Raw genomic sequence first — 70,876 nt, 5'->3', positions numbered from 1 at the left:
GGATGGACGCTCCATCTTTGCAGCCCAGGGCTACATACGCGCTTATCGCAGGCTGCAGCACTGCTTTGCTCACTACTAATTGTGTTAATTCTTCATACTGAGAGAGAGAGAAAGAAACTGGCCAATGGTAAAATCAATGAGTGCCCAAGAGCAGGCTCTGAAGAAACTCCCTCAGAAGTCGTCTGAGCTGGGTGGCTGCATTTCTCTGGGCCTATAAAGCCAGCTGGGCATATGGCCATGTTACATCACAGCCAGTGCTAGGCCCGTGCGACATGTGAGCTAGCACAAGGTTCCCCATTGCTCGTGTGACAAATGTTGTGTTCTGGCCACTTGTCTGGCAGATTGGCGCCTCCCACAGGTGGCTCTTGCCCATCCTCTGAGGCGATCAGAGTCTGGCCCCGTGTTTTCTATTATTTTAATAATAGCCCTCTGCAGGGCCATAGCAGTTCTCCTATAACCATCTCACAGGGCAGTGTAAACATTAATTAAGCTTCTCCACAGGGAGGAGGTGAGTATTAGAATCCCTATTTTATGGATGGGAAACTGAGGCTTAGAGAAGTTAAGTGACTTCTCTAAGGTCATGCATCTGCCTTATCATGTGCCTGTCTAATGCCCCCATCACAGCAGTTCTCCTGGCACCTTGTTCACCTGCTACAAACTTTCTAGACCATGCTCCTCCCACAGTTTTAGGTTACACCCTGATTTCCATTATCAATTCCTATTTCTTTTTTTTTTTTTATTGCACATCCTTTCCTATTTAGCTTTGTCCAACTTTGCCCTCCCCGCATGTAAACTCAAGTAAGCAGATCTTCACATGATGATCACCCTGATCTCAGCCCCTGGGTCCTGATCCATTATTCTAAAGCAGTAGAAAGTCTCTCACTGATTTCAATGGCATTGGCTGAGGCCCACACTGGCAGCCAGTTCTTGATATTGGGGCTAATTCCCAGTATTGATAAGGCCTTAAACTCCGGCTGGAGGAAATTCTTGGAGGTGGGAGGAGGGAGTTTGAAGCAAACAAACTAAGATGCTTGTGTGTGTTTGCTATGTCAAAGGTTAACATATTTGCAAAACTAGTGGCTGTCTCAGTGTGGTCCATGGCCCAGTGGGGACCTATGGAGGCCTTCTTCTGGTCTTCAGAATGTATGTTGGCAGCGGGGCTAGGGTGGCCAGGTGGAGCAGTGGGTCCATGAGGCTCTCTTAAGACACAAATGCTGGAGGGCGGCAGTGGTGAAAGCCTGCTTGGCAGTGCTTAATTTGTAATGAAAGAGGTGCCAGGGCTCAAGTAATTTTTTTACTTTCATAACTGACGTGCCGAGCCTAGAGGTGCCAGGGCTCAGCCCTGGCAAACCCTGGCCTAAATTAAGCATCACTGCTTGGTGTTTGGCCTTTCCAAGCCCTTCTGCTCTTAGTCTTCCCTGGGCAGAGGGGAATTCTGAACAGAACTGGCCTGAACAGTTTGTCTGAGGGGTTTCTGGTCTTACAGACTAACTGGTTCCCTGAGCCTGGCTGCGCTGGCGAAATGGCTGGTTGACGGCTTGTTAGTGAACGCTTCAGTGGCCAGTGCTCATCTAAGCTTTCATGTAAAAAGTGCATTTTGTTTTGGTTTTTTGGATTGTGGTAGCCTCTGGAGTAACCCCAGTCACAACTCAGGGCCCCATCAGGCTAGGTGCTGTACACACATAACAAAAAAATGGTCCCTGTCCCACGGAGCTTATAGTCTAAGTGTGTGATGAGAGGCAAGAGGTGGATGCAAAAATGGCAGGTTATTGTCCCTTATCCTTTGACAAGCAGGGGAACTTCCAAACCATGCTGCTGTTCAGAGTGTACGGCTGAACAGTGCCTTTGGCTCAGGAGCATCAGTGGATCCTAGCTGAGGTGGCCGGGCTCTGGTGTCACTGCAGAAGGGAAGGAAGATGTTGGCGAAGGGAGGCAGAGAACCTGGCGGGCTTGGAAGAAGGGAGCCTGGAAGATGAGAGAAGAGAGGCGGCCTTTTTCTGTTCTGAAGGGGCTGGAGGGAATGGCAGAGTGCATGGGCAGCCTGCGGTTCTTCCATACTGCAACAGACAGGTAGGTACTGGCTACATGATATGTACAAATATGGGGACAGAGGCCTGGATTCCTGGTGCAGAGAGGGGCTCTTTGGCATACAACCAGAGGACTGGCTCAGTGCACTGGCGTTCCACCCCCGCTCTCCTGTTCGCTCCTGGCTAGGGTGCTGCCACCACACTCCCATTTCTGGCCTCGGGGCATAGCATAGGCCCAGAGCTAAATTGCTGAAGTCCAGCGGAGCCAGCAGGCTCTCCATGCCCAAGCCTTGCTTATCTAAACCCCTCCAGTGCCACAGCCCTGGAATTGGGGATACGCACACGGTTCAGATCTCTGGGGGTTCTGCTGTGCAGCAGGCATGGCAGTGAGGAGCTGCTTTCTGGGCAGTGAGCTTGGGCCAGGCTGCCTGTTGTCCAGGGAGCTGGAACGCTGTGCTATCCCGACCATGCAGGGAGCGAATGGGAGAATGGGGCCAGTGTTGGGAAAATGAGAACATGGTACGGAGACAAAGAGGAGGGCTGGCTGCTTCTGCCTACTTCTCTATGGGAACCCCGTGGACATTTCTTCTGAACAATGGCCCCTCTGTTGTTGACAAAAGAAGGCAGGATGGGGAGGATAAGGGATCCATTTTGCAGGCTGTACGTGGTGATGTTGTGGCCCTGTTGGTCCCAGGATATTAGAGAGGCAAGGTGAGTGAGGTAACATCTTTTATTGGACCAACTTGTGGTGGTGAGCGAGACCTGCAGAAGAGCTCTGTGTAAGCGCGAAAGCTTCTCAGTCCCGCCAACAGAAGTTGGTCCAATAAAATATATGACCTCACCCACCTTCTCTCTCTTTTGTTTGTGGGCTTTTATTTGTTCTTTCAATGAAACCTTACACATATGATGCAGCTATAAAGAGACTCAACAAATAAAAACAGCAGCTACCGGCTGGGCCAGGCTTAGCTGGGACTTTTAGAACTGGGCAAACAGTGGCGAAAGAGATGCACAAACATTTACTCGCAAAAGGAAAACCGCTAATTTGCTTTGGTCCTCACCACCCTGCGTATTTGCTGTCTGTGAACTTTCAGACAAGCAAGTCTGTGTTTGCAAGATTGTTTGCAGAAAGAGAGCGTTTCGCCTGAGCTAATAGTCCAGATTCCATCCATGGCACTTCTACGGTCCCCATTCCTGAGCAGCTCACAATCTTTAACACATTGTTGCCCGTTTTCGACCCGAGCGGCTAGTCAAAGTTCAGGATCCTGGAGATGTTCTAGTTGGGAGTTGAAATGGATGGAGTCTGGTATTTTCTTTGGTGCAGTCTTGTTTATCTACAAGGAATGTACAAGTCCTGCTGCCCTGAATGCAGGAGGAACAAAGAAGAAAGGTTTAACAGACAGCCCCATGAGGTCTCTCTCTTGCTTTTCCCAGGGTCGCTCTGTGCTCCCAGGCTATTGCTTGGCTTTCTTGCTTTTTACCTCTGCCTCTCGCTTTCTGTGCTGTCTGTTCTCAGTTTCTCTGTGGTCTCACTCTCACACAAAATTCCCCGCCAAACCGCGAGTCTACCCAATGCAGTCCAGGCTCCTGTGTGGGTTCACACAACCCTCATTTGTCTTAGCTGGTGGGGGGGAACTTCTGATTAATTCATCCAGACAGTTATGTTAATTGCAGGGTGCATTCACACACAATCTCAAAGAGGTTTGTGACCCAAGCAGTTACTAGCACCTCCCAACAGAACAGTATTTGTCCTCACAGCACCCTGTGATGTCAGGCTGGGCTGGGCTATTAACTCCATTTTACAGATGGGGGAGCTGAGGAACAGAAAGCGTGACCTGGTCAAGTTCACCCTGGAAGCCTGTGCTGGAAAAATGTAGCTTAGGTCTCCCAAGTCCTCGGCCTAGTGCCACGTAACCACGGCAGCCCCCTTGGAGACTGGAGCTGCAGGCTGAAAACTGTTTGCACAAAGCATTTGGTGAATCATTTTGAATAAACAAAGACATTCCTAAAAGCTGAAGTATGACTGAGGATTATCTTCTGTGGTGGCCTAGATATTGTCTACCAAGGTGCCTCTACCCTGTCACCTGAAATTACTAGCTGATTATTTGTGAGTAGGCAAAAGAGATTCAAGGATGATTTCTTTAACCCACAGAGAGCTAAGCTGTGCTTCAATAGATTAGTTTCCCAACAGGGGGGCATTACAGGTGATAAGAGAGAGATTTTAAGGGAATGTAATAACATGGTAAATACAGCAGCAGACTATGATAGTCATGTTTAATTTTCTATCTCAGATGTGATGAAAGGGATAGCCTCCATTGGGAAGCTTTCTAGCATGGTGGTATGCTTATGTTTAGGGAAATATCTAGGAACATAGCAACCTCTACTTCCAGAAGTGCTTGCTAAGAGTGTACAGTGTATGTGGAGGAAGGAATAAAATCTGAATGTTGCATTTTCTTGGCTTTTTTCCTTCTTCTCCTTGAACACTCAACACCAGGTAACATCTCCACCAAGGCAGTTGAAGCCTAATTAACTCCAGAAGGATTTCAGCTAAGACAGGCAGGGATGCCTGGGAAAGAGGTGTGGGGAGAGGCCATTAGTTTTTGCTGGGCCAAGAACAGGTGCACACAAATTAGTAATTACCTTTACTCGGAGCTTCTAAGCAGAGAGAGGAAGTCCATTATTAGTCGACACCTCAAGAGAGACTTTTGAAATTAACCTGGAATGGGACAAGGGGTGGATGACACCACGTTTATTCATGGAAACAAGTCGATAGAAGAACATGCAATAACTATTATGTCAGGATGTTCCCTAGGCTGAGGCAAGCAGGTCTCAGAGGAGAATATGCTAATATACTCTCACACCTACTGACTTGGAAGGGTTCATAGACCATGGGTGACAAGCAGGACTAAGGGTATGTCTATGCTTTGAGCGGGAGGTTTGTGATTCCCAGCTAGAGACCTACTCAGGCTAGCTCTCCTCAAATCAGTGCACTAAAAATAGCATGTAGCCACAGCAGTGCGAGTGGTGGGATGGGGTAGCCACCCCGTCCCCTATACGTGCCTAGGGTCTCAATGAGAACTACTGCCAGCACATCTCCTGAGCTAGGAACCACACCCCCAGCCTGAAGTGTAGACCTACCCTGAGCGAGGAGGCTATTTTGGCAGTGAGGGCTGGGACTCTGAAGACTTGCACGGCCAATGGGACAGACTCCGAGCTCTAGCAATTCAAGGGTTTGGGGTCGACTTTTCCTGGGCAAGGCGAGGGAGTCTCCGACCTCAGTAGGTTTGGTCTATTATGTTACTTTTCTTTTAAGGTGAAACTTGCTGCTTTTTCCTAATAAACCTCATGGACCAGACCCTTGGCTCATGGAAGCTGGTGTTAGTTCCACTGGTGTCAATGGAATGGGGGTCAATGGAGCAATGATGATTTACACGGAGCATTTGACCCTGTTTATTTAAGATCCTTGTGGTGTTAGGGAATATTCTTGTAGAGGTATCTTGGAAGAGGGAAATCAATGACTGGTCATAAAAGGAAACTGGAGCCTAACCCTACTCAGGGTGCTTGGCCAAAGGCATGTGGGAGGAAATCTGTCTTATAAAGCAGAAGTTCTCAAACTTTTTCTTTCTGAGGCCCCCCCCAACAGGCTATAAAAACTCCGCAGCCCACCTGTGCCCCAGCAACTGGTTTTCTGCATATAAAAGCCAGAGTTGGCGTTAGGGGTTAGCAAGCGGGGCAATTGCTTGGGGCCCCATGCCACAGGGGCCCCCACGAAGCTACACTGCTCAGGCTTCAGCCCTGGGTGGCAGGGTTCAGGGCCCTGGCCTTCAGCCCCATGCGGCGGGGCTTCGGCTTTCTACCCTGGGCCCCAATAGGTCTAATGCTGGCCCTGCTGGGCGGCCCTCTTGAAACCTGCTTGTGGCCCGCCCAGAGGGCCCTGGACCCCTGGTTGAGAACCACTGCTATAAGGCACGGTCAGTACCAGAGCAGAGGGGAAAAGCCTAATCACCTTGATCAAACAGTTTGAGGGTCCCCAGGTGACATCCACACCCCAAACAAGGACGATCTCTCTCTAACAAGCTGTTTGCTGTGAACAGTTCAGCCAGCTCTAGTTACACCGGTGTCCATTTCTCAGAAGTCAGTGGAGTTGCTCCAGATTTGCACCAATGAAACTAGATTAGAATCTGCCCCAGTGTCCCAGGGACAAATACAGATGTGATGTAAACGGTGATATAAATTCCACATTGGGTGTAAGCTGCAGAGTAGTGTAATTTTCAGCACATTGTCATTCCGTGAGTGTTGCTTCCATGGTGAGGGGGTGGAGTCTAGCAGGAAAAGCCACTAAGAGAAGGATGTGAACTAAAGCTTACATCACAGCATCCCCAGCATTCCTGAGGCCACAGCCAGCCCTGCTACAAGCAGTTGCAACTCACATTGATTTCGATGCAGTGGGAGTTTGCCCAAGTAAAAACAGTCAGGCCTCAGGATTTGGCCCAGTATCTGTGTAGTGCTCTACACATGTCTGGCGCTTTACAACAGAGAAAGTGGTGGCAAGGGAAGAACAAAACCACTGCCCCAAAGAGCTTAAAAGACGCAGCATGGCACAAACCCATTGGGGGCATGTTCTGATCTCTGTGACACCTGTAAATCTGGAGTAATGCTTTGCAAGTGAGTGGCTTAACACTCACAGGAGCGAGACCAGAAGCTGTCCCAGAGAGGCTGATGATCATTATAGATCACACACATCACTGGTGATATTTGAATCCTTATTGTTGAAAGACCGGGGTACTGGCTAGTGCTCCAAAAGTGTCTCTTGGCCACATGGCAGCTTGTCACATTATAGTTGCCTGGAGCCTGAGTCTAAAAAATTAAGATCAGGATTTTGGTGCAAATTCCACACTTGGATGAGAGTTGCTTGCTTCATTTATTTTTGTGCCCACCGGATCTTCAGAGAGGTATACAGAAAAAAACCCCTCATCAACAGGAAAATGAGGAAGGCTTGTGGCAATGATACAGGTTTTCCTGCCAACCTCCTCTCTGCACTGGCTCCAACCTGCAGTGGCATTTCAAGCCAGGGGAGTCATATGTTCTAGGGCCAGGCTCCAGGGGGCTGGACTGTTAAGCTTGGACTGAAACAGACTCTCACATAAAAGAAACCCCAGCTACAGGTCAGCAACACAATCTTTATTAGGTCTATGTTGTTCTATAGAAAGATCCCCTGCTGGGAGCTTGTAGAGGCCCTGATTGGGGAGGGGGGTGGTGTTCATGGCAGGATTCAAGGATAAGCAGAATCAATGCATCTCCTCAGCAGTCTCCACCTGCTGGGCTCCTATGAAACTTAGGTCGCAATACAGAGTGTAGCAGTAATACTGGGTCCTTAGGTAGCCCTCTTAATCTGGAGACCTCCCAGCGCTTCCCAAAGGCGGCTGGGTATAATGATCCCCATTTTCAAGCTGCCCTTCCCTGGTGGAACCTACTGCAGCACAATGCCACTGCCCTACGCTGGGGTGAATGCCCTCTGGGGCACAGACCCCCACTGGCACAGGAAGGTACTTATGGCACCTCTCTGCACTATCGGGGTGAATCGAGTTCACCAGCTATTACCTACGACTAAGGACAGGGCCCATAATTAGGCAAATCAAACTCAGAATTAGCTTATCTGCATGGATAATGGAGCACACCAAAATGAGACCCTTATATTCAGTGACGGGACTAGTCAGTGTGGTGTAGAGCTGCTTGTCCTGGCCTTTGCTTTGCTTTCTGATCTGCCTAAACTTGTCTAAACTATTCTCCTGCTCAGCCCTGATACCAGTCTCCTCCATCATCCCCTTCTTTCTCTGCCTGATGTAATAAACTGAACTTGGATGGTCAGGTCCAGCCCTGTGGCTGATGGGGCCAGTGTTGGAATAGACAGCAAACATGGCACAGCGGTAAGGCAACTGGCACACAATCTGAGAACTTATTATTTGTGTCACAGTAGTGGCCAGAGGCCTGAGCCCCATTGCGGTAGGCGGTCCCTGCCCCGGAGAGCTTACAATCTCAGCAGGATGCTGCCAGCATTGTGCTCTGCCAGTGGGACTAAATACAAATTCCATCCACTGGGACAAATCCTCTTCTGGTGCAACCCCATTGATTTCAACAGAGTTTGGCTGATATAAGTGAGGGAGATTTTTGACCACTGAACACTCTTCCCTTCCAAGGCATGAAGGTGGGAGTAAGAGGACATTGCGCACGTCCTGGGCTTAAGTAAGGTCCAACCCATTTTCGTTCCACTAGGTCAGTGGAAGCAAATCCTACTGAGTCAGCTGGCTCCTTAAATTAACTTGCCAGAGTCAGCGGGACTTGGAAGAGTGCGGGGTGTGTAATATTCAAGCAAGGGCACTAGATATGGGGCAAGATCATTTTGACTTTCAACACCCACGAGTCTCTGCCACACCTCCTTAGAAAAACACATTTTAAGGATTGTCAGCCAGATACAACCTGGTTTTGTGCTGTGACACCCAGCACCGATGGGAGTTTTGCCACCACCTTCAATAGCCCCTTAATAGCCTATGCTGGTCTCGTGAATGCAAACAAGGAGAATTCCTATAGACCCAGACGTTCATGTATTTAAACTTATAAACTGTTCCTATCCATGCACATGTGCAGTGCGGCATAAAAATACACATACCTGGTGTCACTTGACCCGATGGGCACATTCATCATCCTTCCAAATCCACCAACCTTCCTCCTTCAACCTACTCATCCCCACACAACCCATCCCTTTGGAAGACCCAGCTTTCCACCCCCAGGAAATAGACAGGACTTGCATATGCCCTGTCAGCAGCCTGGGCTGGGTTCCATCATACCCAAGGGGAGTAAGTTCCAGAGTCAAGGACCCTCCACTGCCATCGCTCTGCCTCCAGTCAAACGTATCTATGGCAGCTTTTGGCTCCTTGCCTTGGAGTGGAAGAATGTGAAACTGCTTTTTAGGAGGGCAAATTCTTCCCTCAGATTCCTGGCTCCTGTCTGATTGCACCTGCAGGGGTTAAAGAGGAATAGAAAGTCTGTCTGTACGGAACAAACCAGTCTGGCCTTTATGAATCAGAACCAGCACCTTGATGCAAACTGGAAGCCAGTGCAGTACCTGGAGTCCAGGTATAACAGCTTCCTATACAAAACGTTGCATGATGGGAAGTGGTCTCCAGGTGACGTCCCTGCACAGCAGGGGGCAGTCATCCAATCTGTCACGTCTATTTTACTGCACGCTATCCTGTCTGCCACCAATCTCTTGTCTTATTTATTTTTGTGCCCCTGCTTTGGGGAGCTCTTTGTTGGTGCTATGAGTGCTCCCCAGTGGTGCTCTGCTGCTGCAGCTTCTGGGGAGTCAGAGGAAATATTCCCTGAACGTTACTATCTCAAGTGCACAGAAATCACTAGCATTCGATTACGGTGAATCTTCCCAGTTCTATGGAACTGTCTCACTTTAGCCTGAGAGACCCTGTCTGGCTCTGTAAAATGAGCCTCCCTACCCTGAGAGCTTGGCTTTGGGGACAGATTTATCCTCTGCTGCCCTCACCTAACAGAATGATCTCAGTGAAAACCAGATACTGTTAATCCTTTCCCTTTAACACATGGCATCTGTCAAGAATTTCCTATATCCCTTTACTGTTTGCCCCTAAAACCAGAACCCTGAGAGTTTTGCTTTAAACCTCCCAGCTCCTTCAAATCTCCCAAAGCTTTTAGAAATAATGGTAGAATAGTGTAATAAACTGGCATAGTGCCTGTGACTGTGTCTCCCTCTAGTGGCTGGTTTTATGGGCCATAATAGTCTACTGCTTTCTCACAGCCAAAGGAGTTTTTTAGTTCCAGGCATGTGACTTTGGTGATCAAAGTCCCAGATGTGATTCCTGATGATGATGGGTATGTGCGTGTGTGGTCCATGCGGTCTTAAATGCCAGCTGTGTATCGGTGTACAACCTAGGGCAGTGGTTTCCAAACTCTGGTCTGGACAGCTGGCTGGGCACATGGTACAGGCCTAGCCTTGATTCCAGCTGCTGCATTGCATTAGAACAGTGGTTCCCAAACTTGTTCCGCCGCTTGTTCAGGGAAAGCCTCTGGCCTGCTGCGTCCACAGGTTCGGCCAATCACGGCTTCCGGTGGCCGTGGTTCGTTGCTCCAGGCCAATGGGAGCCGCTGGAAGCGGCGTGGGCCGAGGGACATACTGGCCGCCACTTCCAGCAGCTCCCATTGGCCTGGAGCAGCGAACCGCGGTCACTGGGAGCCGCAATCGGCTGAACCTGCGGACGCGGCAGATAAACAGCCCGGCCTGGCCCGCCAGGGGCTTTCCCTGCACAAGTGGCGGAACAAGTTTGGGAACCACTGCATTAGAAGAAGCACATTAAGTTCTTTTCTAGTTGTACTTTCCCATAATAACCGTAGTTGCCCCATGGATATTAGGGGATCTCAGACAGGAGGGAGGGTGATCCATGTGATTGTAAACGAGGTGGGAAGCAGCCTGTGGAAAGATCTGTCTGGTAAGACATGTTCCACATGATGAATGAGTTTTGAGAATCACTGTACAATGCCAAACAAAGTAGACCCAGCTCTTTTGAGATGTCAAATTTCAATATAGATATTGATCAATATTTTTGAGGGCCCAGCAGATAAAACACTAGATGCCAACCCTGGAGAATCGTTGCCTCGTAGTATCCCTGTGGAAACATCCTCTCAGTACGCGAGTGGAAAAAATGCTCTCAGTGATATTCAGGTCACTGCTAATAAATCAAGCAAGAAGGATGGCCAAGATGGTAGAGCATAGGACATCGATCTCGTAGACCCAAATTCTACTGATAATTAAGGATAAGATTTATGTCACCACCCTGAAATTATTTATTTACTTGTACACCACCATGCTATGCATCATGAATTGTTACATCGTAGCTATCATACTCCCGTGCGAATAGCCACCTCTCATACTGAAGAATCACCCAGACAGTGTGTATCAGATGATATGTGTGATGAGTTGCCTTGCTTTCTTCTCAAGAACTTTTGGAGGTCAGTGGGGAACACTCTGAGTAAGGTAACTGATGCTCCTATTAACTTATCCTTCTACTTCTTTCAGGTGCATGATATAAATGAATTAGCACAAGCAAAGGACTCGAGTTTTTGTTATGCAGTTTTATTATCCGAAGAGAGAGGTGTTTCAATTCTATATAGGCCTGAACCATAAACCCCAGGATATGAATAACCCTCAAACTCTGAGGCGGTTCAGTTCTGGATCCCAAGATTGTGGTTGGCAAAGATGGGCTGAATTCAAACTCTGGATCTGAACAGGGAGTTCAGGGAGAGGCTGGACAGAGTCATGGGAGTGCTTGAGACTGAGTCGAGGAGTCGGATCAAGGCTGCAGAGAGAGATGAGGACTTTAGCACAAGAAATGGAGAAGCAGTGGGATCAGGAAGGTCATCTATGTGGAAAATGACGCTTCACAGATGAGGATGGGGAACTGAGGGGAGAGGAAGAAAGTGAGTCAATCAGGCAGCAAAGATGGCAGAAAAACAGAGGAAGAAGAGTTAGGTGGAGAGGAAGATGATACATGCTCGAGGGAGAGGAGAGGGAAGAGCTGCATGGTGGGATGTCCAATGGAGCAGCACAAAGAGAAGGGTTGGGAGTGGCAGGGGGGTGAGAGGAGGGACACAGTGGCATTGGCCAGGGCAGTTTGAGATGAAGAGCCACCAAAGGAAAGGGCAGGGACAGATACTGAGTCAGATGGAGAGTACCAGGGTCATGTGAGGAGAAGGAGAATAGCAGATAAAGAGGTCATGGATCTGTGGGAGGCTTTCAGGGATGGAGCAGGGAATCTGGAGGGAGAACGGGTGCGACAGGGTAATACAAAATCGGCAGGGTCAGATTGTGTTGGGCAGGGGGAAGGTGGCGTGGGAGGAGGAGATGATGGGAATGAAGGTGGAGCTGGGTTAAGAGAGGTCTCCCTAAGGCTGTGAAGGTGGCAAGGAATGAGACAATATGAAGGTTTATAAGAGTGAAGGGATGACGTGAGAGGAGGAAGCAAGGACAGCACAGAAGAGCAAAGGCAACCTGCTGTCCTGACATTATAAAAATCCAGTTAAAAATGCTCTGGGTGATAGAGATACCAGACCTGATATGATTACGGCTTCACAAGTTAGGGGAATTCCACCATTCCGTTCAGCAGGGATTATAAACACTTTTCCAAAGAGCTTGCTGAACCGGTTGATCTACCTAGAGAAGATCTTGCAGTGAAGAATTGCCAAATGCATTCAGTGCCGTGTTAACTGTACAGCTATTGCTCCTCGTGCTGTGATTCCAATAGGCAACAGTAAGCAGGGTTGGGTCCAGGCACTATTTGGAAGGAGCACCTTGACGGTGTGTCAGGAAGCAGTGCTGATGATTACCAGTAGGTGGCACTCTTCTCTTTGCATTGTTACATGGCCCCTAATCATGAAGCAATAAAACCAGTCCTCATTAGCAATCTCATGGCACTTCTGATGAGAGCTGGGCTGTTAAGCCCAGTGTCTGAGCCAAACTTCCCCTTGCAGCTACATTGGCTATGAGAGGAATATTTTTCTCCACTTCCTGTCATAAACTGTTGTATGGCATCACTGTTGAGATGTTAAACAGCTGCCATGTACCTCCCCAGATGAGGCTGCCATTAAGCAGTGGCCAAAGTAACCCCTATCTGTCCCTCCCTACAGGAGTTGTCCAGCACTTTGAGATCCTTGAGTGAAAGTTGCTTCAGAAGTACAGAGCATTATTGTTTTATACTAAAACGGGTCTAAGGGCAAGGATCAGGGAGCACAGAGGGTAAGTGATACACAAATCTTTGCTTAAACATCCCCTGCCTATAGGTGGATTCCCACTGTGCTTAGTGGCACTGGCCCATTTGGATCGTGTCATTATCCTTGTGAGCAGAGTGGCTGACAGCTACAAGGAAATGCACAAGGCTATATTCTGCTCACAGTATGATCCAGAGAGCAAGGTGGGGTGTGGCAGCTGAAGAGATTTACCATGCTCTTCGCTGCAGATACCAAATGACGGGCCAGAGATGAGCAGTCAGATCCTCATCCAGCTTCCAGACTGGCACGTGGATTGTGCAGGCTCATGTTGCTGCTCCCACAGCTGCTCATCAGCACTACTGCTATGCAGTCCTCTCTCATCAGATCATTATGGACAGCAGGCAGTTATTACCTTGTCCCGTAAATGGACAAACAACAGCATTTAATCCCTCCCTCCCTGGGGTGGTGGTAATTAACCCAGCATTAAATTAATAACCCAAACACGTGTAGGGCCAAAAATAAAAAAACCCATGCCCAGTTGTTTGTAAAGTTCATTTTAACAGCATCAGTAATGCTGGGCAAAGCTGTGATCCAGGGTGATCATCTCTCTGATTGGTGAGGGCTGAGCGACTGCACTAGCAGCTGGGAAACTGATTTTGGGACTGGAGCCAGCAGGGTGATGCAACAGAGTTTGCATGGCCACTTCCCAATTGGTAAATGGTAGCATTGCCCAAAACAAGGCTTAAGAAAAGTCAGAGGATCAACCAGCGTAATCTACCCAGGAGCTTTATTTCTAGCTTGATCTATCCCTACGCCCTGTTCCCATGGTACATTCCCCTGCCTTACACAAGAACATTTTGCCACCATTCTGGTATCATTGTGTCCAAGCAACAGACAGGAAAATATCTTGACGTAATGGGTAGCCGTTGCAATGCTCCCACAGTTAGCTGGGCAGCTCCACACCAGATTCAGTTGCATCACGGCTCCGGGCACCAGTGTTGGGGCAGCAATTCGGCAGCAGCTTCTCTCTCCCCTGCCGTCTGCGGCGGCAATTCAGCGGCGACAGGTTTTTTCCGTGCTTGGGGCGGCAAAAACGATAGAGCCGGCCCTGCAGTCACCTACCTCCAGAGTTCTCAATTTTGCAGTCCCTTGAGGACTCAGCCCACTTTGGCCTTGAGCAGCCTGCTTTTACAAATGTGATACCTTTTGACCAGGTTCTTATCTCAGTTACACCAGTGCCAATCAGGAATAACTTCATTGGAATTACCCTGCGTATAACTCAAATCAGATCTAGCTGTGTGTCTTAGGCAGCTAAGTATCCATTTTATAGCCACAACAGTGTAAGTTTCCAAGGCATGGTCAGGACAAAGTACCAGTATAACTATTTTGATGAGGAGAGTGATTTTTTTTAACCGAAATAGTTATTTAGGTACGACCCCTCGTGTGGACACAGTTCTATTGGTGTTGCAGTGGTAAAAATCTGTCATACGTGGATTTAGCTTATTCTTCTTTCCTTATGGGACTAAGGCCTGGCCTATACCTAAAACGTAGGTCAAGCTAGCTACTCTGCTCGGGGCTGAGAAATTTTTTTTTCCATTGACCTAGCTACCACCTCTTGAGGAGATGGATTTACTACGGTGACAGAAAGCCCCCTTTCATCATTGTTGTAAATGTCTCCACTACAGTGGTGTAGCTGCAGCGTTGCAGCTATGCCGCTGTTGCGCTTGTAGTGTAGACGTCCCCTTCGCTCTGCCGGTACAACCGTGTCCACAATAAGGTGGTTGCACGGCTATAACTATTCCAGTATACTTAAAGCAGTGCAACCTTTGTGGATAGACAAGCCCTAAGGATAAAGGCTTGGCAGGGTTGCTATCGCCAGCCTGGGTTTGAATCAAGCACAGTATGAGGTCTTATGTCACCGCCCCCCCCTCCTTATATCTTTAGTCCAGCGGGACCATCAGGCATCCAGCCTGGTGTGCACAGGAGATGCAGTTCCTCCATCTGGCCACGGGGGGCACTGTGACGCCTGGCCTCAGGCCAAATGACCTCTTAGGTATTGCCCCCCCCCCTCTCTCTGTGCGCCCTCTGCTGGTGCCATGGCAACCTGGAGCCCCCCGCCCCCGCACACAGGACGAGGCAGTGCTGGTAGGGTTGGGCTGGGCGGGTTTTGGGGGGGAGAGGCTAGGATGGGGGCTGGGAAGGGACGGTAGAGGGCAGACATATGGAGAGAGGGGAAGCATTGGGGGGAGGCTGCCCCAGGCCCTGCAGCCTCCCCTGCCCCCCTCCCGGGACCCTAGCAGCTCCCCAGCAGTCCCCTTGCCTCCCGCAGACCTCCCAGCACCCCCGTCCCCCGGTCCTCCAGCCCCCCAGCTACCCCCTCAGGCTGTGCCAGGCGCCCCGCCCAGCTCTCCCTGCCCCAGAACCCCCTCAGTCCATGCCAGGCTCCTGCTGCCCCCCACTCTCCCCTGGCCCCCCTCGCCTTGGCTCCCTTCCCTTGTGACAGGCCCCCCTCCCCCTCCTGGGCTCGCTGCTTCTCCTTGAGACTGCAGGGAAGAGGCTCTGGCCTCTCCCACACCCGGGCCCACTGCTCGGGGCCTCGGCGCTGGTTTCTCGCTGCGCAGAACTTGGTGCGGATCTGGTGGCGTTTTGCCCCCGCTGTCTGCCGGCGTGGCTGACGGGCCAAGGCGCAGGGTGATGGGGAACCAGGCCACTGCTTTCATAGAAAATTTGCGTTTTCCACATCGCCAGCTGAATACACCCTTCAAAGGACCGACAGGGCCAGATCTTCAGCTGCTGTACGTTGGCCTAGTCCTGGTGATGACAGCGCACGGCACTGAGACATAGAGCTGCAGCCATTGCCGTGTGCTTGGGACCTGGCCTCACTTCAGATTGGGCCGGGTCCCTGTTTGTAGCGCCTCGTTATAAAAATAAATCAAAATAGCCTCTTCCAGTTTAAGAAATGTAGGGCCATAATCACCAGTGACATAAATGGTGCTGGCCGTTGCAAGCTGGTTCAACTTACTCATTGTAAACAGTGATGCAAATTGGTGAGGAAATGGGTTTAACTACTTGTAAGTGGTAAAGCAGAGTCCATTAGAATTTCAGTGTTTTCTCAATCTTTTTGAGACCAGGGACAGGCTTGCTGCTTTCCTAAACTGTCAGGTAGATCTCAGGGACCAGCGCCTTTCTACGGACCAGTCGTTGAGAAACTGCATTAGATAACAGGGGCAGGGGAAATAGGGAATGTACACCAGGAAAGAAACTAACCGAAGGGTGTAATACAATCAAGGCACTTTCTCCAGTCACATTTATCCCTGGTGTAATGGGTGCAACTCCACTGAAATTTGTGGGACAAATTTGCTGTTGGTTTAACTCCTTGGATGTCAATGGAGTTACATCAAGGATGGATTTGGCCCATGAAGCCTGCTTTAATGAACATTCTGCTGTTAGTTGCTTTATCTGCTATGCACCCTCTTCCATCCCCTTTGGAAGGGGTGGTGCAGCAGGAATATTCTACTGTTATGTTCCTACTTATGTCCCTGCTGTATTGGACTGAGAGATTCCCATGGGAGTTGCGCCTGTTTATACATGAGCTTGATTTGAGCTTTAAGGACAGAATGGTGACAACCTGGTTTGGAAACAAACTAGATCTCAATAGACATGGAAACAGAGTGAAAAGGGAGGAAGCAGCAACGGCAGGGAGGAAGTGTAGGGCCAGATACTGATCTCAGTTACACCCATCTCCTTTGGAGCTGGTAGGGCTGCAGGGGTGTCAAGGAGGGCAGGATTTGGCCTGTAGTGACTATTGAGTGTGGAATTCATTCACCATTCCCCCTACCCTTGATCAAGTTAATTGGAAATGTGGATGGATTGTTTAATCAGCAGGGAGTGAGGTGGTGCTGTATTGAGGACAGCTTTCTCTGAACAGCAGCAGAGGAAGCTGTTTACTAAGGATGGATGGGAAAGCCAGGCAGCAGGATTTGTGGAAAGAGGAGCCTGCTATTGGAAGGACTGTGCTGTGCCACTGCGGATTATATTTGACCCCTGCAAGCTGCCACGTATTTTAAGGATTTGTGAGCCTTTGCTGTTTTCCTTTCAAAATTGTAGCTTGTTGTTTTACATATGGGTACAAATCCTACTTATAGTTGTGCCTGTACAACATCATTGAAGTCAGTGGGGTTGCACGGACGTAAAGGGGGTCAGAAGTTGTCCCATGCTGTTCAGCTGCTTATGTACTGGCTGTATAAGGCAATAGGTGACACAGGTGATTCAGATTGGAACTATTGGGTTTAAACATTTTCATTATAGAAATAAAAATCTTGCCACATTGTGCTTTAAAGTGAAATTGATTATAAACAAAAATGAAACTGACTGGGCTTGTTTAACTGTCCAAGCTGAATGTAATGCAGAAGGGGTGAAGTTTATCCCCTTGTAAAAGATGAGTAAGTAAACCCTAATCTTAAGTAGGACTCATGTGGTGCATAGGCCTTGTGCTGACCCTCAGCATAGAAGTGAGTTTTATCCAAAGTAAACAAATAGCATACATAGTGAAAAGTAAATTAGATTTAAGAATACTTCTTTTAGTTTTAATGATATAAGGTGTAATAAGTAACATTGTAAGGAAATGTATGGAAATATGATTTTCAAATTGATAGAGAGTCTTTGAATAGGATAGGCTCAAGTTGTCATTTATGTTACAGTAGTGACCAGAGTTTTCAACTGAGACTGGGGCCCTTCGTGCCAGATGCTGTATAGATGCAATAATAAGACAGTCACTGCCCTGGAGAGTTTATAATTTAAAAAGACAAGACAGACCGATAAGGTAGATAAGGTAATATCTTTTGTTGGACCTACTTCTTCTGTTGGTGTAAAGTACAAGCTTTCAAACTACACAGAGCTCTTTTTTGGGCCTGGGGGAGGAAATCAGAGCTAAATACAAGTTGGCTCAGACACTGTGATTTCCTTCCCCAGACCCAGGGAAGAGCTCTGTGTAGTCTGAAAGCTTGTACTTTACATCAACAGAAGTTGGTCCACTAAAAGATATTACTCACCTCCTTTGTCTTTCTCATATCCTGGGACCAGAACCGCTACAACACTGCAAAAGACAGAAAAAGGAAGTATCATTATCTCACTGTCATGGATGGGGAACTGAGGCACAGGGAAATCACATGACTTTGACAGGTCACACAGGAAGTTTATGACAGAGCGCCTGAGTTCCAATCAAGTGCCTTAACCACAAAACCATCTTTGCTCTTTGTTTTTTGTACATTTTAATCATTCACATTGAAATAGTCAGCATTCAAGGCCTGCATATACTTAAAATGTACTTTGGGCAGTGGCAAAAATGACACCGACTTCAATGGGAACAGAAAGGGGCCATTAAAAGCCATAAAATAGCTTCAATAGTAAATCAGTGTGGCGACACAACATCCTATCCCAAATATGTCTGTTGGGCTTAAAACAGAGTCTGGGGGAATGAATTAGAAAGACAAATGCTGAGTTATAATGAAGCAGAAGTCATTGATACAAGCAGACAGGAGAACTGGAAGATTCTTAAAGCTTGCCTGTCCGGATCCCATTGCACTTCTCCCACACAGGCACCAGCAAGGAGGGTGAGTTACAAGCATTACAACATCAGATCAGCTCTTCTTGGCTGATTAGAATCAAGGTAACACAATATTTTTGTTTCTGAAGATTTGGAGCCAGATTCTGTTCCCAGTTACATTGGTGCAACTTCATTGGAGTCAGTGGACTTTCACTGGTGATGCTATTATAATTATTTACATATTTATTTTATGGAAAACAGATGGAAGTGAACTGCTAGCTAGGTAAGTGGTATGGGGTGAAGGGTCTTGGTTTTGCGGAACATTGGTCCACCTTCTATGGGTGAAGGGGGCTGTATAGTTTGAATGGCTTCCATCTCAGTACAAGAGACACCAGTCTTCATGGGGACAGGCTGGCTAGAATAATCGGGAGGTTGTTAAACTAATAACAAAAGGGGAGGGCAAAGAGAGGGAAGATCTGAGCACTCAACACAAAATGGAGATGTTGAGAATAAAATTAATCAAGGAACCAACGGACATAAAGAGAAAAAATGTACAGGGGGAAAAAGCTGTGTCATCATGGGAAACTTCAATTTGAATGATATGTGCTGGAGGGCTCATGATGCCATTACCAAGACATCCTTGGAATTTCTAAATATTATAGATGACAACTACCTAACTCTCAGTGTGGCATCCAACCCAGGAGAATTCTGTGTTAGACTTTCAGTATTAGACTTGACAGATAAAGAGGAATGGATCACAGACCTAACAATAAATGGTAACTTAGGTACAAGTAATCAGGACTTAATCACATTTATGATGTGCAAACAAAATAGAGTCCAGACCAGTGATGTATATACTTGATGATTTAAAAAGTCCAGTTTCTCAAAGCTGAAAACAATTATGAGCCAAATCAGCTGAGAGGAATAATGTAATTATTCAAATATGAATGATAATTGGGAGTGATTTAAAAACACTTTATTAGATGCCCCAAAAGCCACAATCAAGCAAGAAAGCTGCATTGGTGTAAAAAAAGTCCTGGTTTAGAGGGGAAGTGAAGGCAGGTATAAAAACTGTATGTATATATATATATATAACAAATGGAAGAAAGGGAAAGTTGATGATAATGAATATAAATCAGAAGATAGGAACAGTACAAAATTGATAAGGGAAGCAAAGGGACAGAAGGAGAAATCTATGGCCAGCAGAGTTAAGGACAATAAGGAGGAGGTCCTAAAGTATATTAGGAACAAAAAGAATCCTAACAATTTTATTGGTTCATTACTAGGTGGAAATGGTAGAATTATCAATAATAAGGCAGGAGTGTTCAATAAATATTTTTGTTCTGTATTTGGAGAAAAACAGATGATGTAATCCTATCACAACACTCTTTCTATTCCACTAGTATGTCAGGAGGATGTTAAACAGCAGCTACTAATTTTTTAAAATCAGTAGGTCTGGAGAACTTGCATCCAAGAGTTTTAAAACATCTGGCTGAGGAACATGCTGGACCATTTTCAATAAGTCTTGGAACAATGGGGAAGTTCCAGAAGACTGGAAGGAAGCTAATGTTGTGCCAATATTTAAAAAGGGTAAATGCGATGACCTGGGTAATTATAGGCCTGTCAGTCTGCTATCCATCCTGGGCAAGAATGGCTGATAATGGGAGTCAAATAATAAAGAATTAAAGGAGGGTAATATAATTAATGCCAATCAAAATGGGTTTATGCAAAATAGCTCCTGTCAAGCTAACTTGATATCTTTTTTCTGATGAGATTACAAAGTTGGTTGATAAAGGTAATAGTATTGATGTAATATACTTGGACTTTTGTAAGGCATTTGACTTGGTACTGCATGACATTTTGATTAAAAAAATATAAAATTAATATGGTGCACATTAAATGGATTAAAAGCTAGCTAGCTGGTAGGTCTCAATATATAATTGTAAATGGAGAATCATCATCCAAAGGGTGTGTTTCTAGTGGGGACTGGAGGGATCAGTTCTTGGCTCCATGGTGTTTGATTTTTTTTTAATGACCTGGAAGGAAACCTAAAATCACCACTAATAAAAGTTTGCAGATGGCACAAAAATTGGGGGAGTGGTAAATAATGAAGAGAACTGTTCACTGATTCAGAACGATCTGGATCAGTTGGTACGCTGGGCACAAGTAAACCATATGCATTTTAATATTGCAAATATATATATCTAAGAGCAAAGAATATAGGCCATACTTAAACAATGAAGGACTCTATCCTGGGAAATAGTGACTCTGAAAAAGATGTGGGGGTCGTGGTGGATAATCAGCTGAACATAAGCTCCCAGGGCAACACTGTAAAAGGGCTAATGCAATCGTTGGCGGTATAAACAATGGTATCTTATGTAAGGGTAGAGTGGTTATTTTAATCTCTGTATTTGGCACTGGTCCAACCGCTGCTGGAATACTGTGTTCTGTTGTGGTGTCCACAATTCTAGAAGGATGTTGACAAATTGGAGATGTTTCAGAAAAACCACAAGAATGATTAAAAGATTAGAAAAGATGCCTTATAGTGATAGACTCAAGGAGCTCAGCCTATTTAGTTTAACAAATAGATGGTTAAGGGGTGACTTGATTACAATCTCTAAGTACCTACGTGTGGAACAAATATTTATAATGGGCTCTTCAGTCTAGCAGAGAGAGGTCCAATGGCTGAAAAATTGAAGATAGACTGGAAATAAGGTATACATTTTTAACATAGAGTGTAACTAAGCATTGCGATAAATTACCAAGGGTTATGATAGATTCTCTATCATTGGCAATTTTAAAGTGAAGATCAGATGTTTTTCTAAACGCTCTGCTCTAGGAATTATTCTGTGGAAGTTCTGTGGCCTGTATTATACAGGAGGGCAGACTAGATGATCACAGTGGTCCCTTCTGATCCTGGAATCTCTGAATTTATTTATACATTTATGTATTTTTATTGGAAGAGTGGCCAGAAGCCCAATCAAGGTCCAAGGAAAGAGTTTATATTAAAGGGAAAGGATTGTCTTGTGGTTAAAGGCACTGGACTGTGACCCAGGAAATTTGGGTTGATTCCTCCATTTCTACCACAGATTTTCTGTTTGACTGAGCAGCCACTTAGACCTAGATCCTCAAAAATAATTGAGCACCGAACTTCCCTAGCATCTAGCCCAGTGGGACCCATATATTGATTGAGGTCTTTCAGCACTCCTGTAATGTAAATAATAAATGGTCAGTTAGCAAGTAAGCAGGACATTGTCCAGATTATACATGGCGCTTGTTAGCCCTGGCAATATCTGGTCTATGAAGTGCTGAAAAAAACACTGGTGCACCTAGATATACAATAGGGTAACCTGTTATATTGGATTTAGAGTAGCAGCCGTGTTAGTCTGTATTCGCAAAAAGAAAAGGAGTACTTGTGGCACCTTAGAGACCTTGTTAGTCTCTAAGGTGCCACAAGTACTCCTTTTCTTGTTATATTGGAATAACCCTTTTATTGTGTTAATGACAAAGTACTAGCTTAGTTTCACTATCCAGTGCCACCTGCTGGTAAACATGAGTCTAATCTTAATCTTGGCGAATTTCTTTCCTATATGCTATATGCAGTGTTGTAGCCGTGTTGGTCCCTGGATATTCGAGAGACAAGATGGGTGTGGTAGTATCTTTTATTGGACCAACTTCTGTTGGTGAGAGAGACACGCTTTTGCACTTGGCCAGAGCTCTTTCTCAAGCTCGAAAGCGTGTCTCTCTTACCAACAGAAGTTGGTCCAATAAAAGATATTACCTCACTCACCTTATCTCCTGCTAACATCTAAAAACAAGTCCTGAGCTACAGGAATAGGGTGAAGATCTACGTATCAGTAGTGATCAACTGCCATTTGATAACAGCTGCATATTTACACTCAGCCCTCTGCTTTGGAAACGCATCGAATAGGTGTGATCCACTCATTAGGATGAACAGGGATTAACAATTAATGTTTGAGCTCTTTGAGTCATTGATTCACAGCATCCCACAGTGTGTCAGGCACTGGTCTAACTTTCCAAAGTTTTAGAATCGTTTCCTCAGTCTACATCTACAGTTTAGTCTCAGTCCCTTTTGTAACATGCCCATCTTGATTTGAACTCGGAGCTATGTTTAATACATAATTCCTACACTGGATCACTTGACCCAGATAACTCTTGATCAGTCAGAATTTAGCACCTCAGTCCTACAGCTGTTCGGATGAGCAGGACCTTTTCAACTGGGACCAACAGTTAAATTTACTGTCACAGTTACTCTGCTCACCACTGCTGTTCTCCCACTGTCCGTCTCCAAAAAATATCCCCAAAATCACTGCACCGCAAACTGATGCCTCAAGGGCGTATTGGTTATTATATTCCTTTGTCTGGTGCTGCATTTGAAAACCTAGTGTTGATGAAGACACTGCTAGCTTCCCCACTGTCATTTTCTCACGTGCTCTCTCCATATGTCCTAGCTGTGAAAGTGGACCAGCACTGAAATGTCTTAAATCTCTCTGTCTCTTTGATGATGGTGCGGGAAAAAAGTGATCTGCTTTATATACTGTTTTCAGTGGGTGATTTTTCTGGGGCTTTGTGTGGGATGACTTTGTAGATGGAATCTGCAAATGTAAGCCAATAAGAACAGCCTGAATGGCTGTGGACGTTTGTTCCTTTCCATGCTGAGTGCAGTACTTTCTAAAATAATCATAATGGGTGGAATTTGACTAAATGTAGAGAATCTAGACAAGACCAACACACCACTTAAGCTCTTAATGGGGACATAAGGCGTTTAGAAGGTCATGTGCAGCTTTTCCATACTTGGCTGAATTTCACCCAATGTCCTTGCATAAGATATGTCAACTCCACATGCTGCATTTAGTAATTTGCTTCACGGGATGTTGCTAATGAGTCCATGTTCAAAATGATCTCTCAGCTGTTCAAATGTATCTCCAGAGTCATACAATGTAGAGTTAGAGTATTTTAAATTTGCTGTAACCTCAGATGCTGTTTCAGTGTCATTTATGGTTTAGGAAATGATCTTTCAGCCAAGACATGTTTGCTATGGGAATAAAAATCTAATCATTTAATGAACTCGTTACATTCAGTGTCACCTAATATTGTGTTGCCATGAGGTCCTTCGGGAGAGGAAATGACTTTGAGCCAACTTCTGATATAAACATAGTACTTTTTCCCTCTTGGCTATAAATCATTTGCTTAGCAAAGCTCAATGCTCCTTACGGGGGCTACAGCTGGTGTAACTTCTTCAGAGCACAAGTCAGACTCTGCTGAAAGAGGCCTGTTTCTTTACTTTTTTCTTCTCTTTTTCTTCCTCTCTTCTTTAAAATACTATCAACCCTGTCCTTTGTGCTGCTGTTCTTTCCATGCACAGTGAATAACTACCACTGTGAACCTGTGAATCAGAGTGAACTAAACTCTATATTTTTACACATACAGATACTTATGAACCAGGTTTCTTTTTACCAGCTGTACCTTTCAGTCTAAGTGACTTTTATTTTAGATTGAAGAAAACAACACACTAAGAAGGAACAAACATAAAGTCTCCATGAAACAGAAAGTGGAATGTGTTTCTTGATCTGTCTCCTTCTACAGTCTGCTCCTTAGCTAGCAGGCAGTCAAGCAGGGTTCTTTTATGTGTTTGTACAGTGCCCAGCACACAGGTCCTGGTCCATGTCTGAGGCCCCTAGGCACTGTGGTTATACAAATAATAATATTAAAAATGTAGTATGCAAAAAGAAGAGCCATAGCTAAGGATACGGCTGTGCTACACTGTTGTGGTTGAAGCAATAATAAAAGTCTGGAGGTGAATTGGGCTTTGTCTGCACTAGGGGTTTTAGCCATCCGTGTAGCTGCACTAGTGCAAACCCCTAGTGTAAGCAGGCAAAGCCAATGTAAGTCACAGTTTGCATCAGTGAAGTTTACCCCTGCTTGAAACGGGGTAAACTGCACAGGTGCAAGTCATGGCTCATAGCAACCTCCCTTTTCTACACCAAAGATATGTGCTGGAGGAGCTACATCAGCTACATACCAATGCCACTGGGCCAAATCCCCAACGTGGACAAGACATTAGAGAGATAAATAGATGTTTTGTTTAGAAACTCAGTTCAACGGCAGGAACAGGCGAGGAACCTAGATCATTCTCAAAGTGGAGACTGGTTTTTCCAGAAATCCACCCCCACGAGGGTATTAATTATACAGGCATCACTACATCCAAATAATGCTTGTTGGCTGAGCAGTGGCCTGGGGGCAGGAGACTCTTATGTAGCAAGTTCTGAGAGCTGATTAACCCTTTAGGGGGTGGCACCTACTCCACAGTCATGATGTTGTGCCAGTGCATTGGCTTTGGAGAAGGGCTGTAAGATAGAACCTTAGGCATGTGTTTACTGGCAACATTCTGTGCCCCGCCAATCAGTTGTTTCAACCCACTGTGAAATCCAAGGTCTCTTCACCCTCCTAGGGGGTTTCTGTGATCTCTCTCCTCTTCGTCTGGGGGGGGGGTCTAGCTTAATTAATGGTGCAACATGTGCAGGTGCTGCTGTTACGGACCGCAAAGGAGATGTTCCTTATGGGTCCCAAATGGACTGGATGAAGTCCCCAGCAAGAAGGGAGAATAGTATCCCCAAAGAACAAGTCTTTTACAGGAGACCCCTGCTATAGTTTGTAGCCATGCAAAACCCCACAGCCTCAATCTCTCAATTTACAGGAGAGGAGAGAGCAAACTAGAAAGAGAGAGCAAGAGAATGTGCACATGTTCCCTGGCGCCTGATCTCTGGTACTGTAACCCCTCTGCACCCATCTGGCTGTGTCTCTTTGTAACCCTGATTCTGTCCCTCACCCCTGACTTCTCTTAATCGGCTCATTAAAGGCTGTTGAGACTGAAACAACAGATCCACCCAATACCCTCTGTGCTTGCTCTTGCTCCTCTTCTCTTGGGAGTAAATGAAACAATATCCTCTGGCCTATATACAAACTGCTGGTGTTTCTCTCAGTAGTTTCCACCAGTGGATTTCTCCACCTTTACCATTTCTACTGCCTGTCTTTCTAGCCATCTCTTATTACATTCTCTTTTTCCTACCTCTTGTCTCCCTGCCTCCCCCTCTCCCTCCTTCCCATGGACATTCCATGTGCTACAAACTCCCAGATATTATGCTGATGGCTCCTTATAGAAATGGGATAATGCTGCTGCTAACTCTTTCCCCTCCCTGCCCCTTGTTTTCCCTCCTAATCCTGCTTGTATGTGGTACCTATATGTAGCAAGATTTGGAGAGAAAAATAGGAGCACACCTTTTAACTCCTTTAAAATCCCTCGGGCTAAAGAAGCTTTAGGGAGAGACAGTGGGAATATGATGGGTATCTTGCTCTAGGATAGGAACTGTTCCTCCTAACTAGGATGCTTGGCATGCATACAAGGTTTCCTCCAGCTGTTCTGTGTCTCTCTCTGCTCTCTTTGTTCTCCCTCTTCTTGCCTCCAGCACAGCTGTGTGCTCCTCTATAGGAGCAGTAATGTTGTTGTTTTTTTAATATTGCTGCCCTTCCCACGTCCTTTGGCTCTGGTGAGAGCAGCAGAGTGCCTGCCTGCCTGTACAAGCTATTCTTCATGACAGAGAGAGCCAAGGGCAACAGACACAGCAGCACCATGAGGGGGAGAGAGTCAGAAAGGGCGTGGAAGAATCAGAGGAGGGTGAGAAAGGGGCAGAGTCTAGGGATGGGACTAAAGCCAGCTTCACATTACTAGCACTAAGCAATTTGAGATTAGCAGTCTGCAAGCATTTCAGATTGCACACTCTGGCACTTCTGCCAAGGCCAGCTGCATTTCTCTGCTGCCTCTGCCCTTCCCGGGACAGGCTCATTTGTTATCTGATCCTGCAGAGGTACTGGGACGTTGGATCACTCTGCGGTGTCTTGTGCTCTGCAGGGGGATGGAGCCATGGCAGGAGATGCTGATGGAGAATCAGGACCTGTACCAAGAGAGACAGAAGGGAAAACCGCCAAGTGAGGCAGGAGCAGCCAGGATAGAGCTACTGCAAAAAGGTTCTTCCCTAAACCACGGAGTGGAACAGCCAGAACCCCCAGGAGAAGGAAGAAATGCCCAGGAGAAAGGTGAGAAACTAGGGCAAGGGGACACACCAAGTCAAGAGACTGCAGATCCAACACAACAGATGCAGACTGGCATCAGCAGAGCGGGTCCCCCCGAGCAGGAGGTGACTCCGAAAGGACAGGATCCAGGGCCCATCTTAAATCATCCAGTCCTGGATGGAGATGGAAACACCTCCAGAGAAGAGATGCCAAGGGTCTTTCAAAGAGGTGCCAAGGAGGAAGTGGAGCCACCTGAGGAGGGGAGACGTGAGGAAGCCCTGATGGGGGAGCTCTCTGAGCTGGTGCAGCAGGTGGTGAAGAGAAGCAGCTGGTGGGAGAGACATGGCATAGATGACTGTATCATTGCCCTGAATTTCCTCATCCTTCCTGCAGGTAAAAGTGGGAAGGTTTGTGTCAACTAAGGGAAGGAAGGGAAGGGCCCCTGTGTCTCCTTATTGCTTTCTCATTACACATTAACAGGGAATTGTATTCCCTTTGTGTTAGTAGGCTTGATAGCTCAGCTGGTTATTAACCACTTAGATGTTGCGGCTAACAGGGTGAAAGGAACCTCCAAGTCCTGCTCCTGTGTCCCAGAGCCCTACTTCCCATACTGCCCCATGGGAACTGCCACGGGGGATGGTGTCCGAGATCTGCGTTATATGAACACAATTAGCTGTTGGTGACAATTGGGGTCAGCAGTGGGCACAGCTGAACCAGTGCTGAATGCAGTTAACTGCAAGTGTAGCGCCAGGCAAAAGGGGCCTCAGATACTGTGGTGATGGGTGCAGCATTAGAACCTGAACACAGTAGAGCTGAACTGTGTTCAGCATCGTTTCAGTACCTGTGCTCAGGCTTAAGGAGCTGATGCAGCTTGTAATTATTCCTGTGGATGCGAATTAAGTGTACAGGTGAGCTTCAGGTAAGTGGGATGCCGAGGCAGCAGCCTTTTCAGTGCCTCTGTCGCCTCTGGTTTAACCCTGTGAAGCAAAGATGTGCATTTGGGGAAACCTTCCTTGTTCAGCACTGCTGGGCTGCCATTCAATACTAGCTCCGTCTGTCCCAGCTGTCTGTCCAAGGAGCTCAGCCCTGCCATGGAAGCTTTGTTATTGTATTGATATGAGTGACTTCTTTTGGTTCTGATGATGAGTGTGATGTAGGAGAGATGTACTTTTAACAACAGGCTGAGCTGGTCTTGTGGCTTCTCTCAGGATGTGCAAGACTTGCCAATGCAGTCCCTCGTTTGTCATCTGGCAGCCAGTGAGCATTAATTTCTGCTATGAATAAAGGGTACGAGAAGCAACCAGTTGCAAGCATAGGTGTCACACTGTCCTGTGGCTGGTGGTTCTCCATTCATCCTGGGACAGGTATTTCCAGGTTTGTCCCAGTTATATTGGAGAGCTTCTACACCCTACAGACAGTGTTCGCACTCCTTCCACAGGCCCCTAAATCAGCTTGGAAGCTAGTTAGGTGTCCTCTCCTGGAAGTGTTGCATTGGGATGGAATTATGAAGACAGCAGCCTGCGCTTAATTCTGCATCTAAACAGCATAAGCCAAATGTATCCTCTTGAAGTCAATAATGTTACACCTCTAACCCACTCACTTCAGCTCAGGGTTGAGGGACTGGTAGGGTGCTGAAGCTGCTGCTCTCATTGTATCTGTCTCGTTGTATTGTACTACTGTACATCTGGAAGTCCTTACTCAGGCAAAATTCCCCTTTGGCCAAATTCTGGGAGGGGCTGAGCACCTGTAACACCCCTCGATGTCATTGGGAGTTTTAATTATGTATACTCGGCACCCTTCAGGATTTAGCTCAGCGGGTATTTTGCCTGAGGAACCGGTAAATACAGGGTAAGTATTTGGCCCTGTATGGAGGGCTTGCCGCCCTTATTTAGGTAAACTCTCATTGATTTCTATGGGAATTGGCCAGAGTATGAACTAATTAAGACTCTCGGGACTTACAGATCCTTGTAGAGTACCTCACTGTGCAATAGGGGAGCTGCTGTGCCAAGCAAATAACAGGTCCCTGCCCCAAAGAGCTTAGAGTCTCAGAATATAATCAGGTACAAACAAGGAGACATACGGTGCGATCGTAGCTAGAAAGTGCAAGAATTAGGTAGCTTCTCTGAAGTGTTTTGAATAAGGAACGAATGGGAGTTTGGTGTTGGCCAAAGCATCCTAAGCAGCGTGACAGAGGGCATTGAGGTAGGAGTGGGGAAAGAGAGATGAAGGGAACTCTCAGGAAGGAAGCTTCCTTGAGTGCAGTTGGGTGGAGCTGGAGATGCAGATTAAGATGTAGGGACCCCTGATGGAGTGGGGGGAGAATGGGGGACCCTGGCATGGGGGAAATGGGGAGCAAACAGATCCTCTGGCATGGGGGGAATAGGGGAGTATAGGGTGGAATGAGGAAAAGGGGGCATGGAGGGAAAATGGGGAATTATTGTTTGTATTACTGTAGCACTTAGGAGCTCCAGTCATGGACCAGAGCCCCATTGTGCTAGGCATTGTGCAAATACAGAGCAAAAAGATGGTCCTTGCTCCAAGGAGTTCACAATCAAAATATAAGATAAGAGACAAGAGACAGCAGATGGATATAGACGTGGGGGGGAGGGGTACAAGTGAACAATGAGAGTATTGGTCAGCATGATGGGCAGTGTTTCAGCACCAACAGCCTAACCGTTCTGGAGTTATTTGTAGGCATCATGGGATGCCTTGCTTGTGCCTAGTAAACCTTGCCCCTTAGAATCCAATCATCATAGAGATCCAGTTCATTCTTGTTAGGGGTTTTTATCTCCCTCTTCCCTTCCGCTCTGAGCTGCAAGCTCAGCTGACAGGAAAAATCCACTTGCATGACTCCTGTTCATGAAGAGAGGGACAAAAAAACAAATGTCTTTTGTCCTCTTTATAGTCCCACAATAGTCAGTCTGATGTCAATGGAGCTTTCCGGTTGGGCAGACGTAACACCTTCTGTTGGAAACCTGCACAACGCCTTCACAAGATGAGCCTGGGAGCTTAAATTCATAACTTTGCTAGACACTAAAAATCATGGAGTGAATAAAGACACTGGATTTATGGCTTATTACAACAATTATAACCCACTACTCCTCCATTTTCTCATGCTTTTATGACAGGAGAGGTATTAACTGGCCACTTCACCTTCAATGGTCCTTTGAAATATGTGTTCTCTCTGATCCTCACATCTAGGCTGTATCTAAATCTTGCTGATTCCTTTTGCAGGCCTACACTACAAACTTGCATCAGCCCAGAGGCACCGATGCAGCTGTGCCACTGTAGTGTGTCTGGTGAAGACGCTCTAAGCTTATGAGAGAGCTCTCTCCCGTTGACTTAATAACTCCACTTCTGCGAGAGGCAGTAGCTATGTTGGCGGGAGAAGATTTAGATGTAGCCTGGATGTGAGGATCAGAGAGAGGTTCAGGTTGAAGGTGATGCCCAGGTTATGAATCGCCGGCTGAGGGAGGCTAGCCCCCAGCCAGCCCCGTCCTCTCGCCTGAGGACCTGTCCCCTTCCCCCACCGGAGTCCCTCAGTGCCAGGTGAGTGGCGCCCCCCCAGGCACAGGACGGGTGGGCGGCATATAGGCCCCCCTGCCCCCGAGCACAGGACGGGTGGGCGGCCCTAGCCACCCCAAGTCCCAGCCGCCCTAGCCCCAGCACGCTGCTTCCCTGAAAAGGACCAGCCTGCCTGGGCTTTGGGGAGGAGTGTAGGTGTGGCCACATCGGGCTGTTTGGGGAGGTGCAGCCTTCCCCAGCCTATGCGCCGCCCATGGTTATGGGCCTGGATGATGGTGTTGTCCACGGTGGTTGATAAAAGAAAGAGAGAGGAGGGCTTAGCAGTGGGGAGGGGGGAGTTAGGAATTGTGTTTTAGTCATGTTTATCTTGAGCTGATGACTAGACACCCACAAGGTGCGCACGCAGTCTTTGTGGGGGTGGGGGCAGGGGAAGAATGGGGACTCAGGAGGGAGGCTGGGGGGACACAGAGCCTATGGCATGAGGGGGGTGGAGAGTTGCTGGGAGTCCCTGAAATAGAGAGGGATGGGAGAGTAACACTCAGGGAGCTGGGTGGGGAGACTGGAGGAGTGCAAGAATCCCCTGGTGTGTGCAGGGCACTCTGACTACATAAGAATTTGCCCTTAAACTTGGGGGGGAAATCGAGTTGGATAGTCAGCACAAAGAAAGCCTTCATCATACCCTTTTCATCTGACACTGACAGTCCAGGAGACTACATGAACACTTCCCTGTCCCATAGACTTTCATCTGTCAATCTAGCTAGGTGCTTTTATGGCCCCCATCCCCATTGTATCTGAACTGGGTACCTGGATTTCCACTTTACTTTGGTGAGAAGAAGGAAAATGGAGACTCCTTCAGAATGAGATCTCATTTGCCCAGGACAGCTGTAGTTCTTATGGGGAAAGCAGTCCCCCATGGATCTTGCCTTGGCCATTATACTGGTCTGATCTTAACTATCTAGAAGGCTTAATAGCTCCAAGGTTTTTCTTTCTATCTCTAGGGTTCCTGTGTCTGCGTTCAGACAATGCCCTTCCCTTCCTGTTGGGCATCTTCATCTTGGGCATAGTACACCACACTATAACAGTGAAAGGAAGCCACTTGGCCAGCCACAATGCCTTGACGGAGTCCAAGTCTTGGGGGAAAGTTTGGGCCATATTCTTCCTCGAGGTATGTAACCAATGTGGGAGAATGCTCCTGTGTGTACGTTTATATAGGAGGTACTCAGATTTCATGGCTAAAGCCTGTCTCTGATAATCAGTAAACTTGAATAACTCTTTGTGTAACTGGAATGTTCTTATCATAGAAATGACCTTAGAGATTAGTACTGTCCTCAGCTGTAAAGTACATATCTTTGTGTAACTCCAGAAATTATCTACCATGCTTGTATCATGCAGCTTCAATAGCATTTTAAGGCATATGTGGTGCAGACAACAGATGTATTTCTCGGGTGTAGTTATATCATATTAGTCCTCTTATACTAGTGCATGACAATAACAAGGCTTTGAGTGTGAACCTCTGTTGTGGGATCATCCCAGTGAGACAATGCTGTGTACCTGCCATGTTCTGATCCTTGCATGCACGCTGTTCTGCATTTACTTCTCTTTTCTTTCTCTTCCAGGTTTGCTCAGCTTTCACAGCAGAGCAGGCATACTACAACCATGTGAAACTCCACCACGGTTACACTAATGTTATCAGACTAGGCGATTCCAGTACTTGGAAGATTCCTTTCTTGAACCGATATGTCTACATGTTCATTGCACCCATTGCTATACCTGTTTTAACCCCGCTAGTGGCACTTGGTATGTAGCTTTCCTCTGAGATATTTTTCTTCTATAGGTATTGTTTAAAACCTAAAGGTTTTTTTAAACTAAAAATTAAACTAATTTGTAAGGGCCCCAAAAGATAAATACAATTATCAGCATTATGGAAGCCCCAGTCAGGTTAAAGGCCTGATGGTACTAGGAGCTGTACCAATGCAGTCTCTTGCCTGAACATCTTACAATCTAAGTTAGGATGAGACAGGACAAGTGTGTATAACAGACAGTAGGAAGGAGCAGGAGAAGTCCTTTGGGCTATCTGCTCAAAACTAAGCCATTCGCCACAACCATCTGCAGGGCTTCTTGATTCTTAAACTGGCACAATAGGGACCCTTTTGAGAAGCAGATTTTACATTCAGAATGGAATACACTCACAAAAACTCAATATTTAAATATATTGGATCAAATACTGAAGACCTTAGGCAAATCTCACATTGAAGTCAATGGGCCAAATGCCTGAAATCCTTATTTATTTTTAATTCAGTCCATTCTCAGACCCATTGACTTCAGCAGGTATTTTGCCTAGATAAGGACAATAGGATCCAGATTTGTGTGTAAGCAGTGTCAGGATGAGCTCCACCCTGACATCTGGTGGTGAGGTGTGGCAAGTTGTGGAAAAGAACTTCAGAGGCGTATCTCATTTGCATAGGCACACCCACCCTGCCTAGAATGAGGCCATAGCTGCCCAAATAGTCACTTTGGCTGCTGTGGGATCCCCAGTGTCTCTGTTATTGGGGCAGGAAGAATAAATTGTTATTACCCTGATTATGGGAACTGTGCTTGGAACTGTACTTGGCCTTTTGTTATGATGGAGGGACTCACAATCAACTAAGTAGCACTCGCTAGGCAAGGGTCATGGGTTCCAAAACTCTGTGAATTGAGAGAGGCTGGGGATAAGTATTAATATTTGGTGGCATGGGCCCCTGGGTGAGGGCCTTACATGCTAATTGCACTTCTTCCTCTCTCCACTGTGGAATATCAGAGCTAATTTTGATTCTATTAGGAGTCTAGTTACAGGCTGCTGAGCTCACTTTGGGCTAATGGTGCACCAGCACTGAGGCTCCCCTACTACAAGCTGAATTCACTAAAGAGCTGAACTGACTAAGAGCTGAAATCACTGAGCGTTGTGTTAAGTAGTGGGGGAGCCTGAAGATATATTGTGGAGCGGTTTGTGGGATGGCTGGAGTGCCTTGTGGACAGGCTGGTGGAGCAGTTCATAGGATGGCGGGAGCTGCTGGTGGGATGCGGAGCGGAGCAGTTTGTGGACCAGCTGGTGGAGCACTTTGTGGGGCGGCTGGCAGAGCGGAGCGAAGGCCTATGGAGCTGTGGGGCAGTCAGCTTCAGATTATGTAAGGTGCCCCTTACCTCTCTCCCCCACCACCCATCTCTACCCAGGTTGTGAGGTAAAGCTCTGCAGATAAACTTTCGAACTCTGGGGCTGCCCTGACCAGGGACAGAGACTTTTGGGACTTTGGGTGATTTGGGGTTGCTGGACTCAAGAACCAAAGGGAAAGGGCATGCCCCAATTTGCTTGGGGTGGGTTTTTTTGCTCATGGGTGGTGTTACGAATGTTGGTGGTGGTGTTTCCCCAACATAATGCCACATTGTTTCTCTCTGTTATTAAAAGGCTTTTTGCTACACTCAGACTATGTGCTTGCCAGAGGGGAAGTATTGCCTCTTGGAGGCACCCAGCGGGGGTGGTATATATTTGTCCCAGGTCACTGGGTGGGGCCTCGAGCTGGTTTGCATTGTGTTATTGGAATGAATCCCCTAGATATTGAACCCGGCCCTTGTTGCTGCCAACTCTGACGGGCAGAAGGGTTACATGTATATACTTCTTCAGATCTTCAAAGCACTATACAAACACTGAAGCACTTACCCAGGCCAGATCCTGTTGTCCTTACTCAGATATATGTAGGGTTGGTGAGGGGCATGCTAGACTGGAATATAATGAAAGAAAGGAATGGAAAATATTTGAAGCGTACTGGTGTCAGTGCTAGGGAGTGTAAGAAGATGGTCTCAGTGGGAAGAATGGGATAAGGAGGTGCAGACAGTGGAAGAAGAGACTGGATGATAACTGGGGAAATACAACGTTCATAGTATATGGAAGCTGTTCAGTCTTTCAGGAGACTGACACACAACCATAGGTAGTGAACAGCTGCTAATTGCTTGCAGAAAAATCATATAGGACCAAATTCTGAGGTCATTATTTAAGCCCTGATTCTGCAACCCTAACTCACGTTACAGAGTAGCTCTAGCATTCGGTCAATGAGACTTACTCGCTTGGGTGAGTGCTACTTTAATTTTTACTTGGTCCTTTCTCAAGCAAACGCCTATTGACTTCAGTGGGGAATTTCATCCAAGTAAGGACTGCTGAAGCTTAGTAAGGTCTTCAGTATCTGACCCATAAATTATCTCAGGACTAGAACAATAATCAGGTTAAACCAGAAACAAATCCATGTCCTACAGCTCCCTTGGTGACACTGTTCAAAAAGTTTTCTGAAAGCCAGTGGAACCTTAGGTGTTGAAGTGGGTCTGGGATCAGCTGCTCCTGGAATTTGTACATAGTAACTGACCAGTGCCTCTCCTGGGATTTGGAATATAAGAACTACACCATTATTCCCCAGCTGCATAACTTGGAAGATGTGGGGAGGGATTGACTGTTTCCCTACACATTGTCTGTTCTTTCTTTCATAGGTTTGTTGAAGGATGTTGAGTTGAAAACAGCTCTCCGGACACTCGGCTGCATGTTTCTTGGTCTCTACTCCCATTACTGGCTCCTGGTCAATGTCTCAGGGTTCCAGTCAGTGTGGTCTGCCCTCATCTGCATGTTGATCACACGATCTCTCCTTGCCCACCCCTACATCCATGTTAACATCTTCCAGGTAGAGGTCGCAAACTCCAGCTTGTACCAAATTCCTTGGAAGCAAAACAAAGCAAAGCTCCCTGTATTAATTAAATAGCTCTCACTTTGACTTTGGCAATTGAAGCATCTATAAACTTAAGACAAACAACCTGATTCTGATCCAGTGGCACTGATTTCATATCAGATTAGACTCAGGCCCAAAATGTTGAGGAGACTGATGTCAGTTAGCAGTGTGCAGAAAGTTGAGACAGAATGAACACAGAAGGCTGGATTATGATCTTAATTACAGTGGTGTAAAAATGGAACAAATCTACTGATTTCACTGGAATTTATCCAGTTTCTTACAGGTATAAATGAGATCAGAACTGGCCCCTTCTCACACTAAGAGAAGATGTTACTTTAAAATCCAGGTACATTTGGGAAAGATGGAATGAGCATAAAACCACAAAAGTGGGTGGTCCTTGCACATTGGGGATTCATTGATAGATCAGTCTTGACAGTCCTAGGGATGAAATGCATACAGATGGCCAGATTCTGGTCACATTTATGCAGATAACCCCTCTGAAGCTGCTGGGGTTTCCAAGCTACTGTGGTGTAATTGGACTCTGGCTTCTTTTCTATTTGCCATGAATGGGTGGCCCTGGGATAATGTGTGGGGAGCAGTGTGTGAATGCTTCCACACCGTGCTTGACCCGTAAGTAGTGAGTGGGAAACTAGAGAATTCCAGTTGATGGCACTAGCCTGTTACCTTTTATGAGGACTCATCATGCCCATAAAGAAGGAGACTCACAAGATCATGTACAGAAAAGGATGAGGAGTTTGAGAAACTCCACTATTTTGCCCTGACCTGACACAGCTGGATTCCACCCTTGTCCTCAGGAAGCCCCGCTCCCTAACTGCCCGCTATAGGAAGAGATGTTGTAGTCTTCGTGTTTTGTCTTGTAGCACATTGGCCTCCCGATGTTCTCCGCTGATAAGAAGCCCAAGCGGATTCACCTGATGAGCCTTGGAGTTCTGAATCTGCCCCGGAATGCCCTGCTGGACTGGTCCTTTGGGCACTCAATCATCAACTGCCATGTGGAGCATCACCTTTTCCCAAACCTCTCTGACAACATGTGCCTGAAGGTAAGAGATAAACGGAGGGCATGTCTAGAAGGTGTGTGGAAGGAGCAGGACAGGAGTGGGAGTGCCATGTAGCACAGAGAAGATTGATGAGCATGGGAAGAGGTAATGAGGAGATAAGTCTGTGTGTTTTCCCCCTTCCAGTTAACTAAAATAGAGGTGCTAAGCCTCTTTCCCTATCCTGCATATCTGACCATGCTTCCGTGTTCCTCTCTTTGCACTGGCTTACCCTCTTCTTCCTCATTAATTTTAGACTCCTTCCCATTTTCAGAACACTCCATAACTCCAACTCTAACTAGATCTCTACCTCATTTCCTCCCACTCCACTTCTTCCTCCCCACATTCTACTCAGTCTTCTCTCCAGCTTTCTTCCGTTGTGTCCTTCCTCCATTCTTGACTTTGTTCTTTATTATTGTAACAGCCTTCCAGTGAGTGTTTAGCAAAGTCCCCCCTCTCCTTCTGGGAAAGCTTTTCAGGCCCCCACCTAATCTGTGAATAATTCCAGTTATCTTCATCATACACCTGCTATGGTTGACCTGTATTGTGTTTATTTGTCCACTTGCAGTGTATCAGATGTAGGCTCCAGCCAAAACCCTAGATCCAAACACCCTGAAATTTTGGGAAAGCTGAGATCTGGATCTATACTTTGCAGTCCAGGATAGGGTGACCAGACAGCAAGTGTAAAAAATTGGGACAGGAGGTGGGGGTTAATAGGTGCCTATATACGAAAAAGCCCCCAAAATCGGGACTGTCCCTATAAAATCAGGACATCTGGTCACCCTAGTCCAGGCCCATCTCTACACTGTGTTTGACACCATTTACTAATTTTACAGTCCCATGTATACATCTGGTGTTAGTAACAATAAAGACATGGTGCTACTGTGATACCAGTTCAAGGCAGTGTCCTTGTCAGATCTCACAAGATAAGCAAGGTCAGGCTTGGGGAAACAATCGAACAAACCTTCAGGTGCTGCAAAAGGCAATGTTGGTAATTCAGTAGGTGGCACTCTTCCCTCTGTGCCAATATTGAACCAGTGCCCCAGGGTGGTATGAGGGAAGGATGTCGGAGACCCTAGCTTTCAGATGAGGTGCAAAATCAAAGTAGTGAGCATTTGTGGTCATCTGGCCCTTTTGACAAGAGAAGGGTATCAGCCTCAATATCCTGCCCTTATTCCAACTCATCTAAATTCCCTTTGCTGCTCGAGTTGGATACTTAATCATCTTCATTCCCTGAGTTAAGCCATTGTGTAGTTTTAGCTACTGTTAAGCAGTTTTCACATTCCACCCCAGAGTTGGCTACGTTTTGGCAGTAAGCGACATGATTCCTACATGCATAGTTTTCAAAGGACTTAATGATCTCTCTGGAGGAAAGACCTGTACAAATGTAAGTCATCATCATTAGAATTTACTGTGCTATTTTAATACTACCTTTCCCTCTTAGATCAAGCCCATAGTCTCCCAGTACCTGAAAAAGAAGAAGCTTCCATACAACGAGGACTCCTATATCTCCCGACTACAGCTGTTCCTACACCGTTACGAAGAACTGATGGTCAATGCACCCCCGATATCTGAACTTGTGGGGATTCAGTGATAGGCTCTGGAACATGACAGCAAGAGATAGGGCTGTTTCCTGTGGGTCATTATAACATCGGACAAGATCAGGAAGTTTAAAACCAAAGACATTGCCCTTATAAAGCAATCAAAGAGGAAACAAGTTTGCCTCAAGTGTCTTGCTTTTGGACAGATGGAAATACACATAGAGCCCAAGAAATGCCACTAGAATGATAAACTGTGACTGAATGGTGATGGGACAGAAGGGAATTCTGTAGCTCCAATACAGTAGGATCAAATGTGAGTTTACCTGAGGTATTAGTAGCTGGTATCTATTTTTCCACCATTCTCTTTTAACTCTTGGACAGATGTTGCTATTGATTCTTGTTTTCTTTACTGCTGTGTCTCTGGAACAGGATTGAGAGCACAACAAGAAAGTGAATTCACATCCTATCCAACTCCAGTGTGCCAAAAGGACAGGATGACTCGGGGACTGGCGGTGGGGCAGCCTTTATCTCTAGGTCAATGGTTCAAATCCAGGCAAAGCTTGTATTTTTGGAACAACTGAAAACTGGTTCCCATCTGATAGCTCTAGTGGCCTGTGTGAATTGAGTTGACAGCTCCAGTTTCTCAGAGAAAGATGCCCATATTACAAAACCCTAGTCAGCAGACTCAGTTGAGAAGCTGAGGATGGAATGGGCCATAAAGACTGTACGGCTTTAAAGGTGGTCTCTCCAGATTAATGGAGGCACATTGGTGGTGTGGTGTAAGAGAAACTTGCACTGCTGCAACCTATGCTCTACCTTTTTTGTGGATAAATAAATTCCTTCCAGGAGTGTGGATTTGACAAAGCTAGCCAGAGCAGTTTGGGGGTGAGTTGGTGAAAAGTTTTTGTGCTGCCCTGATCCCCAGTGCAACCGTGGTTTCACCCCAGTACAAAGAGCAGGATGGAGGATTTGCAGAAGTGTTAGAGAGAGGATTCTTTGGGGTGAACTTCCAACTTAACTGGCTTCTGACATGTAGAGTGTTTGTGTTGTGGGTGGTCATGGTGGAAATCACAAGGTTACCCCAGCTTCCTGCTGCAGACATGGAACCTAACTGTTTGTCCTGGCCACTATATGTAGTCACCAACATTGCAGAAAGTTTTGTAAGAGACAGTTATCCAAAGAAGGCAGGACTCTGGGAGCCTGCTGGTTTCTAGCTACTGGAGGGCTTTGTGCTCATTCAGGAATTTTGCCATATACCTAAGGTGAAATCCTGGCCTATTGCAAAACTCTCAGTGACTTCAGTCGGGGCAGTATTTCACCCCAGATATATAGCAATATACAAATGTTAAGGGTAAAAATGTTCAAAAATGCCTAAGTGATGTAGGATCAGAGTCCCAAAATGTTGCCGTAGGTACTTAATCATCCCGACACATCCTGTAAGATAGTTACCTGTTGTTACCCCAATTTAACAAACAGGGGAGCTAAAGCAGAGAGATTAAGTTATCTCGATAAGAGGAAGTTGGTGTCGGAGCCAGGCTGAGAATGCAGGAGAACCCCTGGTCTCAGTCCTGTACTTAATTCACTGCTTAGCTGCCCCTTTGTGCAGCCAGCTACCACACGATCTGGGAGAGGGCTTGGCTTGCAGCCACCTCATGTCATCAGGGGCAGCTGGGATGCCACAGCCCCCAAGAGCCAAGAGCTACTCGGATATTCACTCTAGAATTGAGGGACCTGTGGCGATGGTGTTCTGAGCCAATGGACCAGTCCTGGGTGTGTAGAGGAGTCCAGGATAACCTGTGATCTTCAAACGAAAAGTCTGTGGCAAGCTGTCATCCCTAGCTACTGGGTTACATGATCAGAGCACTTTGCGAGGAAAAGGGGAAGAAGCTTGAGAGAAGAGATTCTCTCCTTTACACTACACGGCACAGTTCCTTCACACTTGGGATGGGATAGGGCAGAGGGATAGCCCTAGGATCCACAAGCCCCTTAGGTTGGCTCTGCAATTTGGCACCTTTCGCCAGCACCAAATTGTGTGTGAAAGGACTAAAATACTGTGCGAGCCCAGGTCTAACTTCATTTTCCACTGTCCTCAGGGAGAGACACAGGAAGCCTCCCTTCCTTCTGCTGTAAAATCCCAGAGGATGAACATCAGAACCAGCCAGTAGTATTGTTGGAGGGTGGGAAGAGGGGGCAGTGACTACATTGTGCTAAGACTGCCTCTCAAAGCTTTCTGAAAAACAGCAAGAGGCAAATTCCTCTTCTGCCCCTTTTGGGTTCTGGGCCAAGAAGCTATTAATATTTGTCCACTTTAACGGATTAATTTTCCATGTTAAGAAAAGGCAAGATAACTGCAGGTAAGGCAGCACTGCCTCCACTGTTCCTAACACTTTGTCTGCTGTGTGGCTAATGCAAAGAAAAATGCTCATTCAGCAAGAAGCAAATCCTAAAACCCAAACTGTCTCTTACAAACCATTCTAAATGGGCGATAAAGTTCTCTTATTTATCTTTGTCCTCAGTTCTAGAAAGCTATTACAAAGGCAGATTCTTTGGTCGCCTTCTGTGGGCCAAATCCTGCAGTCAGTCCTTTTTCAGGCAAAATTACCACTGGAGTCAAGGAAGAAGGATTGAAAGATCTGGCCCTGAGAATATAGTGGTGGAGTCAAGGAAGAAGGATTGAAAGATCTGGCCCTGAGAATATAGTGGTGGGGGTGAAGAGTGTGTGTGTGGGAGGGGTAGGGAGTGGGTCTTGTGTTGGAATGTGCATCTAAGAAGGGCTATGCTAGAATATCTGTGGCATTTATCTTGCCACAGTTTACCAAGACCTCACATCTTGACAGGTGGAGGCCCTTCCTTTTCTTCACTGAGCGTGAATTTCACCTCAGCACAGGGTCAGGACCAGGCCTATCCACAGCCTAAGTCCCCTTGGCCCAGTGCACAGGAGTGAATTTCACCCTGAATGCAGTTCTGCACCAGTGTCACTCCATTGGTTTGTGTAGTTACTCCTGATTTACACCACCATAAGAGGAGAATTGGGCCCTGTGGTTGCACTTGTGAGATCATCCAAGGATGTGCAGTTGAGTCACAGAGTTAAGCTCTAACAGACCTTTTCCATCGATAATGTTTATGATTCCGTTATTAAATGCTTCATTAATCCTGATGGCCAATTTATGCTAAAATCTGCAATGTTAATGGAGCTCCCAGTTCCAGCGATAGCAGGAGAGAGATAGCAGGAGAGAGGCTAATTCCACTACCAGATGCTACTATGGTTATTACAGCACTGTTTGGTAAGAAGTGGATTTGACAGAAACCTGGTGGGAAAAGAAATCCTGAGGACAGAAAATGCTATTTTTTCCTCCACTAATATGTACAAAGCTGATATCCCATCAACCTATGGATACGCTAAGCACCAGTGGGAGCAATGGCTGTTTTCAGTAGTTCTCCATTACAAGGGCATCCTTACCTACAGAGCCACCTAGAGACTGAAAGTGGCAATTACTAGGGTCTAAGGAAGACTGTAGCATAGGAACTCTATTGATTATTCACTGCCCAAAAACCTTAGTGCTGAGGTTAAGGTTGGGGTGTGAATTTTCCGTAGCACTGCATCAAAAAAGCTGTAAGAATCTGAAAGTGGTATGGCCAGCTCCGTGTAAATGGGCTGTAATTTGGGAATCCCTTGACCAAATGACCTCAACTTTGATCTAGAGATCAAAGATCTACATCAGCCTCTCTTGTGACCTACCAGTTTTCAAGATAATCTCCCTGTACACATGGGTTTTAGAGCAATTTGAATATTAAACTCAGCTCCTTATTGAGGGGGCTGTGCCTGAAGAACCACTGGGCCAACTGATCTCAGACTGGCACCACTCACTCTATCCCTGGCTCTGACAAGGCATAGCAATTCTCAAAATAATCTGAGTATATATGTAGCTTTTAGAGCAATTTGAACTGTCAGTTCTTAAACCATACAGTGGTGGGGTGGCCTGTGCCTTGAAGGGCCGGAGGTCTGGACCTGGCCAGCCCCTGTACAATTAAAGAAGTATGGATTGGATGAATGGACTATAAGATGGATAGAAAACTGGCTAAATCTTTGGGCTCAATGGGTAGTGATCAGCGATTTTGTTCAACATCTTCATTAATTATCTAGATGATGGGATGGATTGCACCCTCAGCAAGTTCATGGATGATACTAAGCTGGGGGGAGAGGTAGATACACTGGAGGGTAGGGATAGGGTCCAGAGTGACCTTGGAGGATTGGGCCAAAAGAAATCTGATGAGGTTCAACAAGGACAAGTGCAGAGTCCGGCACTTAGGACAGAAGAATCCCATGCACTGATACAGGCTGGGGACCGACTGGCTAAGCAGCAGTTATGCAGAAAAGGATCTGGGAATTACAGTGGGCGAGAAGCTGGATATGAGTCAGCAGTGTGCCCTTGTTGCCAAGAAGGCTAACAGCATACGGGGATGCATTAGTAGGAGCATTGCCAGCAGATCGAGGGAAGTGATTATTCCCCTCTATTCAGCACTGGTGAGGCCACACCTGGAGTACTGCTTCCAGTTTTGGGGCCCCCATTACAGAAATGATGTGGACAAATTGGAGAGAGTCCAGTGGAGGGCAACAAAAATTGTTAGTGGGCTGGGGCACATGACTTATGAGGAGAGGCTGAGGGAACCGGGTTTATTTAGTCTGCAGAAGAGAAGAGTGAGGGGGGATTTGATAGCAGCCTTCAGCTACCTGAAGGGGGGTTCCAAAGAGGATGGAGCTCTGCTGTTCTCAGTGGTGGCAGATGACAGAACAGGGAGTAATTGTCTCAAGTTGCAGTGGGGAGGTCTTGGTTGGATATTAAGAAAAACTATTTCACCTGGCAGGTGGTGAAGCACTGGAATGGGTTTACATAAGGAGGTGGTGTAATCTCCATCCTTAGAGGTTTTTAAGGTCTGGCTGGACAAAGCCCTGGCTGGGATGATTTAGTTGGGGTCGGTCCTGCTTTGAGCAGGGGGTTGGACTAGATGAACTCCTGAGGTCTCTTCCAACCCTAATCTTCTATGATTCTATAAATTAGCCCTGCTTGCCACATCTGGGACGAGCTATGGCTGGGGTTTAATTAGTAGATCCAGCTAGGTAGGGAGGAGCTGATTCTCTTATAAGGAGCAACAGGAAGTTACAGCAGTGGGAATGTTCAGGAAGCTGTAGAGAGTGAAAAAAGTTCCTGTAGGGGAGTTGCTTGAGGTAGGAAGGTCTGAGAATAGCCAATTAAGGGAGGAAGGACCCTGGGACACCAGAGATGTGTCCAGTTTAAGGCGGGGGAGAAAAAAATGTTTGTGTTTATTTTTAAACTTTAAATTAACAAATGAAACACTAAGGAGGGATGTTTTCATTGAATTCATGAAAGCTTCTGGGTCTGGGGGTGTTTATTTAGGAAGCCCCTTGCAGGGGGAAACTGAGGCAGCCCCCATGCAGAGTGATCTCTGGCCACGAGGGAGCATTTGGCAAGCAGCCAGCCTGGTGACACATGCTGTGTTCTGTGGCCAAACTTCCAAAAGGAGCTGCTACAGAATGGAGGTAGAGAGGTCCAGATCTTCAGAAGTATTTAAGCGCCTAACTCCCATTGAAATCAGAACAACTAACTCTGGTGGGCCAGAGCAACTCATGTGCACCATACTCATTCCCAGAAAGCTGCCAAGTGATTTTCAAGGTAATGTAAGAAACCATGTGGATTGTAGGACTCTCGGAATAACCAGCTGTTAAACAGTAAGCTAGTTTCAATCTTAACTGTATGGCTGTTACGAGCCCCACTGTAACAACTTGGTGGTAGAAATCCATCTTCTGTTGCTTGATGATTTAGGGTTCTGTAAAGAGTGTGCCTTGTGAGGAAGGGAAGGTCCAGTGCTTCATACTGGCCAGCAATGTAATAGAAGTGGGGACCCCCTGAGGATGAAAGACAATTGGTGAAACCAAATTCTGCCAGTACCAAATCCTGGGGTGTTGGCTGTGAAGGACCAAGAGTTACTGCATAATGTGGCTGTAAATGTCCTGGTGAGAAAGAGGGTGTGTTCAGGCTGATGGGTGTGTAGGAAGCACAATGAAACTCCAGGCAGAAAAGTTACTAGCCCGGGAATAAAGTGTTAAAAGACAAATTGCCTGAGGGCACCATGGAGGCAAAGGAGAAGGTGCTAGGAGCCCCATCCTCACTGGTGCTTCTGCTCCAAGGTAGCCAGAATTTGCCCCCCGGCCCTTGTTGAGCATAGGAGGATGGTGCTAATGCTGGCAGCCCTGAGTGGGCAGGGACCGATTCTCTTTGTGCATTGGCAGGTATCTGGATGATGGTACTGGGGGTCAAGGCCGTCCCTGGGAGGGTGCGGGGCCCAGGACCAATCAGCCTGTATGGGTTCCCCCTAACATTTTTTATACAGGTGAAATCTGGTGTAGGGAGGGGACACCAGTGCTGGGGGGGGGCAAGGGACGATGGAGAGTTACAGGGTGGCACCTGTGCTGGGGTGAGGGAGCCCCCTGTGCTGGCAGGTCCCGGAAAAGGGAGGGGTCCGGGGCAGAAGGACAGTGGATGGGGTCAGCCTGGCACTGGCATGTTTTGGCAGTGCTAGGACGCTGTTGGTGCAGCGGCGGGCGATGCTGGGAGCCGGTGGGGCGCAGCGGGGCGGGCTGTGGTCGCTGCTGCCAGAGACCGCCCGCGATGCCAAGGAAGAAAAATAAATACGAGGCATCCCTAAACCCACCTCCCTCAGGGCTGGCCTCGCACGACACACGCACACTGAAGCATGTGGCCCAGAGCGGTCACCCTGATTTGCCAAGGGATGGCTCTGCTGGGGGGAGGGCATGGTCAGCTAGTGGGCATGCTCTGGTCAGTGATTATGCTCCTGTTATGGATGAATAGTTTTCTGCACAACTGCTCATGCAGTGCACCTCCTCCCATCTCCAAAACGCAGGTTGGACTTATTTTGCTCCTTACTTGGCAACTAAACACCAGAGGACTTAAAGAAAAGACCTGAGGGAAATGACTTAGGTGCCTAAGTCCCATTTTCAAAAGTGATGTAAGGACTCAGGAGCCTAAGTCTTTTTGAAAGTCAATGAAATCCATGGAAATTAGATGCCTAGGGGCTTTTGAAAATCCCACAAGGCACTTACATGCATATTTAGGGGCCAAAATACCTTTAAACATCTGTCCCTAGTGAAAATGTTACCCCTCGTCTATTGCTCTGGTGCGAATGTAAAATTGATTTTTCCTCAAAGCATACTCTCCTGTGCTCTGTGCTGGGAGCTTAAATTCATAACTCTGCTAGACACTAAAAATCATGGCTGAACAGAGACACTAGATTTATGTTTTATTACAACAATCTGTAACCTGCTAACTCACTCTTTTTGTCCTATGACTGCAGAAGTGTTAATAGGCCACTCTACCTTGAATGGTCCCTTACAATATGTGCTAAACAATCTGTTCTACCTTGCATTTTGCTGGGATGCTGGGCGTACCTTTTTCCCAGACCTGAAGAAGAGCTCTATGTAGCTCAGAAGACTTGTCTCTCTCACCAACAGAAGCTAGTCCAATAAATGATATTACCTCACCCACCTTGTCTTTCTAACGTCCTAGAACTGACATTGCTACAATGACACTTCATACAACTCCCGTCTCAGAATCCACAAAACTTTCCTGTTACTGGGAAAGGGGTGTGAGCAGCAGGTGTAGCTGGACAGGTGCTGAACACAGCTTACCTGCAAGCATAGCCAGGGAGTAACGCTGCTTAGTACTGTTTCAGAGACAGCAGTGACTGGGACAAAGGTGTACTGTCACAGACAGCAGCGAGGGCTTGAATGTGGATGTAGCTGAGTAGCAGTGGTGACTCTCAAAATCCCATCATTTTCTAAAATATTTTATGTGGGAGTTTTGTTTAAATGACAATAGGAGTTGTCTGTTTTGTGGTAAGGCAGATAATGTAAAGACACTGTTTAATGCAAAGGCATCCCACAGGGTAATAAAAGACAGAAACTTCCATATTCCGATGCCCCAGCCAGATAAATTGGCTGGCCTTGGTTTGTCTATTTCTGGGTGGGAGGGAGTTCTTATCTATCAGACCTTTAAGGGACTATATTCTGAGCCTCAAGGCTTTTTTTATGTTAAAAGTAGCCTCACAAAGGACTGACTTGTCTTTCTGTAGATAAAGAGAACTCAAATATCACCAGCTGTCACCGGGAGGAGATTGGGGCAACTTTATGAGAGCTAGCTGGCTGAAGCTCAATCCAGATAAGACTGAGGTGATGCTGGTAGGCCAAGTGACATGGCAAGGCTGATTTCTCCCCCTTTGATTGATGATGTGTTCTCACCATTCATTAGCTGTGTTTGGAATCTGGGGGTGGCATTAGACCCCCAGCAGCTGATTGATGGTCATATAGTAGTGGTGACCAGGAGTGTTTTTTACCATCTGTAACTCAGCAGGAAATTGCTACCATAGATCCAGGCCTGTCACCTCAAAGTAGGATTATTATAATATGCTCTGTGTAGGGTAACAATTTAGACCTATCTGAAAATATATATCGCTTAGATGGAAAAATCTACCCTTACTAAAGTCCTTACGAAAGATATCATAACAACTAACAAGTCATATTCCTTACTGAAGAAACAGACTTATGTTCTACACTGATGGCCTAAACCCTGTGATACCATCAGCATGCCAACTTTATAATAATAATCACTGGACTGTGCATTTCTATAGCATTGTTGAGCTAACGATCTCAAAGCCTTTTATAATATTAATGAATTGATCCCTGGGGGTCTGAGGTATATTGGTATCCCCATTGTACCCACTAGGAAACAGAGGAACACAGAGAAGTTAATAGATTGATTATGAGTTATGGAACACGCACCATTCTCATTGATGCTGGTAATGCACTGGGACATTGCCATTGATTTCAATGGGAGCAGGTCTAAAGTCAGGTAAGAAGCATGCCTCCCAATGGTCTCAGGATTGGTGGGTCTGTCCCACTTTAACCCCGCCAGCCCCCCTGTCCCAGTTGAAGGAAAAATTTCCCGCATTGACAGCTGCCAGGGGAGGGGACACGAAAGGGCCCCTAAACCTAAAGACATTATGATCTGGCACAAGTATGAGCTTGCAGTGCCACTCAGAGTGGGGTGGACAGACCAGACCCCGGAGGTGCTGCATCTTGCTTTAGCCACTTCAAATGCTAGGAGGCTTTCCCAAGGTCAAACAGGAAGTCAGTGGCAGAGACAGAACCTCCGTCTCCTGATTCCAAGTCCCAGTAACAGTGCCCAGGCTGGGGATTTAGGGGCTGTGTGGGGACAATCAGGGTGGGGGAGGGTATGGTGAAAGCTTGCACTTGAATAAGCATGTGAGGGACCCCTCTGGCTCCCACTCCACCACCAAACAAACCAGCCCTCCCCACTGCCCCCGTCTCTATGATTCTTCCTAGACAGGGACAGGCACTCTCTACCCTGTGCTCCAGGCTAGGGGCGAAACTGGTTATACGAACTGGAGGATAAACCATAGAGACGGAATACACAGGCGTGGGGAAGGGCTCGTCCTCTCCAACAGGCGGTGTTCCGGGTAGGCGTAGTTATGCTAATTACACTAGTGACATGTTTCTGAGTGCGTGGGAGCGGAGCTATGCTAATCGAAGGGGCTCTCCGCCACTTGATTGGCTAAGGCGGACGCAGCGTGGAGTGGCTTTGCTGCCCGGCCGCAGGGGTGGCGGCAGAGGCAGTGTCTTGTCTCTAGTGGGTGGGGCGCTCCGAGCGCGGTCCCTCAGCATGGGTTCGAGCTGCGGCCGCGGCTGCTGGGAGTGGGCGTCTCGCCTCCGCCGCCTCACGGGTAAGGGGGCCGTTCGCTCGCTGCGCCGGGGCCGGAGAGCGGGGGCACAGAGCCTGGCCGTAGGGGACCAGTGGGGGGGCGCACGGGAACCTGGCCGTAGGGGACCAGTGGGGGGGCGCCCGGGAGCCTGGCCGTAGGGGACCGGGGGCGGGGGGGGGCGCCCGGGAGCCTGGCCGTAGGGGACCGGGGGCGCCCGGGAGCCTGGCCGTAGGGGACCGGGGGCGCCCGGGAGCCTGGCCGTAGGGGACCGGTGGGGGGGGGGCGGCGCACGGGAGCCTGGCCGTAGGGGACCGGTGGGGGGGGGGGCGGCGCACGGGAGCCTGGCCGTAGGGGACCGGTGGGGGGGGGGGCGCACGGGAGCCTGGCCGTAGGGGACCGGTGGGGGGGGGCGGCGCACGGGAGCCTGGCCGTAGGGGACCGGTGGGGGCCACGGGAGTCTGGCCGTAGGGGACCGGTGGTGGGGGGGGGCGCACGGGAGCCTGGCTATAGAGCAGTGGCTTTCAATCCTTCCAAACTACAGTCCCTCTTTCAGGAGTCTGATTTGCCTTGGTTACTCCAAGTTTCACCCCACTTAAAAACAACTGGTTACAAAATCAGACATAAAAATACAAAAGTATCACTGCACTATTATTGCAAAATAGCTGACTCTCAGTTTTGCCATATATTTATAAATAAATCAATTGGAATATAAAGATTGTATTTACATTTCAGTTTATACTCTATAGAGCAGTGTAAACAAGTCAGTGTCTGTATGAAATTTTAGTTGTATGGACTTTACTAGTGCTTTTTTATGTTGCCTGGTGTAAAACTAGGCAAATATCTAGAGCAGTTGATGTGACCCTTGGAAGACCTTTGTGTACGCCAAGGGGTACGCGAAGCCATGTTTCAGAACCACTGCTATAGAGGGACCCGGGGGGAGATGGGAGCCTGGCTATAGAGGGACCGGGGAGCCTGGGAGAGCATCATTGTGGTAGGAGCTGAGCTATGGAGTCAATGACTTGAGAATTTAGAGGTGCAGGGGAATGTGGGCTATGTAGCTTAGGGAATGCAAGAAGCAATGTGACAATGAGATCGAAATGAGGAAAGAAGGGGCAAAAGATCTACCTGACACTTTGATGTCCAGACCCATAGGAACATCAGCTGGTTGTGAAGCCCGGGAAGTAACTAAGGTGAAGCCTGTGTTCACAAAAGGAGCTTGAGCTGATTCCAAGGATGCCTGAGCTTTCGCTTAGGGAAGTGATAGTCCAAGGGAAGGACAGAATAGGCCTACCCTGAAATGGCCAAAACACAGATCCTGTCTCCCAAATAAAGTTGTGACCTTGAAGCTGTTCGCTCTCGGAAAGAGTTAATAAAGCGGAGTCCCCCCTTGAGGCCCCTTTGGGCCTGATTTTTTGGAAGAGCTGAATACCCGCAACAACTATTGATTTCAGCTGGAGTTGTGGGTGCTTTGCACGTCCATAGTCAGGCCCCATGTGTCTCAAGTTGAGTAGCCACAATCCCTCCTGGAAACGTGGTCCTCGGTGATGTAGGAGTGGTTAGCAAGACTGCTCATGACATTAAATTGTTTTAGCTGATTAAAAACAAAGCAACCAAAACCACTGCAGACTTGTGAGGTGGATTTGGACACAATGCGGGGAGAGTGAGCAATGTAAGGGGAGATAAAGTTCAACTGGATACATATACAGCAATGCATATTAGTAAAACTTACCTCAAACTTCTCCTCTGCTGCTGGGCTCTGAACTTGCAAGACTTTTTCCAGAAGAAGATTTGGAAGTAAGGGGAGAGAGAGCTCAGTGCAGATATCTGTCCTGTGTTCAGTATCTGTCTAATTTAAACAATAATACTAAGATGCTCAGTGTTTTGTTGAAGGGAGGAGACATATTAAAAAAATGATATTGTCTGAAACAATACATCCTGTGTGGTCCAGTTTATTACCTCCGTTTATGAAAAAGAGAGCAGAGATGGCAAAGATCCAGAGAGGGGTAATGGAGAGAGGTTTTGAGGGACTTTTATGTAATGAAAAATAGAAATAATAGAAATTAGAGTAGATTTAGCTATGACTTTCAAAGCTACGATCAACTCTTCCTTTGATTCCTGTCCTGTAACTTGAGTGCAAAGGTTCACATTCTTTAAAGTAACCCTGTCCAATAAAAAATAGTGTTGTAAATAAACCACCAATTTCCTGATGTTAGTAACATCTCGGGTGAGTAGAAGTAAAAGTACTCTGTAGTGATGCCTGTTTGGAAGACACTGCCATATCAGTTAGCATTTTGAGAGCGAGAGCCCCCTTCCTTGTTAAATACATGTACATTTGGACGTAGGACTGTGTGCTTTGGTGGGTTGTTTGTTAGTAGGATACAGAGACCCATTGGTGGTTTAAGCTCAGGTCAGTAGTGACGAAATTGTTGCCATCTGACTACTGCTGAAAGGCCTTGGCAGAATGAGCTGGTTCAGTCCAGTACTCAATGAACAAATCGCCATGATGGTGGTTTTTGAGATATGGACGATAGTAACTTGGGAACCTGGTCTGCAGTTTCAGCAGAGAAGCTGAAGTCTGAATGGACCATGGAAACTGAACTACTTTCTGTCCTCCTAGGTCAGGGTGAATCAACTTGTCGGGGTGGAATGGGGAGGACACTTGCATTGCCATTGCATGTGCCGTAGCTGTTTTGTAGAGAGAAGATTTCAGTCTCCAAGGACGTCCGGCTGCCGCCATTCACCAGGCGTAGATTCATGAAAAATTAGCTACCCCTGCAAGCATATACCCTCCTCCTTTCAGAGGAGAAAATTCTGTTCCTATCTTGCACTTCTGTTTTGCCATTCCTCTGAAGTCATCATCAAAGTGCTTTAATTAAAATATTAATTAAGGAAGTCCCAGTTTCCTTGTGAGGTAGGCAGGAATTTCTCTACTTGATTTACAGGTAGGCGAACAGTGGCATCAAGAGGCAAAGTCTCAAAGCAAGCCAGTGTCGGAGTCTGGAATGTAATCCAGGACTCCTGACTCCTATTCCTTTGGGCTAACTACCTTCCCCAGACACGCTCCATTTCTAAAAGAGTCCAGTTGACTCTACAGGTACAGTGGAGCTGGGTAACTGCTTCCTAAAATAGATATAAATATCAAGGGCACTGAAGGAAAATATCAGGGTTTGGCAGGGAATTGTAGTCCCTGGCATTTGACCCCAATGCATTTTTGCTTTGAATGTCTTTTTGTACTTTTCAGCTGACTGCCAAGGCCATGCTGGACTATGACTGAAATCACTATTGTCTCCAGCCCTTCTGGTGGCTATTTAATCGGATCACATTAAAGTTTATTGATGACCTGTTCTCTGAATAGCCTGCAGTGTGGGGAATGCGAGGCGCTAGATTGCCGTGACAGTGAGATCTTTTGTTGGGCTTGTCACTCAGGAGGAAAATCTCAAGTGGTGGGCAGCAAGATCGTTTCCTCCTAGCCCCACCTGATAACAAAGTCAGTGGTGGAAGGGGAAGCCGTAGTATCCAGCCCGCTGTGCAGAATGGAGCGCTGAAAGGGACTTAAAGATGAAATCATCACAAGGGGAGTCATCCTATGCCCCCCTTCAGTAAAGATGCCCTTTGAAAGGAAAGGTCTGTTACCTAGCAGAATCCCTGGGCACGTCCCTGATGTTTTCCTGTTGGTGGCTTTCCTTTCCTTTTCATTGTATACGTGTTCCTAAGGGTAACTTCCATCCCTCCGTTTTAATTGGTTCTAAATCCTTTGTTTGCTTAATGCAGAGGGACTAGCTCTTAGAAGCCTTTAGCACCCCTCCCAGTTCTGAGGTCCAGCCAGTATGCATGGGAAATCCTAGCAGGATTAAGGCATTTATGTCAAGGGTGGTATTTTCTGTGCTCATTGACTCTGCTTTTGTGCTCTTTGCTCAGGTTTCAGCAGGCTGCTTTCTACAGCTGCTCTCGCTCCTCAGATATGTGTTGTGGGGAGTGGACCTGCTGGGTTTTACACTGCCCAGCACCTCCTGAAGGTAACTGGCTTCCGTTCAACATAAGAAGAGATATTCAGCATCTTGCTTCCTGGCATGTGGGCTGTAGACATCCCACAATAGAGGGGACGATTCCCCTGGTGACTGCACTGTGTTGGGCTGTCCCCATCAAGCCTATAAGGCTGTCACTATATATTGGGACAAAACTATGCTTCTGTAATAAGATACACCACAAATATCTGTCTACTGGGCTTTTAAAATTTTTATTCCAGAAAATGCTGGTAACATTCATCTATAAATAAAGGTAACCAGGGAGAATTGTTTTAGGTCCTTCTCCATATTGACTAAGCCAAACAAATGAACAAACAAATTTCACTTAACAGTAAATGTCAGAACCTCAGCCGATCAGTTATTGGTCTGGTGATGAGAATAGATTACAAAACCTGCCGAGTGGTGCTAGTGATAAATCACATCCACAGTTGCTTAATCAAGTGAGGTTACTTGCTTTTTGCTGTCTCTGAAGTACACTTGAGCATACTGTGGTATAATACTCTGCATTTTAGCCAACTTCAGGAACAAATTTCAGGGCTTAATCTCCACAAATAGCACGAGAGATACACGGTCTCAAAATACTAGCTGCTAAATAAGTACTTAAAGCAAAAAATCTGACTGTGTCTAAAATACATACCAGCTACAAACCTAAAATGTGTATAATCGGCAGTAAGATTTTAGGATCTCGGCCGACATTGTTAACTGCTGTTGGGGGGCCAAAGGGGTGAAATCTGGGGCATCTTTCACCCAATGTACTTCTGCAGCAATTGCTTAAATACCCAGTGCCAAACTCTCCATGATGGGCTGGTCAGACATGGATCTCTGCTGGCAATGTTTTGCAACATCTCATATTCCTTTCACTGACCTAGTGGGCATGTCCTAAGATAAAATAGTTATTGCACAAAAACCAAACCAGCCATAGTCTATTGGTGCAAGTTAATAAATCCTCAGGTTAAAAGATAGATCCCCCTATTAAGTTTCTTTAAATAATTCCTTTCCTCTTTCTATTGGGGCAGGCTGGCAAAATCCACAGTATCCCAACCTGACAGTGTGGTTTAGCAGAACACAGGAGAGTTTTGCTTACAAGCCTGAAATATACTAGAAATGTGCAATATTTTGTATCTGGTGCCCACATACTCTTTTTTTTTTTAAACGAGGATGGGAATAGACTGGCTGGCCTAATTTCCTTTATTCTATGCCAGCACTCTGTGCACATTAATTTACTTTTTATTTAGGTGGTTGTCTTGAAAATGTGAGTGGTGTTATGGCAGCTACTCTTATGTAATCAAAGGGGCTTTTGTCACCATTGTATGCTCCTCCTTGCTATCTGAATGCAACACCTTACAACCAAAATTAAACTAAAATACAGCTGCGGTGATGTGTATGTTCTTGCCCCAGCTGGATTTGCCAGATGTTCTGTGATCTGTGCATTCAGAAGTAAAAGCAGACCCTTGATAAAGACTGTAGGGACACAGAGGATAGGCCATATCTTGCCTTCCTTCCATGCATGATGATCTCAGTGTTCAGGGAGTTTCGCTGGGCGCCACTGAACTACAGACTCCCAGCACGACTCTCCTTTTTTCTGAGATGCTAAAGCACTCTCCTGAATTTAACTGTGCCTGCAGATTCAGAAAGATCAGTGTCTCTTGATGTGCAGCCAGTTTCCACAGCAGGAGGTTGATGTTGGGCCCCTGTTGTTAGCCACTTAGGTTGTGTGCTTTTTTTCTCTCTTGGCTGCTTACATTGTAACTGTGAACTTTCTCCTCTTCTCTAGCACCACAGACTGGCCCAGGTGGATATTTATGAGAAGCTGCCAGTTCCCTTCGGCCTTGTTCGTTTTGGAGTGGCACCAGACCACCCTGAAGTCAAAGTTAGTACTGGCTTTCCGATTGCCTCATGGGATCGAGGCGTGGTGGAAATGGAGAGTCCGTGTCGGTAGCTTTGTCCAAGAGTTGTGAACTGGATGTGGTGGTCCGCTTACACCATTGTGAGCTGAGACGAGTCATAGGTCCTCTCAAGAGAGGTATAAGAAGTGCCAGTGTTAGGGTGCAATTCTTGTTTGTAGGGGATTCTCTCTCTGTAGTGGGGCCTGTTTTCTGTTGCCAGACTAGGTCTGGTCAGGCATTCCAAGGACAGAAGTGGTGTTTGCTGAATGGACAAAGGTACTAGGAAGCAGAGACATTGATGACTAAAGTGAGGGGAAAAGTTCGGAAATGGGGGGAGGTGCACGTAAGAATAAATTGCTGCACAGTCTGATTTCAAGAAAGAGCTTTCATATTAAAAGCTGGGAGTGTCAGGCAAGGATATCTGTGGCAATAGGTCCATGCTGGGATTGTTCAGTAGCACGGAACAAGAACAGCTGGAACTTTGAGTTGTTCCTCTTGATCCTGGTGAGGGCTGTTCAAGGGGCAAAATTCAAGTTAGCAAAACTTCCAGCCAAGTGTTTCTTCCAAGGGGCAAACTCGCACTAGCAGTGATTGGATCTTTTTTTTTTTTGTTCCTATTTCTTTTGCCGTTTATCGCTTCCTTTTGCCAGATCTGACTGACGTGGTGCCAAGCTGTGGGTAACTGTTTACTTTAAAATGAAATATTCAAGCCTTTGTCAGATAAGAGCTACGCGTCCTGGAACAGCCAGCATGAATTAGAGAGAGAGACACTGACCTCTCGCTTCAAGGCCACGTGGGGGCATTGCGGACCTATACATCCCCAGACCATGCTGCTGTGCTTTGTGGGATGTGCTGTGTGGCTGTTAAATTCACACCCTTTAAAAGTTCTTTTGATCCAACAGAATGTAATCAACACGTTTACGCAGACGGCACATTCCGATCGCTGTTCCTATTATGGGAACGTCACTATCGGGAAGGACGTGACGGTGAAGGAGCTGCAGCGGGCTTATCACGCAGTGGTGCTGGTGGGTTAATGGTCCTTGTGTCTAGTGGGGAAAGGACTGGGGTGGCGTCGCGATCCGATCCAGCGTGCTTCACTCCTTCCTACCGAGTTTTGGGGTATTGAGTCTGTTGGATTCCCCCACAGTTTAGCCCTTCCTGTCAAGTTTAGTTTTTAAAGGAGAGGGAATCTACCTCTCTTAGGTATTTATATGTTCTCCATCACTGTAGTGTCTTAGCTCCTCATGATTTATCTTTACAACACCTCTGTCTGGCAGGGCAGGGCTGGTGGGAAACCAAGGCACAGAGAGGCTAAGTGACTTGCCCAAGGTCACACAGGAGGTCTGAGGTAGAGCAGGGAACTGAATCCCCATCTCGCCAGTCACAGATTAGTGTCCTAACCAATGAACTGCCCTTTCTCCTGAGCATGAAGTGAACAGTGTCAGGTCTGAGGTGATGGGGGATGAAATTCGCTCTATTTCAGTGAAAGAAGAGGGTGTTTCAATCTCTGAGTAGCTGTGCCGGTGAATATTTCCTGTAGCCATTCAACCTGACGTGCACATCCCATAGCGTGTTGCTGATCTGCGGACAGTTCACCTCTGTGGCGGACTGTATCCTATCCTGTCCCATAGAGGAATGGCTGAGCGAGTAGGAGGGAAATGTCTGTTCCTTGTTTTCCATTGCAGAATGGCAAGAAACTCCCCTCCTGACTGGAACTATCGTTCTGAGTCCAGTGCCCTGTGGAGTGCGTGTGTCTGTGGCATAGTCCGCCATAGTTCTCCTTCCTGCCAAGACGCTGGAGAAAATAGCTGCTAGTCTAAAAAGCGACAGGCTTTATGGCTATTTGGGGAGTGAGAGGTGGGTCCCAGAGGAGGAGATGCACAGTTACCATTTCTCCAGGTTCATGTTGCTCTTGCCCTAAAAAAGCAGCTTGAAAACACCACTCTCCCTCATCACACCTCTGTGTCTGACATAATCCAGCATGGCTAGATTAGTGTGATGAGCAGGGCTTCCTGCAAGCCGAGAAGAGCCGGTAATTCCACAAAACTCACTAGAGTCTTTGCTGTGCTGATCTACTACCCCAGGAGGTGCCTGGATATTACGGTGATTGGCAGCGGTACAGTATCCAAGAGATACAACTGCTGAGCAATGGCTCCTCTGTATTGTGTTTGTGGGGCTGGAGATTTGCATGGCGTGTGATATTTATACCTCCATGCAGTGGCATGTGTATGACTATGGGAATGTTGCTTCTGTCTCTGCAGAGCTATGGTGCTGAGGATAACCGGATCCTTGGAATCCCAGGGGAGAACCTCTCAGGGGTTTATTCAGCAAGAGCATTTGTGGGCTGGTACAATGGACTGCCTGAGAACAGAGATGTAAGGGTTTGTTTTTTCCTCTCGGAGACTCTGTGCTCTCCGTGCATCTGTATTCAGTCATCCAACTCTGGATTAGTGCCTGTCCGAAAGTCTTGCAATCGAAAAAGATTAGCAGACACAAAATTAAATCCTCCTCTGCTGTTAAAAATGTGAACAATTTTCATGTCAGTGAGAGGATTAGCCAGCTCTATAGATTGCCAGCACTTCTTGGAAAGGACATAGGGAAGCCCAAAAGGGACACTTTTAGGGCTGGGGGGATTAAGCTGGCTTCTCAAAATAATAGACTCTCAGAGCTTCCCTGTGAGAGATGGAATCCAGGAGATCTACAGGAGTGGGGGCCCAGGATACACTGAAAGAGATGCAGGCTGGGGAAATAACTGAATGTGTTGCAAACTAGCCATTGTGACAAAGCCACACCAGGCAACTGCATCTGAGGGAATGACTGTTCGGCCTACCTGGGCCCCTTTATCTGGGTTAGAATGGCAGCTAGAGTGAAACAGGAGGCAGAAGAAACTTCTGCCTTTCTAACAAGGAGGGGATGGAGAGAACCAGCCTTAAGTGTGGTGATGATGCCAGGATCGACTGGGTGTTGAATGTACTATTCAGATCTCTCTCTCCACACAGCTGAAGCCCGACCTAAGCAGCGAGACAGCCGTGGTCATGGGGCAGGGGAATGTGGCTCTGGATGTTGCCCGAGTTCTGCTGTCTCCACTCGATATACTCAGGGTGAGTTGAGGGAGGTGCTGTAAAATATAGAACGCAAGGTGCAGAGTTTGCGTGAAGGGCCAGAATTCAACTTCAAGTTCATTAGGGTTTGATGTAAGAGGGGAAACCCAGACAAAATAGCTGATTAAAACAACCACATGTATACTCATCTGTGGGTTTTGTTTTCAAGCAGAGCCTTTCTCCCTCACAGCCTGCTTCCCGTCTGGCTCTTCCCTGCAAGGGAGTTGTAGTCCTAGGTTTGTAGTATCCAAGCGTTGCTATGGGAGTGATTGGGGGAGTCATGGACTCAGCATTAGGATCCAGCTGATGGCAAAAGCATATTTGGTGCCCTTAAAAAAAGGCAAGGAAAACACCATGCTCCAATCCAGTCTACAATGCTTTAGAGCTTTCCCCAGTGTGAAACGTTCTCCTTACATACCCAAGAGCTAGGGAATGCAAAAATCTGGCTGGGATTCTCCCAGAGCCAGCTGGCCTCTCCTGTAGCACTCATGGCCCTTCCTGGTGTGGAGATCATCACTTTACTTTGTCTCTCACAACCTCAAACTCTGACAGTTTTTTAAAGGCAATGAATGAGGCTCTGGCCCTTTCTCCTTGCAAGTGACAAAGAGGGAACTGCAGCCTGCCCCCAGCTGGAGCTGCTGTGGGGTCAGAAGTTTAGCCTGTTTCTCTCTTTTGGAAAGGGTGTGCCTCTTCCCCACGCATCTCTGCTTCCCAGGCTCTTAGTGGTAGCAACAGCCTCAGCAGTACCCGATGTGCCTGCTCTCCAGCCTCTTAGATCTTTTCCCTACCATGCTTCCAGTTTGATAGCTGGAAGCTTGTTGGCAGCAGCTGCTGCGTACAGCTGCTGCCCCAGATGTTAGTAGCAAGGGCCTCCCAGAGCTTTCTGTCCCTCCGGAACTGAAAAGAGACTGATTGAAACTCAACTACTCCCTCCAACATTCATGACTAAATTTAAAAAAGCTTGGGACTTTGCCAATTTTTAGAGGCCTTACATAGCAACACTGATTGGGAAGTGGGAGCTGTGCTTCAAATGATGTGGTCTTTGGGACCAGAGGCGGTACTCAGCCCCGGCACAAGGGGGACATGGCACTTGTCTATGAAGTGTAACGTTCCCAAAGCCGACTTTGTGCCTTGGTCAGATTTGGTCCTTTTTTGTGGTGAATGTAGGTTCTTCCCTGCTTTTATCTCTGTGGAGCTAATCCCGCTACAAGCAAGTGAGTCTGGAAGTTTGTTGCACCTCAGGCATCATCAGTAAAACCGTCCACGAGATCTGTTTGCAGAATCTTTATCGGAAGGGGAAGGAAGAGGCAGAAAAGAGTCCTGCTGGGCTTTTCACATTGTCTAGCTTGTGATGCTGATGGTTAGGAAAAAAACATATTTTGACTTCTGAACTGAGCAAATCAGATCTGGAACCCTTTGAGGTACCATCCAGCTGGAATCTCTAATTAGTCTGCCCTCCTGAGCAGAACTGCCCGTCTCAATTCTTTTCTGTTGTAAGGAGACTTCGCTAAACATTTTATTCTACAACCCTAAGCCACGTTTTCAGTGATGCTGGTATAGATCCCATCACTGTCTAAGTCAGAGGTGGGCAAACTATGGCCCATGGGCCACATCCAGCCTGCGGGACTGTCCTGCCTGGCCCTTGAGCTCCTGGCCGGGGAGGCTGGCCCCTGGCCCCTCCCTTGCTGTCACCCCTCCCCCGCAGCCTCAGCTTGCTGTGCCACCAGTGCTCTGGGCGGCAGGGCTGTGAGCTCCTGCTGGGCAGTGCGGTGGTGTGGCCGGCTCCGGCCGGGCGACGTGGCTGCCCGTCCTGCCGCTCTGAGCGGCATGGTAAGGGGGCAGGGAGTGGGGGGGTTGGATAAGGGGCAGGGGGGTTCCGGGGGGCAGACAGGGAGCAGGGGGTGGTTGGATAGGTGTGGGAGTCCCGCGGGGCCTGTCGGGGTGGGGGTGTGGATAGGGGTCGGGGCAGTCAGGGGACAAGGAGCGGGGGGGTTGGATGGGTTGGGGGTTCTGAGGGGGGCAGTCAGAGGGCGGGAAGTGGGAGGGGGCAGAAAGGGGGCAGGGGCCAGGCTGTTTGGGGAGGCACAGGCTTCCCTACGCGGCCCTCCAAACAGTTTCGGAACCCCGACGTGGCCCTCAGGCCAAAAAGTTTGCCCACCTCTGGTCTAAGTCAATAGAGGAGTTCCTTCCATTGTAGGGAAGGGTAAAGGGGCAAGTCACCAAATGCCCCTGTGTGAATCCCTACAGCCGAGGAGATTAGAAAGGTAAGGATCCTTGCCTTGTTGGCCCCAAGCTTTAAATGGCTGACTGATTTGGGGTTGTGTGTGTTTTGTTTAGTTCTTTTTTTAGCATCCTCTTAAAAGGCTTTTAAAGAAGGGAGATTTCCCTTGAGGCTGCTCAGTAAGGTGTTACCCTGTTAACTGTGTAAGGATTGCAGACAGTATTTTCAGTGAGTGCTGTGTTAAGGCGTTAGCTGCGAAAACCACCCCTGGAAAGGGAGGTGGCTTTTTCTGCGCAAGCAGATGCCCTGTTGTTTTCAACTTCCTGCGCTGTGCCTTCCTATCTCTCCCACCACCCTCATTCATTGTCACATCTTTGTCTTGCAGAAGACTGATATAACTGAAGGCTCCTTGGCAGCCATAGCCTGCAGTAAGGTCAAGCGTGTGTGGCTTGTTGGGAGGAGGGGGCCCCTCCAGGTAGCTTTCACCATAAAGGTAAAATATACTTGTTTGAGCTTAAGGGTACTGTAATGTAACAGGATTTGCTATGACTGTAAATCTAACCCGAAGCCCCCCTTCTGTGGGTCTAGTTAATTCAACATGAGGTGTTGAATCTACTGATTGTGGCTTCAAAGGTCTACAAGAAGGCACGTGAATGCCTGAATGCCGGCATCCTGGTTACTGTGCCCACATGCTGAACTCAGCCTCCTATCTATAAATCAGGAGTTGCTGGCCTGTGCCGCCTGTCTGGTGGAAATGGCTTCTCTTTTGGATCTGTGCTGTTCTTATGGCTTCTCTGCCTCATCTACACACGGCACAGTGAGGTATCATGTCTTCCTGTCTGACGTTCCCAGGAGTTGCGGGAGATGATAAACCTGCCTGGTACCAGACCTCTCCTGGACCCCGCTGATTTTACAGGCCTTGGCGATGTTATTAAAGGTGAGGAAAGTCTGCCCAGCACAACACAAGTTGGATGGTGAGATTTCTATGGTGGGGTGAATACCCATAGGTTCTATCCGGGGCAGCTCTTGGAGATGAAGGATGAGGCCAGGGGGCCTTACCCTACTTTCCAATCCTGTTGCTAAACTAAACAAAACCAGTGGACAACTTTACCCTCTCCTCATCACTCTGGCATCTTGGAAACCAGTCTCTGATTTCTGCCTTACCCTGTGTTGGCACCTGAGTGGATGCAGTTGTTATGGTCTATTGGGCTGTAATGAGAGAGCTAATTTCTTCTTCCCCTTTGCCCTCACTCGCTTGCTAGACCATAAGGCTATGGAAAAAGCCTTGCAATGCCCTGATTGACTAGCACATGAGTTCCACCTGGCTAAGCCACAGTGCCCAGAAGGTCAACAGGCTGAAACAGTAGCAGGGTAGCCCTGGTGGCGAGTATTCAAGGATGGCTAGCAGCAAGAGAGCTGCAACACCACCTGTGTCTAGAGGAAATGGACACCCAGCTCTTACCTGCAGCACGTTCCAGTGTAGTTTGTCTGCTCAGGCTTGTAACAGCATTAAATGGACTGTTGGGGAGTGATGGGGAGATGAATCATGAAGGGCAGGGTCAGTGTGTGACTTTCAGTGAAGGAGAATCCAGGTCTGAAAGCCCATGTTCCAAGCTAAACTGAAAGGAGAGTTGGGTTCTAAGGTGCCCTTGGACTTTCTTCTCAAACTGTTGAATTCAGAGATTGCGGCTTTTGACAAAGCTGTTCCAAAGTCCCAACTGTGCTGCTGTGCCTGGCACAGCAGCAATCTGCCTTATTCATGGTTTAGAGGCTTGCAGATGCTGACTGGATGTAATTCTTTAGCATTAACTGTACATTGGTCCAGACTCTCCTCCTTGCGTGGTCCCCCTTTAGAGACTGGCAGACCTCTGTTCAGGGTTCCTTATGCTCCTGCCTTGCTCTTTTAAATTTTAGATGTTCCCAGACCCAGGAAGCGTCTGACCGAGCTGATGGTCAAATCGGCCCTGGAGAAACCTGGTGAGAGAGAGGCCAGTCGTTGGGCATCAGCAACCAAAGAGTGGGGCTTGAAATTCCGGTGCAGCCCGCTGGAGGTACTGCCCGCTGCTGATGGGAAGCAAGCAAGAGGCATCCGAATGGCCGTCACCAGGCTGGAAGTATGGACTCAAAGTTCTCTCTTTCTAAAGGATTTGCCCTCCCCATGCTTGGTTCTGTGTTGCTGGGAGATGAGTAAAAGTCTGTTGCAGCCACTTGGATCGGGAGATCTCTGGGCAGCCCTTCTGCGTTAATCTAAGGACAGCTTGATACTCCTGGTCCAATTAGAACCAGCAAAACTGCCTGCCGTCTGAGCAGCTGGAATGACAGATTCTTGGGAAGTCAGCCCTAGGTCTCCTCCAGGAGCTGTTTCTGATACAAAGGAAACTTTCTGTCCCTTGGTATTGAAGGTTGCAATGGGAGAACACTCCAATAACTCAGCCTACTAATATCCAGTAACGGGATTGCTAGTGAATCCAGGAGGTAGAAGGGAGATGTTGCTGTTTCTCTTGGGCGAGAAGACTCTCAACTGCATTTGCATTACAGGCTCTTTAACTCTTTTCTTTCTTCCCTCTCCCTCCCTGGGTTATGTAGGGTTCAGGCGAGTCCGCCAGAGCTGTCCCCACTGGAGAAGTGGAGGAGCTTGAATGTGGGTTGATCCTCAGCAGCATTGGCTACCGGAGCCTCCCACTTGACTCTTCAATACCATTTGACTCCAAACTGGGGATCATCCCCAACAGCCTGGGCAGGGTTCAAGGGGCACCAGGTTAGTATTAACGCTCAGTGTTGAGGTTTCCTTGTGTGTAGTGTTCGGGTAACAGAGCTTATGAGTGTGGGTGGGGTGGAGGGGAACATGCCTATAGGAAGTTTGATAGGGAAATCTAGATCTATAGCTAACTCTTGGAGTCCCTTCAAGCTGAAGAGACAGCTGTGTTTGGGGAGTCTGCTGGACTCTATCCCTACGTGTGTGCTGGGGATTGCGTCGGAACATGTCAGACTTTGAGTAACATGTTGTTACAGGTCTGTACTGCAGTGGCTGGGTGAAGAGGGGACCCACAGGGGTGATTATCACCACCATGAACGATAGCTTCGACACAGCCCAGTCCGTGCTAGAAGATCTCCAGTCGGGGTTGCTGAAGCTTTCTAACTCCAAGGAAGGCTTCAAGTCTGTGAGGAGCATCCTGCATAGTCGAGGTCTGTGAACGTGCGTACACGAGTCCTTGTGTGTGAGCATCTGTAGCCATGAACATAGATGTGTGAGCCAGCCAACCTCCTTCCAGCAAACTCAGGCAAAAGTTGTAGGCTGAGACAATGGGTTAATGAACTGTCTCCTGAAATCTGGAGCATGGGCTCTAATTTGACTAAGGAAAAGGGTTTGATCTTGTCTCAGTCTGTAGTGGACATTTCTCTTCCCCTCATCTCTTTGGGGGGCGGTGGGAGAGAACAAATGCCACACACGCTGGTCTAACTGTCAGTCTGCACGGGACGCGTGCAGTAATAAGATCACAGTACTGAGCGTCAGGATTTAATTGCATGGGCAAGGCTGAGTGGACAAAGCTTGCACCGTGTGCTCTCTATTCCTGGTGCTTTCATTTGTATGGGTGCTACCCATGTTTAAATTCCACCCACTTCTCTTAGCATTCGTTTTTGTAACGTCTGAGTTAGACTTCACTTGCTGATTAGACATCTGAAGCATTTCTCAAGTCTCTTTATCCCCTTTGCTTTTTGCCAGGAACAGTCTTTTTTAAATTTAAAAAATAGTGTGAAAATTATATGATGCATTTTAATTACAATTTACAACCCTCACTGAAGCAAGAATAAGATGGACTGCCTAATGGTGCAGAATACGGAGAGACCAAGTTGGGTGCTTGCAGCGCACCTCAGGAGTGCTATTTTGAGCACTTCTGCTTATTGTTAACATAACGTGGAACCTTGTATACGAAGCTTATAAGTGGTTACAGTGAATATATTGTAGAGAAAGGTGACAGTCCTGGGTCTGAGATTCTGTTACCCACTGGTCTGTTCAAGGACAGCATGAGCTCCCCACCAATGCTGCACCTTCCATAATGCTTCAGTCCTAAACTGGAAGAACCACCTCCAAGAATGCGAGAGGAGTTCTTTCCATGGGCTGCTAAACCCTGCTGAGGTTTCCCTGCTGAGGTGACCAGCAAGGATGCTGGTTGTGCTGGTAGATTCCTTGGTGTGAATACAAATCCTCTATGGTCTGAGATCATCAAACTCATTGCATAGATGATACCCAACAGTCCTCAAATATAGCTCCCGCTTTCTATGAATCTAATCCATATTTAAGTCAGTGATTTAGAGAGAAATTTCTACCCTGTTGTTCATCCCAGGAGGCGGCCTGTTCTCAGAGTCTTTCCTATGACAGATTTCTCCTTGAGCCCTGTTGCACTGATGCTCATAGGAATGATCACACCAGTTCAGGCCAGTCATCTTAATTCAGTACTGTGTATCTTGTAGTAGCAAACACCAGATTGTGCAAGTAATCCCCTAGTAGGCTATTCCATAACTGTCTATCTGGAGAGAAATTTTCTTCCTTACACTCTGATTTATTATTGACTTATGCCCTGAAGCATGAGGGCTTCTGTCCTTTAATTTTTGTATCTTGTCTAATGTAACTGTAAACTGTTTTTATTCTTCATGCAACTGTTTAATCTCTGTTTGAATCACACTTAACTCTTAGCCTCTATCTTGTGTCAGTGATTTCCTCATGGTATTTATGGAAGCAGAGTGTGTAAAACGATGTGTCCCAACCCGCTTTTTATTACTTAAAAAAACCAACCCCACAGGTGGGGGACTGCAATTCTCCTAATTTAAATGTAATTTTTAAGGTTTAAAAGTCATTGCAGGACCGCGCACAGGTGCTAGGCAAGGGCCATTTAAAATCAGCACAGTCCTTGGGTAAAGTGTCATTGTCAGCTGCATAAACAGCGCGGCTATTGATGTTGAATGGCTTTCATAGCAATCCTTCCAGGCACATTTGGGGACAGATTAAAATACCCCAGAGGGTATTTACTGCTGCTGTATTTAAAGACTTTCGGTTCAAGTGTGCTTCCCTCCAACAGTTCAAGACGTTTTAAGTGAACCAAGGCAGTTTCCCCTGGGCGAGTGCTACGCTGAATGCTGTTATGGCATTCAAGTGTCTGACTAGTCAGATTTGACTGGATCTCTGGAGCCTGTCTTATAACTGCCTTTGTGCTGCTGAGTTTTGAAGGTGCTTGTGTTTGCAAGGTTCTGGCTCTTCTGTTTGCTTACATGTTTCATTCTTGTTCATTTGGGATAGATGGACCTATGCTTTCTGTTTTGTTATAACACCAGGGGTCCATCCAGTTACCTTCTCAGACTGGGAGAAGATAGATGCTGCTGAAGTGGCAAGAGGCAAGCTGGCTGGCAAACCTCGGGAAAAGCTAGTGGATCCTCGGGAGATGCTGCAGTTGATCGGTCACTGAAGATGCCTATTCACAGCCCTCTGGGTGCAAGAAATTGACAGATCCACCATGTATCCCCTGCATCTCCTCAGCAAGTCCCATTTGCTGCTGGCCTTGCCTGCCATGGAGGATTGGCACAGTCAGAACTGATTGCTGTTCTTGGATGCATGGGAGAAGGTGGGTGGCTCCAGGGGCCTGTGGAGGTGTCCAGTAGTGAGCTGGAACTGACTCTGGATTCTCAAAGCGGACATGAGTTTACACAAGGCCATGTGCTATTGACTGACTCCAGGTCTTTACAGCCTACAGTCTTGACTCCAGCTACTTTTCCTGCCTGTGTCAGCCCTATAGGGGGTCACTGCAGTCATCTGGGAGCTCGCTGTAGTTGGAGTCACTTGGGCATTAACCGCTTAGTTGGACTGGGTGCCGCTTAGAGTGAGAGGCCCTGGATCGCTGCTCTCCTCTGCTAGTTCCAAAGAAATTTTACTGCACCTTTAAAGCCAGTGAGAGAAAATGAGTGACAGTCACCTTTCCATTCACACCAAAAGCCTGAAGCCAAATGGCTTTATTTCCTTGTAACCTGTGTCAGAGTCTGAGCAAGTTATTTTCTCTCTTTAAATCACCTATAACTAAGCCCTTTCAGGAAGAGGAAGGTGAAGTTGGAGCTACATTTTTAAGAGTCCAACCTCTTAATCTCTGTCTGCATTAATTTTAGGGCTGGCTGGCCAGCCTAGGACTGCAGCTAGCCGAAGAGCTATGCAAATGCAGGGCACTGCTTCTCATCCGCTGTCTGTCTGCCAACTTTACTATGCAGTCTGTGTCAATAAATCCTGGAGAGTCCTCATCTGCTCAGTAGCACTTAATGATGAAACCTAGACCAGGCTTGGGTTATTTTATTTTTTTAGCCTGGAGGTGGGGGGGGGCAATTAGTAAATATATAATTGACTTGTCCCAGAGTATCCAGAATCATCTGTGCATTAGTATTTCAGAGGTGCAGCCTGCCCTGATTGCGACTAGCAGCAACCTCTTGGCCTTTCTGCTTTTTTATGTAGTCTGTATGTTTTAAAGATTATTAAATGCTCCCCTTTTCCTCTTTGACCAAATCTATCATGTTTTAAATGATTCCAGGTTTTACTGCTAGACAGAGAGCCCCTAGAGACTAATATCCTCTGTTTCGCTACAGAAGAAGTATAGCGTGGACAGTGTCAGTGCAGACTTCCTCTCTGCTCTGCTAATGTGCTTTCTCCTTGACCTGTAGGGGCTACCTGAATGGCTGAGACTCCATTTATGTCACATGTAAACTGTTCAGATCTGTTTTTTTATGATATCAGCAGAGCCCCCTTGTAAATGTCTCCTGTAGACCAGGCCTACGGGTGTTAGGGGAGTTAAATCACTGTCCTCATGCAACTCTTGGTGTCTCTGCTAAAATTTATCATTTGTGGTGCTGTTTTGTTGCAATGTGGACACCTGTCTGCTGAGAGGTTCCAGATTGTATTTCCATGCTCAGCGTTTGTCCAGTTTTAGACAAGACAGATCTGGGCCTCATCTCTTTTTAAATCTCATTTGCAAACTCATTAAGAAACTCAGGAAATGTGATGACTGCTGGAAACATATATGCAAATTAGCAATAAAGCTTGTTGAACAGCTGTTTGTGTGACGTGACTCCTGTTATGTCATAAGGATGATGCATTTCTAATGTTAAATTCTGATCTGGAGATTACATGGATTCTGGATTTGGAAAAGTGATTAAGCTTTTTTTGGCAAGGCTGTTGACTAGAAGGTAATGAAATTGCTCTCTGCCCTGCTTTGGTGCTGGGCATACGGGAACATAACAATAGAGGAAACAATTGAAATGCATTGTGAGTCCTGTATTTGCCTGCAACATGATGTGATGGGCCAGACCTTTCTTGCTTGTAGTGGGTGGTGGTAAATGCTTAGTTCATGTCTACAGAGTTCACCTTGGATGTTAATCCCAAAGCACTGTGCTGGCTGTGTACATGGTACAGGGAGTACACACTTGCCTGTAGGATGGGTTGCAATAGTCAGTTCTGTACCAGCAGGGCTCCATGCCAGGTTTTAGGAAGGCACAAATAACTGAGGGGGATTTTAGGTAGGTAGAATGCTATTACTTAGATAGGAATTTGGCCCAGGCCTGGGGCTAATGCCCTCCAGGAAGTGCCATAGGACCATTAAGGATGTGCAAGAGGTCAAGATCTAGGTTTTAATATCTCAGGCAGATGAAGGACTTTTATTGAAGATTATGTCAATTCATCTCATGTTTGCAGTTCCTCTGAACTGCCCATTCCACAGCTGGCTGCATGTCATCTGTCCATGACCAAGTTAATTCATTTCAGGATGGAGAGCTGGCTTCCTTTCCCCTTGTCTTCACTCTGCTCTCTCTCTGTCTTCAGGGACCAGGGCAATTAAATGTCTGCAGTAAACTTCATTTCCCAATTACAGTCTGTCCATTAGGTGGCGCTGTGAAGCCAGTACTGTAACTCCTAAGTAGTACAGCAAGTGCAGTAGAGAATTGCTAGGGCTGAGCGACCACCGACATTTGATGAAGCGGTGATCCCTGGTCTGAAAGAGCGAGCGGCTCATTAGCCTTCTGTGTCTCTACTTTGTCTGCTCTGAGACTCGGCTCTCCTGCTGCATTAGGTGGCCAGCCTAGGAAAGATGATTACAAGATTTTCCTGTGGGCGGGGCGGCTGCCTCCCTGTCTGAAATGATGCCCTGTCCGCTTCTGCTTTCCTCTCCCACTTTCTTCGTGGGTTCAGCTGTTCAGAGTGCAGCGCTGCACTTCAAAAGGAGCTCACCTGCCATGAGGTACAGTGGCCTGGTTCCTTACTCCTCCCCTTTTCACCTCCCACACAACAGTAGCCATCTCGGACTCAGTTAATTCCCACGTTTTAAAAATCCCTTTAAGATACCATTAAAGTAGGGAGTATTAATCAATTTTAAAATACTGTTATTAGACCATTGGGATCGTAAACCTTTGAAAGCCTGGACATTTGAGGGTAAGGATCCACAACCAACCTTAGCTCTCCCCAGATATCTCTGTCCATTCTCCACTTACAACTAAGTACCTGAGTCAATCACATGCGAAGGGGAAGGATGGTTCAGTGATTAGGGTGCTGGCCTAGGAGGTGGGAGGCCCGCGTTCATATCGCTGCTGTCCCGCAGACTTCTCGTGTGACCTTGGGCAAGTCACTTGGTGTCTCCGTGCCTCAGTTCCGCATCTGTACAATGGGGATAACAGAACTGCCCTGCCTTACACGGGTGTTGAGCATAAATACATTAAGACTGCGAAGCATTCTGAGATTGGATGAAAAGCGCTAAATGAGATTATTTTTATTATTAGCTATTCAAGTGTCAGTAATACAGGAGGGTGGGGTGAGGCAGATGGGGCTCTGCATTCATAGTGGAATGGTGGCTGCAAGGTAATTCTTCTGCAGTGTGTATGTGGAAGGATGGGAGACAAGCTGGAGGTGTTTCTCACTTGCTGTGGATGGAGGACTGAAGACTCACTCACCTCCTCCCTGTGCTCTAAACAGGGTGGAGCTCTGTAGCAGTGTTCCCTTTGTGGGTTGGTGCCATGTGGAATTGTTTTTACTACCTCTGGGCAGAATTAACCTTGCAGATGCTTGCCGCTCCAAGTAGCAAGTGCCATGGAGGAGGCTTGAGCTACACCTCAGGGAAGGGGCTACATGACAAAAGCTTTAGAAAACCTGTCCTATGAGGAAAGGTTAAAAAATGGGCATGTTTAGTCTTGAGAAAAGAAGACTGGGTGGGAGGGAGACCTGCTAAGTCTTTAAATACATTAAGGGCTGTTCTGAAGAGGACTGGGGTCAATTGTTCTCCATGTCCACTGAGGGTGGGACAAGAAGTAATGGGTTTAATCTGCAGCAAGGGGTGGTTAAACTCTGGAATAGGCATCAAGGGAGGTTGTGGAATCAATCCCCAGCACTGGAGGTTAAGAACAGGTTGGACAAACACTGTCAGGGCTGGTTTAGGTTCACTTGGTCCTGCAAGCAGCAAAGGGGGCTGGACTAGGTGATCTCTCCAGGTCCCTTCCAGACCTACAGTTCTGTTCTGTGATTCAGTTACCTCTCACCCTTGCTACAATGCGGTTCCGAAATGTGTGTGACATGAGCAGTAAGAAATCCTGCTGCTCTGTTCGAAATGTTTGTCCAGCAGGTGGCGATGGTGAACATTGCTGGTAAGTTGCCCCCGCTTCTTCCTCTCTCGAAAGTGGCATTGGGGATAGCAAGAGAAGCTACCAGTACACAGAAATTCAGTTTCCTTTGTCACAGTTGTGTAATGGATAAGAAGCCAAGAAATGCAAAGCTGAGCATGATGCACCTGCCTTTCCCCTCCTGCTTCTGAAGGGGGAGAGAACTGAAGAGCTTGAAGTAAAGACAGTACTGGCCTTTAAGTTAAATTTCCCTGATGATTTGTGTCACAGCTTACCCTCAGTGAAACAGTATAAAACAGCTGAGGCCAATAAAAAGATTGGAATGTGGTGAGGAATGTCCTTTATTTTAAGAACCCATCTAGACTACATGGCCCAGGTCTGTACACCCAGTTACACCACATCCATTGTCATGTAACTGAACCATGGCCCTGCTCTGGAAACTGGCTAACACTCTGGGCATGTCTGAGGGTTCAGTCAGATTACATGGCTCGGTTACAACAGTGAAAAGTCCCTTCCCTGCAAGATGTTGTACGTTTTAAAGATGGTGCATCCTGGTCCCCTGACTCAGTTGTGTTTTGGGATGTAGTCAAGATAATGTCGCTTTTCTAATAGAGGAGAAAAACAACTGGTTAGAGCAGGTCAGGATAGCTGGCTGCTATTCCTCAGTGCTTCTGGGCAAGTCATATAACCTCTCCATGCCTCAGTTTCCTCATCTGTGAAATGGGGAAGCAGCTACATTTCCTCTGCCATTTGGCAGCATCTAGACGGGGGCTGCATTCTCGAGCTGTTCTTGCTTTCAGCCTCAGGAGGGATGTGCGGCTCTGATATTGTCCCCCGGAAGACACGCTGTCACCACGCCAAGTGCCCAGGAAGTGACTCCACTTCCCATGGAGGCTGTTCTTTCCTTTGTCAGGGGGCTGCTTGGCAAATTGATAAAGACATAGCATAGGAAAAAATCCAAGCAGGTTCCCAGAAACTCCTGCCCCTGTTTGTCCTGGTAGCATTCCTGCCATTCCAGGCTTGTGCTTTTCCATGGTGGGGCATGGAACTGTCAGCTGGCACTTCAGTCTGTCACTTTCTTAGCACGGTGTTTATAAACGCATTTTCTTTCTCATGAGCACCAACTGGGCAGCCTCCTGCCTGCTTAACTCACGTACTGTTTATGGAAATGTGTATTTAAAGTGACTGAACCACCTGAGGGTAATGCTGCCTTGAAACTTGGTTATTTAATATCCATTACAGCCGAAGGGAAAGGTCCCGCATTACATTTACATTCCCGTGGGGAAGAGGAATGGCATGATTTAAGAGCGAGTTAGCGAGACTGGAGAGGCATTGTTTAAAAAGCTATTTGTTTAATGAAATCATAAAAATGGATTTAGATGAATTTCCTCAATTACTCTGTTGGCCAAGGCAACGTCCCGCTTTGAAAGTTCCCCCGACGTTAACACATATGAATCACCCAGGGCGGCATCCCTTCTTCGCGTCTGCGTGACTCTGTCTTTAATGGCTGTTGGGTCTGGGAACAGATGGCACCAGAGTGTGCTGACTCCAACAGCAAAACTTTCTGAGAACATTGGACACAGGCAGAAAACCCTACTTGTCCTTTTGGAACCTTGTGTGTTTTTGTTTTTGTTGTTTTTTTTAAGCAAAAATCACTGGCTGTGCATGGAGTTATACCCACCTCTCTCAGAACGTGGGGCGTGGGATGGCCTATGGCCAACCTGATCCTAAAGTAGGCTTCCAACCACCCTGTCCCGAAGTCTTACAAAATGGGGCCATCTGCAGGACTAACTAGATGCAAAATTTTGATTCAAGGGTCAAAGCCACTTTTGAGTTGGAGGAGTGTGGGGGAAGGGGGTGAGGCATGAGGAAGGAAGGAAGATTCCACATTCCCTTTGCATCCTCCACATCACCAGTTGGCTCTCTACCAGATGCTTGCTGCTCTCCTGTGACTATTGCACCTAGGTGTTTGGGTCTGTGTCAGCATCTCCTTTATACTTCTGGCTTGGGGTTACTAGTTCCATCGCAGGAATTTATACTGTACGCCAAAGGTGAAATCCTGGCCCCATTCAGGTCAATGGCAAAACTCCTAGTGACTTCAGTGGGGCCAGGATTTCACCCCCAGGATGTGGCTAAAGTGGTCAGGGGTAGCTAACCCCAACCAAACCTCAATCTCTAAGTTAACAACTTTAGCCTCAAGTTAGATGGTTGAGGACCACACTAGAGGGAAGCTTAATGCCCTGTGTGTAACACACCTGTAGCACTATTGGGTCAGGAGAAACTTACATTAGGGAAATTTCATCCCTTTGGCTTTCAGTGGAGCTACACCTCTGAGCTAAAACCCTCTGTCAGATCAATATATATTTGGTTCTAGACACCTAGTTCGGCTGAATGCCTGAGCTTCTCTCTGTGCCTAGGCCTGATGCCCAAAGCCCTCCATACTCTACTCTGATGTGCTTTGTACTCCTTATCAAATCTCTTCTCTCCTGGAGAAATCCCAAATGGAAGAGGAAGGGGGCGCTATTGGCTCTCAGGTGCAGGCAGGAGTGCTCCATAGCTCCAATTTCCATAATTGGCTGTAGGTTTTTTTTCTTCCTGTGTGTTAATTACTTTGGCATAACAGGGCTTCCTGAACAGGTTTCCTAAGGCTAGAAGGGGAATAGAACAGAGTGAGATGTAAATCTGCAGCAGCTGCTTTGAGGAGCTATTTAGGGACGTGATGAAAAGCAACAAATAAAGTTGTTCAGGTTGGAGTAGCTTATTTTTGTTGAGTAACTAGATATTTCTTCCCTCCGTGGGAAATTTCCCTTACTGTTTTTAGTTGCCTCATCCCCAGCGTACCCAGCCATCTTTTGGTGAATATAAATGAATGCAGGGCAC

At 47.1% G+C, this 70,876-nt stretch overlaps 2 protein-coding genes across 2 annotated transcripts; both read left to right on the top strand.

Annotated features, from left to right (window-relative positions):
- Positions 1 to 25,946: 25,946 nt before the first annotated feature.
- FADS6 (fatty acid desaturase 6) lies at positions 25,947 to 40,478 on the top strand. The gene is made up of 6 exons (XM_084646979.1): positions 25,947 to 26,841; positions 30,972 to 31,138; positions 31,590 to 31,770; positions 34,486 to 34,673; positions 35,600 to 35,779; positions 37,218 to 40,478. The coding sequence occupies exons 1-6, from the start codon at positions 26,292 to 26,294 to the stop codon at positions 37,365 to 37,367; spliced, it is 1,416 nt and encodes a 471-aa protein (XP_084503105.1). The 5' UTR covers positions 25,947 to 26,291; the 3' UTR covers positions 37,368 to 40,478.
- A 6,527-nt stretch (positions 40,479 to 47,005) lies between these two features.
- Positions 47,006 to 65,451, top strand: FDXR (ferredoxin reductase). The gene is made up of 12 exons (XM_084646909.1): positions 47,006 to 47,151; positions 51,049 to 51,146; positions 52,930 to 53,025; positions 53,944 to 54,066; positions 55,303 to 55,416; positions 56,041 to 56,142; positions 58,749 to 58,856; positions 59,216 to 59,300; positions 60,278 to 60,477; positions 60,950 to 61,121; positions 61,376 to 61,549; positions 63,695 to 65,451. The coding sequence occupies exons 1-12, from the start codon at positions 47,091 to 47,093 to the stop codon at positions 63,823 to 63,825; spliced, it is 1,464 nt and encodes a 487-aa protein (XP_084503035.1). The 5' UTR covers positions 47,006 to 47,090; the 3' UTR covers positions 63,826 to 65,451.
- The last annotated feature ends 5,425 nt before the right edge of the window (positions 65,452 to 70,876 follow it).

Source organism: Lepidochelys olivacea, assembly GCF_965140295.1.
Source record: "Lepidochelys olivacea isolate rLepOli2 genome assembly, chromosome: 14".
NCBI classification, from domain to species: Eukaryota; Metazoa; Chordata; order Testudines; family Cheloniidae; genus Lepidochelys; species Lepidochelys olivacea.
This window is presented reverse-complemented; position numbering and strand designations above follow the sequence as displayed.

Excerpts from the sequence above, each read along its gene's own strand:
- FDXR (XM_084646909.1), top strand. The coding sequence starts at position 47,091 with ATGGGTTCGAGCTGCGGCCGCGGCTGCTGGGAGTGGGCGTCTCGCCTC. Across the intron at positions 51,147-52,929 it reads CTGCCCAGCACCTCCTGAAG|CACCACAGACTGGCCCAGGT; the intron begins GTAACTGGCTTC and ends CCTCTTCTCTAG. Across the intron at positions 53,026-53,943 it reads CAGACCACCCTGAAGTCAAA|AATGTAATCAACACGTTTAC; the intron begins GTTAGTACTGGC and ends TTGATCCAACAG.
- FADS6 (XM_084646979.1), top strand. The coding sequence starts at position 26,292 with ATGGAGCCATGGCAGGAGATGCTGATGGAGAATCAGGACCTGTACCAA. Across the intron at positions 34,674-35,599 it reads TCCATGTTAACATCTTCCAG|CACATTGGCCTCCCGATGTT; the intron begins GTAGAGGTCGCA and ends TTTGTCTTGTAG. Across the intron at positions 35,780-37,217 it reads CTGACAACATGTGCCTGAAG|ATCAAGCCCATAGTCTCCCA; the intron begins GTAAGAGATAAA and ends TTTCCCTCTTAG.